This window comes from Amphiura filiformis, chromosome 8 (genome assembly GCF_039555335.1).
Source record: "Amphiura filiformis chromosome 8, Afil_fr2py, whole genome shotgun sequence".
Classification (NCBI taxonomy): domain Eukaryota; kingdom Metazoa; phylum Echinodermata; class Ophiuroidea; order Amphilepidida; family Amphiuridae; genus Amphiura; species Amphiura filiformis.
Window position 1 is genome coordinate 42,448,015 of NC_092635.1, and position 72,089 is coordinate 42,520,103.

The 72,089-nt window shown below is 37.1% G+C and overlaps 3 long non-coding RNA genes across 3 annotated transcripts; 1 reads left to right on the forward strand and 2 right to left on the reverse strand.

The window, feature by feature from the left end:
* Positions 1–7,844: 7,844 nt before the first annotated feature.
* On the reverse strand, positions 7,845–10,336 carry LOC140158266 (uncharacterized). Its single transcript, XR_011859747.1, has 3 exons — positions 10,215–10,336; positions 8,673–8,810; positions 7,845–7,925 (listed from the first exon to the last, which is right to left on the reverse strand). It is a non-coding gene; the product is annotated as an uncharacterized lncRNA (long non-coding RNA).
* Positions 10,337–20,927: 10,591 nt separating this feature from the next.
* On the reverse strand, positions 20,928–22,727 carry LOC140158267 (uncharacterized). The gene is made up of 3 exons (XR_011859748.1): positions 22,403–22,727; positions 21,802–21,946; positions 20,928–21,157 (listed from the first exon to the last, which is right to left on the reverse strand). It is a non-coding gene; the product is annotated as an uncharacterized lncRNA (long non-coding RNA).
* Positions 22,728–49,913: 27,186 nt separating this feature from the next.
* On the forward strand, positions 49,914–55,514 carry LOC140158268 (uncharacterized). Its single transcript, XR_011859749.1, has 4 exons — positions 49,914–49,982; positions 53,086–53,208; positions 54,012–54,139; positions 55,174–55,514. It is a non-coding gene; the product is annotated as an uncharacterized lncRNA (long non-coding RNA).
* The last annotated feature ends 16,575 nt before the right edge of the window (positions 55,515–72,089 follow it).

Here is a 72,089-nt window from a genome sequence, read left to right on the forward strand (position 1 = left end):
TTTAGTGTCACGTGACAGGTATGTTTTCAGCAAATACGCCTGGCATCTGGCACGAGACATGTAAGGTACCAATCGACTTGTTTGCTGTGTGGTAACAACCATTTTTAAAACGGTCCCCAAATCTGTATACATGGTATAAAAGTCATGATTTATAGAGCATAGTGGCATTAAAGTTAAAGTTGGGCAAGTTCTCATACTTACAGTTCATATAGTCTTCATAATTTAATTTCTGTCTTTGTCAAGTGTACACGTTGAACTAGTAAGAATATTGTAATGTTATGTGATGTTTTTATCACAAGTCTTGGTGACAGTGCCCATCAAATTAATTCATATAAAATAGTTGTAACTTATCACAAGTTCTGAAACATAATACCACAAAGCTGTATATTGCTGCGTATGCTTTTGAACTAATTATAAATGTATATACCAGAAAAGCAAATAATTATACAATGTTATACCACTATTCTCTGAATTCGGATTGAAGTAGGCCTACTGGTAGATAAACACCAATAATTGCTTACCGTCCATTGGGTTTGGCAAACTCTTCGACGTTTCACTCGATGCTGCTGAAGTCGACACTGTTCCTCCACTCTTACTGGGTTTACTCTTATCATTGCGCTTCTTCTTCGACATCTCTTTCGTAAGGATGGTATAGAGATACGGATTCAGGGAGGAGTTTAGTGGCAACACTAACACGGCTGTCCACGCGTACACGTCCCCTGATATAAACACACCTGCCTGAGATACAAATCCCATGATAATCACCGGCATCCAACAACAAAAATCCGTGGCTACCAAGAACGCCATGCGGGTCGCTAATTTGACTTGATCATTCGTACCGGTATTCTTTACTCTACGTGATGACGCTCTTACACTGACATAGATGGATGTATAGCAAACAGCCATTACACAAAATGCAACCAAGTTGACCCCAAGAAATAATGCCACTGAATATTGCCATCCTTTAGGTTTTTCGGTTGTTAAGGGTAGCCCTAAACAAACACTAGAACGGCCGTAAAATGCATCTCCAAATGCTTCACGAGCAGCAATAGGTAAGATACTTAAAGCAAATGCCAGAATCCATACCCCTAAAACTGTTATCTTCACAGATTTATTTCTCAGTCGGAACTGGCTAAAAGGAAACATTACACAAAGAAACCGATCAGCACTTAAAACAGTCAGAAAAAACACTGATGCTTCGCTTGATAAGAGCGATAACAAACCGGCTAATTTGCACCAGAAACTACTCTGCCATCTTTCTGCGTAGAACACATAGACTTCCCGATAATATATATCAGCTGATGCAATAATCAGCATATATACTCCCATCAGACAATCAGCAATTGCAAGATTCGATACAAGAATAGATTCAACCTGGCTTTTTTCTTGTGTTCAGCTCGAGGTATCAACCGCCATCCGATCACAAAGACGTTCCCGACTAAAGCACTTAGTCCTAAAATCCACATGAGCACTCGTAATGTCTGATTTCTCATGAGATCCTTACATGAAGAGAACTGATCTGCTTCTGGCAGACACTTAGTGATTTGTCCAATTAGACAGCAGAATAAAAACTTGTCAGAATATCTATTATGTAATATGAAAATAAGAAAGGACAGAAAATTGTATTAAGGGTAGACGAGGTATAGTTGGTCGAAGCAACAAATAAAATCGATTTTCATTATCTAAATCAATATTATTATTGAAAAATAACACTTATGTTTTGCAAAAGTTCATTCTACAAATCATATACTTTGAAAACTTGCTTGATCTATTGTTGTGAATGAGTTATGTACGTTTTACAAAAGTGTTGTTGTTGTTTCAGCCCTCTTTACAACATCACTCAAGAACCATAGGACCTACAAAAGTATATCTATGATATTTGAATTCTTCTACATACTCGCTATTAAATGATCAATGCAATTTTTGCCAAAGCTCACTACCATTCGCAAGATGCTGTGAACTACCAAATCGCAACAGTTTTTAAATAGTTGCTAACCTTAAAGGAATTTCATAAACGCGGTTTATATAATGTTTTTTAAATCACGAAATATCGAAGCTTTAATATTTAAGACAGAAAAATATAAGTTTTTAGATCTAAAAAGTAAAGCTTACAAGAATTCCAGCTTTGGAGTGTCCACAAATATATCACTTTCATACTTCACGAGCTTCGTGTTTCTCATATCACTGTAAATATAATGAATCGCATTATGAATGTCAACGCTTTCAAGGTATAAACGTAATATGTTTCACAAGACCTAAACGATGGATGTTCTAGTTTATAATATTCTAAGAGAATTTGTCTCCAGACATATAAACATGTGATTGACCTCTTCAGGACGAAAATCCAAATACCTAGAGTTTCCTTTTTGTATATTATTACGGGAAGGGTGGTTCATCAATAAAGAACATTCATGAAATTTTTTAATAAAGTGCATATTACTTTTCTCACGCTATAGACGAATCCGGGACTAATCCAACAAGCCAAGTGATGGTCAGAATTCAGTCGGCCATTACTGAGTCCAGTCTGCACCAAACTGGTGTTGTTACTGCCCAATTGGGCATTTTGTCTATGTGTAACACGGGTGATGGAATGCAGTTTAAAATCCCTGCCAAGGCCACATCATTTCACATTTTAGGTGGGATATACCTAAGGGGGGACCCAGCCATAGCTGCCATTGAGGTGTAGGAATGCATGAAATTGCATTCGTCTATATGTAGAAGGCATTGGCTTTAATACAAAGTTGTATAGGCAAACAAAATATCTTACAGCATCATAAGATTTATCATCTCCAGAAATATATTCGTCTCAAGTATGGTTATTGGATTGTCCGAGATGTCTCTGGAATGCAAATGAAATTACAACGAAAGCAATACTTTTAGTACGTTTATTTACATACTTATATTAATTACTTAAGTATCGTTTTACTGAAAGTGTAAATAACAATTTCTATATCACCCTGTGACTATTAAGAAGTAATAACCAAGAACTAAAGATTCGGCAGTTACTATAAGTAACGACTGATTTTGGAACATACGAAATAGACCTGGTCTGTAATGAAGAGCAGATACAAATAAATACCTTTCGGACTTACAATTGTTGTAGCTGACGCAGACCAAGAAAAGCATCACTCGCTAACGTTTTTATGCTGTTCCCTTTTAAAACTCTAAAGAATGATCGAAATGAGAATAAGAATCTTAGTCAAATTTTATAGAATAACTTAAAAATATGTTTACAACATTATGAAACTTACAAAACTGATACCCGAATTTAATACAGGTGTAATATCTAAATTGAATCACTTGCCATCAAAATAGTGCCACCAAGATCAAGCTGCACTTACTGAAGATATTGGAATCATAAAAGCAGTAATATATAATGCAATGTAATTTCTGTAATGAAGACAGGTATTATAGATCTCGAGAAATACATGGTAATATACATGGTACTTACAATTGTAACAAATTTTCAGATGATAAAAATATATTTGGTAAAATCCGTTCGATGCCGTCGTAGGATAAATCTCTGAAATTCGAAGTGATAGAAAATGCGTATAACTAGACTTTGTAAGATATTACGCTTCGGTACTAGACTAAGCCAACTATTTTCTTAATCAGGAATGATATTTAATGTAGTGGTCAGAAACCGTCGCTTTCAGGTTATAACCGATGAAATTGTGACTTTTGTCCCCAAATGTAAGAATATTTATCAAATACTTACAATCTTGCGAGGTACACGTAATCTTTGAGGCGTAAGAACATAATATCTGATATAGTCTTATTACCGTTCGCATTAACTGATCGTCTACGTCGAGATGAAGATGCGACTATATTAGAGAGTATTCTGAGGAACAATGTGAGATAATAGAAAAGCATCTGCAATATTAACAGATCATACTTATTTGTTTTTGAAACTTCACATTTCGATTAGTTTAAATAAAGAGTTTGCGATTTCCAAACGTACGTATCATACGCCCGTACATCTATTCAAAACCACTCTCATGTGACAGGATTTTGAACAGACCTACGGGCCTACGATAGAGAGCTTGCGATTTACAAACGTATGTATCATACGTCCACAAAGTTCAAAACCACTATCCTGTGACGGGATTTTGAATAGATCTAGGGGCGTACTACGTTTGGAAATCGCAACCTCTCTAGTATCTTAAAATAGACCAGAGTACAGACTTACAAGACGCGAATATCTTTTGGAATCATGGCAGCTATATTGGAATCCCAAGCAATATTTTCACATTCGAAGGAAAGCCCAATACATGTGCATCCATCCAAACAAGTTTGTTCTATGAGAGAAAAAAACCCAACATGATGAGATAAGATTTCTGTTTCTCTGGTATTTGCTCTAATTTGATGGTTGGACGTAAGCAAACGCCAAGTCTATGTGAACTAAGTTCAAACAAAACAAACTTTATAACCATGCAAAGTGTCAAAATACTCAATGTTATTCTTAATAATAGATGATTCATTCGGGTATTCTGGCGATGATATCTTCTTAGTCACGGAAAATATTGGAAATGTGTAGTTGTTATTGATACGATTTTTTATAGATGAGTTGACCTCAATGTTTATCAACAAAGGAAAGGGACTGGTATATTGATATGCTTGAGTGAACCGCATACAACCACTACACTGTTCAATAGCCTTATTGTTATGTGGCGGGAGTTTTAAAAACACGGGCCCTGAACAAAATATGATGTGTGCGCATACTGCCAGGCAAAAAACAATGGAAATTGTGATGATGCGTGGCCATACTGCCAGGCATTGGCGTCAGAAGTCAACTCATCTATACTGGCCTTGCCTAAGCCTCTTACCACAGAACATTTCGTCATCTCCATCAGGGCATTGTTGAATTCCATCACATATATCTTCCTGTGATAAGCAGAAACTTTGCCCTCGGCATTGATAATATCCAGGACAGGTGTATTGTTCACATCCCATTTCGTCTTCACCATTAGGACAGTCCATGACGTCATCACATCGATGTTGAATGTCAATGCAGTAAGAGCCTGGGCATTTCAATGTGTCCTCAGAGCAGTTGAAATCACCTTTATAGATAATACCGGTATACATGATTATATGAATAATATTTATAATATTTATATATATTTACATTTATATATTTATTATATTGGCATAGAAGTAATACTTATAATAATACCGAAAGGCAAACATTAGTTTCAGAAAGAATTTACAGGACTTGATCAAACCAATAATTTTTTACTTAAAAATGAAGTGTTAGTTGCCCATTGGTACAGTTAAATTAGTACAAAACTTAAAAAATGACTCTCAGAGATCCGTCGGAGGACCGCATAAAGAATTAATATCTAGTGGCTAGCTACAAGGTTCTTATTGCGGCCGCTTGCACAGAGCAGGCCACACTGTTGCCAAGGTACCTGATTGGTGCACACAAAGTACCTACATAGTACCAATGCTGCTACTGGATCCACCAGCAGTGATACTGCACTGTTACTACCATTGGTACTGACCAGCAGCGGTACTGCCCTGTTACTACCACTGGTACTGCACTGCACAGTACCAGCCAAGTGACCTTGGCGACGATGTACCTGTGCAGGCGACCTCAATAGGAATCTTGTAGTGTACATTGATAAATATTCATAATTGCACAAATAATGACACATGTGTGATATAGTGTAGATTTCTGAATCTATGTTTATTTTCAGATTTGAACCTACCACAGTTTTCCAGATGAGTTGCATCACGGCAGCCCAATGCGTAGCCATATTGGTCAAATCCATGCATACATAGGTATTTCATATCTGCACATGCCCCATTCTTGCAACGAATATGATTAACACCACATGAAGTATCTGCTAATAGGCATGGTCAAAATATTAAGGAAATTTTAATTACACGTCTTAGCTTGTACAATGCATCTGCTTGATTTTTGCAAGGTTATGTGTCCCCGGAAATCCGGCGCCTGGAAAGTTTACATTCGAAGTGTTGCTTGCTTAAGAGCTAATGAGAACCCGAGGGAACCGTGTATTTTTTTTCATTATGTCTGAACTATGCAAGGCATTAACAGCTGCTATCAGTGTGATAGCGCTGATGGGTTGGCGCCAAGATAGTAGTTGGCCTCCGATTCAGGGCCCAACTATTTTTTTAAGTGATTTCTATGGGGCGTTGTTGAGTTTCTTCGTATTGATGATCATGATACTGATGTGAAAGACGACGATGATGGTAATTTTTCAATCCATATTGTAATATTATCTTGTTAAAGGGGGTAACCCTATTGGTTTTGGATATGGATTGTCTTTAAAATTACTTAATAATATCAAATATTGCCCCTTTATGCTGCTTTGTGAGAAAACGAGAGCATTTTCAGCGTAAATGTGAATAAATAGCCAAATTTGCAATCCAATACCTTGGTATACGTGAATTGCATTATGGGCAGGCAAGCAACAACAACAATTCCCGTTCGTATGACGACAATGCTGTACAATGCCCGGCCCGTATTGAACGGAAAATATTTGTTTTTTTCGTTCCGTTTCAGAAAAAAAGGAAACAAAAAATAATTTCCCCTTGCAATATGTACATTTCAAATGAATATAAAAAGTTTGGGTTAAAAATGGAGAGGAAAAAGAAACTTCCGATACCGGATTTTGATCCGGGTATCTCTCGGGTAAAACACAACGCACTAATCGATTGAGCTAAATCGCCCACTTCGTCCATCTTGGAATTGTATAACTATATACGGCGTACCGTCTCCTCAGCAGTTAGTGTTGTTCGCTTTTTTAACAGAATGTGTATGACGCGAAACCAAAGTAGCTGTTGAGGAGACTGATGATTCGCAATTAATTCCGTCCCCACAATTCCGACGAAGTTTTAGTATTTACAAACTGGTAACCTGTAAAAACCGCTGTGATTCATGATTTCTCCGGAAATACATCGACTTGGAGCGTCAAATTTCAGGATAGTAATGAGAAAAATAGTATCTATCATGTGATACCAAAACCTCATCAACAATGAAAAATATCGGGGGGATGATGCTGTCGATCGGGTCACGGACCTTTAATGCTATTTCTTTTGAACTTCAACACTAGACAATACACATAACAATCACCCGCTTAACTTACGGCAATTAATGGGTTCATCCTCCCATGCTTTCCCTGAGCAATCCCGATGGCCATCACAGAATGCTCGTAATGGTATCCACATGCCATCATAACATTGAAAACCGTCTGCAGACTTGTCTGATGTACAATAAAACGAAAACTACACTCAAGATCATGCAATACCTCGTTTCAAAACTACGTATATAGGACGTGTCACGGTTGTTTGATGGCATGTAAAACCGAGTCATTTTTATAGAAAAATTGAACAATGATGGCGCTATTTATCTTAAATCTTGTTTGCATCTATACAAGGGGTAGACACTTGTAAAATGGTATTAGAACATCAGCAAAAAGACTAACAAATGACAAGGGAATTTTCAAAAAACTTTTTATCATGAAAAATAAGGCATAACTGATATTATTTGGCTAATTTAGATTTAGAATATATGTAAATAGCGCCTTCAATTTGCACACAAATGTACTCTTTATAGAATAACAATTATCACAAAAAGCAGAAAAAGCTATATCAGTTTGTGATAGCTGTTGGCATTGTTAATGTCTAGATTTGAACATTATGTTTTGTTAGAAAAATAAAAAATGATCACATCAAACAACAGTGGTGTAGAGGTATGTGTTTGTGGCCGATGGGTAGGGCGGGTGTGTGTCTGTGGGGGGGGTGTCTGAGAGAGAAGACAAATAAGGAGGAGTATAGGTAGCTACCACAGTCGTGTTCATCCGTCTCATCTTTACAGTCTGCGATAAGATTACATCTCTTTGATGCATCAATACATTCCCCATTAGCACACCGATACTGATCCGATGTACAGTTTGGTCGCCCTGGGGTGTAAAAATAATCATGCGAAAATATAGAGTATTATATTAACCATAATAATGTAGAAACTATAATAGAGAGTTACAAAGATACAGATGATTATTACAATTATTACCAGTCTACGCAAATTTTTAAACCATAAAATAGTTTGTTATGGTATTTTCAGACATGCTTGACAAATCTAGAATAATTTCGTCGCCTGTATGGTATGGGCCGACGGCCAGCTTCACAGGCAGGCCCGTAGCTGAGGGGGGGGTGCTAAAATGCTAAAATAGAGGTTTTTTATGCCTTTTTGGTCCAAAAATGTCCAAATCTGCCCCCAGTCCAAAAACGGCCAAATTTTGAAAAAAAGGGTCCACTTTTCCGCGAAACCCGATGTTGGAGTTTCTCGGGAATGGCGATGATTTGAGCCGTAATGCGTGATCAAGAGAAATAAAACCTTGAGCGAAAGTAGTGAGGAAAAAAATATCTCTGCATTTGTTGAGCAAATTGTTTGAAACAGTTTTAAGGGGGAGCCAAGAGGGGACGGGCAAAGAAAGTCCTTAAAATGACTAAAATGGGACAAATGAGGACGACAATTTGGCTTTGCCTCTCACACTAAAATCCTGGCTACGCTACTCGTTGACGTTCTACTAAATTCCACAAATAAAGCTATGTTATTTTGTCGGTTTTGCTGATGCTTGTAGTAGAGGTTGATTTTAAACTTTTTAAAAGGATGTTCTATACATTTAATAGACAATAATTAGACCTACCACAGTGCAGTTCATCTGATTCGTCAAGACAATGCGCGGTAAAATCACACCAGTACGATGCGTGGATACAATCACCAATCTCGCACTTAAACCAGCCTGGTTGACACGTTGACATGCCCAATATTTCATCCATATGGTCTATTTGAAAGTGAAATTTACATAATCATAGAAATGCTTTGCCCTAATTGCCAGAGAAAATGTCACAGAATAACATACATATTAAAAGTATACCATTTATTGGTTGGTCGGTAGATATGGTAGAGTAAACTCAAAAAACCAAAGTTCTTGATATCTGATCCAGAAATTGCACTTACTTTGTGTACGTTTCAGCAACACTTTTGCCTTTGTGAACACTTAATGATGAGCCATTTATTATAAACTGAGCTCAAAAAGAAACTTATAATTTTTCACAACTTGTGAATCACAGGGTCATATCATAAAATCCTGTCCATCAAAATGAACCAAAATTACACACTGGGTTACTTCAATACTCCACTCAAAACACATATCAGTAACCAAGCAGTTGTCCAACTGACACAACAGCAAAATGCAATGACACGGAACAGCTTCCTGGACCACTTTCACAGCACAATATTTGGCACCCAGCATAAGAAATCTGTAAGACAAGATCCTTGCATAGATGATGAAACGGTGTTGCGTTCTGCTTTTCACGCACTTTCTTCAAGAAAGAGGTCTTGTTCCTTACTATTCCACTTACTTTTTGGGAATTATCACCTGTGCAAGGATCTTGTAATCATTCTCACAGATTTCTTGTGCTGGGCGACAATTATTGGGCTGTGAATGTGGTCCAGGAAGCTATTCCATATAGGTGCATTTTGCTGTTGTGTCAGTTGGATAACTGCTTGGTTACTGACATGTGTTTAGAGTATTGAGGATTGAGGGAAACCTGTGCGTAATTTTGGTTCATTTTGATGAACAGGATTTTAAGATACGACCTTGTGAAAAATTATAAGTTTCTTTTTGAGCTCAGTTTATATATAATAATATATATGGCTTGTGGAACATGTAAAATAAGGGGGAAAGGTTTTATACGGAGATCAAAAATAGGAAATGCTCCAAAATTGTAATAAGACATACTTAATTATCAACTTACAGTCATAAGAATAAATTCTTAAAGTTATAGTTTGCCCATCTAAGGGTAATAGTTTAGTAACTAAGGTTCAAGGTCATCCTACAGATATTGTTTCAGAATGCTCCGAATGTGTCAAAATCTCCATCTTATCATATATGAATTAAAGCTGTACTGGTTGTACGATACCCTTTATGTGACATATTTAAAACATCAAGGCCGCAAGCCCGGTATGGTTGAGGCTGGAAACTCCCATAGTGAGGACTTGCAACTAATGGAGTTCCAATATATATGTCAAATAAACGGTGTGGTACAACCTTTGAAATAGCAAAGTATGTTAAGGTTCTGCATAGCTATATAAGTGGGTTGCAAACCAAAGATGCAAAGAAAGTTAGGAAGGAGGAAAATGAATAAATAAAGAGACAGGTAAGCAAATAATCATATCAACATACCGGTGCAGTTCTGTTCATCGCTGTTATCTTTGCAATCCTGAATTTGATCACACACAAACAGTTGTTGAATACATTCACCGGATGACCAACATTGGAACATAGATTTGCTGCATGATGTACTTGATCCTGCATGAAATGTAATGATTAAGAGACTAAAACTTCAGTAAAGCAAGGAATTACAAAGTACCCGCGTTGCGACCCTTTGTTTAGAAATAAGGTCTGTGATCTCACACATTCACACATAGCCGAGTTATAACATGCATTTGAGTTTATTGATCAAACGTTACTTTTACTTTTCTCTATTTTTTACATATTAAAATATGTAAAAATAGAGAAGCATATGTCAATTGAATACATACCATTAGATAGAGGGTCAGCTATGTATTGAATACCTAAAAAGTAAGCGAAACAGAAATATAAACATATTTAAAATATATTCCAAAAGTTGTTTGAAATATAATTATTTTAATATTATACATGATATTTTATAGGCTATACCGATTGTTATGTTATTCAAAAGTTTGATCGTTTTATATATAAAAAAAAATCCACATTTATTAAACTATGAGGTCGAGCTGGGTCTCATCTGTGCATATCATTCAAATGATTCAATTTTACTTATGAGAAGGCAAATTTGCAGAATCTTTCAAGTATCTGATTGACCCAAACGGACAACTCACGGTTTTTTGATGTGATCATTTATTAATGGTTATAACAAAACATTACATAATTTTCAATTTCAGATCTTTAAAATACCACTATGACACTAATATAAACATGTATATTTGAGATATTTTGAACTTTTTTTTCCTTTATCAAAATGGTCATCTTTTTCTGCCTTTTTGTGGTAATTTTAATTCTATAAGTTGTATATATTTGTGTGAAAAGTGAGGGCGTTATTTACGTATATTTTAAATTTAATTTAGCCCAATAATGTGTTATTCCTTTCATTTTATGATAAAAATTAGTTTGAAAATGTCCTTGCTATATGTTACTCATTTTTATGTTTTAATGTCATTATATAAGTGTCTACCACTTGTAAAGATGCAAAGAAGGTTTAAGATAAATAGCGCCATCAGTGTTCAACTTTGCTTTAAAATGAATACAGTTCTACATGCCATCAAACAACTGGTTAACTATAGATGGGCGACATGGTAATGATGGTAGGCTGCTGTTGCAAGGCATATTGTACATTTCCAGGGTAAGTGATATCAAACATTATTGGATTACCCAATCGGTATAATATTAAGCAGTAAACAGTTTCCATTTGTAAAGCATCTGTCACTTTTCTATGTAATAAAGTACCAGAAGTGCATTACCTTTCTTTGACATAGCTGGGGCGATACAGATATATTGAGACGTTTCATATGATGCGCAGGGAATATCGCGCCAATTGCTGGTAGAATAAATGCTTTCTAAATAATAAATAGAACATTTTTCTAACATTCCACCGTCAGGCTGACGCGATGGCCAATCCATTAATCTGAAATGAAAAATGACACTTGGTATTCAACATGTCAGAGTTCAAAGATAAATGGGCTATTCCAGTTGAAATCCACACTACCCCTGTGGAAGATTTTGGAAATATGTTCCATATGGGGAGGATGTTTTTAAAATGTAATTGTTCATGGTTAATCATTTTGAAACTCATACTCCCCCTGTATTATGGCTTTACCTATATCTTCTACAACTGGAGTGAGTATTTCAAATGGAAGCTACCCAATTGTCTATTCTAATCGAAACTCATACTCCCTCTGTGGAAGATATTTCCAAAATCTTCCACAGGGGTAGTGTGGATTTTAAATGGAATAGCCCAATAGCAGCTTTAGTATCAAAACAGTAATATTAAACCTGAGATGTTGAATATCAGCTAATATCATAACTACCTTTCCGGAACAAACCAATCAGTAAAACTCAAAGGACGTCCATCGACCCAATTGTACCGCGCATTTCCCAGATGCAATCCTGATTTAAAATGACAGAAAACTTTGCGTAATTAGTAAAACAAGAGTCCGTTATTTGTGCACGAGGTTTACACTCTAACTAAGGCGTATTACATTACATATTTACGGTATCTCATTGTTTTACCCAAAAATAACGTAACACTAAAGAGGAAACTGGTATAACTAGTATTGTTTGGCCTTATAGACGTGCGGAAACACGCGTGGGTCCTGATATGATCAGGCTTTTAAACAAAATGCTCAAGCCGGGTTAAAAATCTTATATTATTAGCATGTAAATGGAAAGAAAAGAGTGAAATAGATTTAAAGATAAAAATCAAGGAAAAGAAGGTCACTCCTAACCAATCATGTGAACAATTTTATTGTTAGCCTTTGTGTCAAGACAGAGGATAATTGTAATGACATCTCAACTGCCACTGAGCTTTTGTGAATTAAACAGGTGTATCGTGGCAAGTGTCGAAGTAAACACTCATAGGAAAACAAGCGTAGGAAAAAAGTTCCTGACTATTTGTCAAAATAATCCTGCCAAAAGAACGCAAAATTAATGACACTATCATTTACGAATGAATACGTATTTACAAGTTTAAGCAAAATAATGTAGATATGGAGCCCGTGATGGACTGGCGGTGCCTAATTTTGAAGGGATTATCGGAGTTGCAAATTATACGCAGAATGCAAAGTGTTTGCCGTGTTATTAGAGAGATTGCGATTTTCAAACGTAGTATCGAACATACGTGGAATCTATTCAAAATCCCGTCACAGGAGAGTGATTTTGAATAGATTCAACGTACGTTCGATACATACGTTTGGAAAATCGCAGTCTCTCTATTTCATTATACCCGACTGCTGATCTTAGTCTTACCAATATAGGTTGCCGTCGTATTGGTCTTCACATAGATATCTACAAGAAGCTTGTGAATCAAATCCATATCGTCTTGGTCTCTGATACTAGCGAGGTGTGTTCCCTCCTCAATATCCTCACATGCCCGTCTGGCCTCGGTCCATGAGAGCATCGTATTGTGTTGGAATACACGATAACAGAATCCATTATGAGCTTTCCATTGATTTCCATACGGGCATTCATCTTGCTCTAAGACAGAAGAATATCAATTAAATTATTTTTGCAGATTCAGGTTGGAGAGGTTTGCATGATGCGGCTATTTCATTATGATTAGATTCATGATATTAGTAATCAAGACATCAAGATATCCAAATCATAAAGATATATGTTTTAAGATATTATATCACTATGCCAAATATGTGACCTGCAACCACTAAATGAACGTTAAGTCGCAACTTGGTAATTTCGAGACGTCCTTGCTGCTGAGTTGGTGTTCGTTGGTTCACACGCACCTGTTCAAGCCAATAGTATATTTGTATGTCCTTTGTGAATGGGGGCACAATGGGCTATTCACGAAGGTCGTATGGCTTGTACAGGAGCGCAGCAAACAAAGAACATCAAATGAGAAGCCAGGATGTCTCTAAACTCCCAACTTGAGACTTTACGCTCATTTCGTGGTGGCAGGTCACATATATAATTTATATTATTATATTACATAATAGAATTAGATTGCCGAGATCAAATATGCTATCGGCAATTATTACGGTGAGGAACTGTTAATTAGGCTTTAACCTGTCAAAAAATTGTTACATTGCATTTCTTACCTGACGTATTCCTGGACTCAATTATGTAGTTATCAAAAGTCAATCCCCGATATTCTGCCAGAAATCCTCTTCCACGTTTCTCATTGTCAGATGTTAACAAGGACACTGTCATTACATTGAAACTCGATCGTATTATCTTAGTTGGAGGTTTGGAGTTACAAAACACTCCAATTACAATATCGTCTTCCACATATCCATCAAATATCGTCACGCCATCTCTTTGGCAATCGGATAAACCCGGCACATCGAAATCCTGGAACGTCAAAGTTGTGTAAGTACCTTTTTTGGTACGAATGACGAAGATGCAATCGGTGTTTGGTAGATATGGATTGGGGTAATTACAGGAAGCAATGACAGCGTGGTTAGCGAGGCAAGTGCGACGACACATTTGGCATGAAGGACGTCCTACGCTACAACCAGGAACATCTGTAATACAACATTTTATTGTCAGTACATGGTCAACAAATCTGACTACTTTTGAAAATGTATAAACCAAGAAGCCGACGGAAAGCTGCATTTTAGTAACTTAAATCGGGGTTATTTACGATTTCAATTCTTAATTGGCTCTCGTAGCCGGCCATGACACTAATGTAGACTTTTCAGACCTCGGGCTTCCTAGCAAAAAGATATATGCGTGTCGTGTACTTGTATGATATTTTATTATCACTACAAAAAGCGCAGTGATTTATAGTGCGCTACACACAGGCACAACGCCCAGACATTGATCCACAAGCCTCAGCACACTTTACAGTTTGTGGCTGACCACTACGGTTCACATCGTTCCATAAACCATTAAACAACAACAGTACAGAGACTTGCAAGCTAAGTCAATTTCCACCGCAATACACATACCACACACTATAATAATATAACCAAGCAATAAAAACCCAGGCACATAGGTGCAGTAAAAAGAAACCCGTTACATTTTTGAAGTACACGGAAACGCAATATTTTGTACTAAATATAGGCTACATACCTGTGGATGTGTATCTTGCACGAAAGCCCTGAGATTCTGAATCTAAACCAGTTCGGAATTCGACAGTTAAAGCAGATGTAGATGATATGATCAGTGGCTGATGTATATCACCACAATACTCCCAAACATCGTCATTCAAGAGTTCATTAACGCTCGACATCATGGTCACCAACAGAGCATCTATACAATGACCAGTCTCTGCTAAATAGCTGATTGAAAATTCTGTAAACTCCAGTTCGATATAGCCAGTCGATAAAGTGATCATCCATGAACATTGGGAAAAAGGAGGTAAGCTTAGAGGAAAATTTGGCGTAGAGAGATTGCCTTGGCTGCCTGTTATGATGTCTCTATTTCCGCATTCAGTATCTTCACAATCACCGAATGAACAATCTAATGGTATAAAAGGGGGCAATAATAATTTGAGTATAAAGATTCTCTCTATATATAGATGAGATGACAAAGGAAGGTAAAGGACTGGTATAACGATATGATGGCGAGAACTGCATACAACCACTTCACTGTTCAATAGCCTTATTTTGATGTGGTGAGAGTTTTAAAAGCACGGGCCTTGAACAAATTATGATGCGCGCGCATATATTATAGGCAAAAACAAAGGAAATTGCGATGATTCGCGGGCATGAGTCAACTCATCTATTAGAATATGAAGATTTATTTTCAGATCCACAACCTTCAGCAAAATTCCCTTGATATAAAGCTCTTATGTGTAAGAGTAAGGGTTAACGTAACGAAAGTTTTGTGATCTTACACAAATTAAAAGTGTGATTTTTGTTGGACAGTGCACTGCACACTGTTACTTGCCTTTACTTTTGTACAAAATATCAAATCCAATCTTTTTAGGCATGTTTGCAGAGAGCTCGCCAATACTAAAGGACACGATGACATCATTTGACTTAGAATTTACTTTAAGGTTGAATAAATTTCCGCAATAACGTCCTCTTAGAACATTCTTTACAGCTGAATACACGTCTAGGAAATCCACGTAGTCCAAACACGTCGAGGTAACATTGGTAGTCCTTCGAAGGTACATTCGTAAGATTGTAAACCTAACGTTTAGGATAAGCCAAAGAAAATTTTACAGGCTTATAATATTTATATGTAAATACCGCCCTCATTTTTCATACAAACGTACAGTTTATAGATTAAAATTAAAAATTACCCCTAAAAGCCTAAAAAAGATGAATAATTTGATATAGAAACTAAAATCTATGTTGAAAATAGCTAACAAATATATATGTGTATATTAGTGTTATGTCTGTTGGTATTGTCTATTTCCAAAGAAAAATCAAACTACCGTGTCTGGTTGTTATTTAGGAAAAATATATATAAATCAAATAGGTTCAGATCTATAATATTACCGCAAGTAAAAACTAATCTTGTATTGGCTACTTCAGTTAAAATGTATACACTCCTGTGAAAGTCATGGTCTTAATCTTCCAACCTTCTTCAATAATATACTGAAAAATTATGTTTTCATATTCAGGAAGACCTTTAATACATGAATATTCATTATTATATACATGGGAAATGATATATGTTTCCATGACAATCGTACAGATTTTAATATGAGCCGAAGTTTGGCCTTTTCCACAATATACCCAATATTTGTGGAAGGCCCAACTCCATTGAGTTGGGCCTTTTCTGCCATGGAAACCATGATTAAGTGTACTTGGAAGCAGGCCCGTACGCAGGATTTCATTTGGGGGGGTGCTGATTTTGAAAAAGTGGACCTTTTTTTTCCAAATTTTGTGAAAAGTGGACTTTCTTCCTAACATTTGGACCTTTTTTGTCCAAAAAAGGGTAAAAAGCCTGATTTTTTGGATCGCTACGCTCGCAAATTCTGAAATTTTTGGACTTTTTGTATACTTTTCCAAATTTGGGGGGTGCGTCGCACCCCCCGCACCCCCCCTGCGTACGGGCCTGCTTGGAAGACTATTTTAGAAAGTGGATTTGAGCCCTTCTTTCTCACACAAGAAAGAACTGTCTGCTAGCAGCAAAATGCTGGCTCTAACTCATTTTTGTAGAATAGTGGAGTTGAGCGCTTCTTCTACTTCGGTATTTCTTTGTAAAACAACGCTTAACTACATTGTATCTTACTCAAAGATATTGTCTTTTGCCGTTGTCATTTGGATCTCGCACAATGATCCCGCATCATAGAAAGGCGCGTAGCTTAACGATGTAAGGTAGTTGTTATAGTAGCTTTTTGCCAACCTTGTAACCACAACTGGTCGCATGCGATTTGTTGGAACTCTGTGGAAATTGAAACGGTAGTACTTTGTTATAACTTTAATCACGTGTCGTTACAATAACCACACTGCAAGTGAGCTATGCTAGAGTTGAAAAGTTTGCATTAAACATGGGTTACATTATACATACACCATTACACTAAGGCAAAACAAAAACTTATAATTTTTCACAAGGTCATAATATTATTTTAAAATCCTGTTCATCAAAATGAACCAACATTACACACAAGATTACTTCAATACTCTAATCTAAACACATGCCAGTAACCAACAACAGCAAAACGCACTAACATGGATTAGCTTTCTGGACCACATTCACAGCCCAATAAATAGCACCCAGGACAAGAAATCTGTGAGTAAGTAGAATAGTGTAGGCCTGTTTCTTTGAAGAAAGTGCGTAAAAAGCAGAAAGCAGAACCTGTTCCACACTATTCCACTTACTCTTTGGAAATTGTCATCTTTGTATGGATATTATAAGCATTCTCACAGATTTCATGTGCTGGTTGTGAATGTTGGCCAGGAAGCTGTTTAATGTCAGTACATTTTGCTGTTGTGTCAGTTGCACAACTGCTTGGTTACTGACACGTGTTTAGAATAGAGTATTGAAGTAATCCTGTGTGTAATTTTGGTTCATTTTGATGCACAGGATTTTAAGATTTGGCCTTGTGAAAAATTATATTTTTTTCGGCTTAGTGTAGATTACAGTAATATAAACATGATGAAGTAGGTGTTATTATGGAGAACTATCTCAGTCTCAGATATTTATTTGAAGCGCTTATTTCCAAACCGTGTTAAAGCCTTAATGTACGATTTCCGTCAAATTTTGATTTTGTAATTCTTGATTCAAAATGTTGAAATAATATTTATAATAGGGTTGCTGTCCATTTTAGGTTGAAATAACAAGGTAAAGTGAAAGAAACCCCATTGGCCATTTAACACGCAGTTCTAAAGGAGGACATAATTATTATCATAATTTTTAAATTATGATAATATGTCGAACTTTGCTCTGTTGACCTACAAAGACAACAAATTTGGTCGATTCCATTTAGGTGCAAGTTGGGACATGTGTAAACATTACAAATATGCAAAAAATCGGGTTTGAAAAACATTAATCAATTTCATATCGTTATGAATTCGGCAGACAGCCGAATCCGGATTCGGCTTTTGGTAAATTCATTTTACGCATGCATTACTTTTGAATTTGAGAACAAGGGATCAATGCTGTATATAATAGAGGGCAGCATATCAATTTTTTTAACGGAGATCAAATGATAACAGCATAGTAAGTATTCAAAAGAGGGCGGTATACAGGGTTAGCTAGCGATGCATCGCAGTACGGTCAATGACTTTAACCGTTAAAAAGTCGATATGCTGCCCTCTATAGGTAAAGTATTGATCCCTCGTTCTCAAATTCAAAAGTAATGCATGCATAAAATGAATTTACCAAAAGCCGAATCCGGATTCGGCCATCTGCCGAATTCATAACGATATTATAAGATCGTACATTATGGCTTTAAGTCCACAAACACATGTTTCTGATTTACCTGTGCGATATTGCAATGGGTTGTGATGCTATAGCTTTTATAATATCAGATGGATGCACCATTACAAAGCAAAGTGGGTGGATGCACAGTAACAATACTGTATGAGGCCTGTGGTGCCCAAATGAGAACAATATGCTGCATATTGTTATGCAGTATCGTTGTGGTAAATAATTGCTTGTTGATGGTATAACTCATTGTTGCTAATGTCAAACTTGTCAAAGTAATTGTGATTGTATCACACAAGTAAATGAGAAATATGTGGTTGTGGACTTAACACGGTTTGGAAATAAGCTCTTCATTTATAAGCCAATGGGTAACAATACCTGTAACACAGTAGAAGGGAAAATGTCTTGAGCACATGTATTGATTTAGTTGCGAGGCATTGGTAGAATATCCAAAGCAAACATCAGTACCGTTGTCAACGCTGTCCTGATTAATCCAAATTTCATCCATTGTTTCCGATACAGGAATCATAGGAACCTTATGTGACATTGTGACAAGAGTAGTAATGGTGATCGGATAATATGGGATAATAATAATGAGGTTTTTTGTATGTGTGTGTGCAACCTGGTCTCATAACTAAACTGCCGTATATAGTCAGTTTACATGTGGCTCTAAAATGACTATATAAAGCAATTTAGGATGACTATATTGACGCCCTCTGTTGTGCAAGTTCAAACTATAGGATATTCCTTCCTCAGCCCTGCCGGGCTTGCGGCTTTGGTGTTTTAAGCACTGGTGGGCTGGTGGGTCCCAGTATCAACAAAAAAATCAAGACAGCAAGTCCGGCAGGGCTGAGACCGGAAACTCCCATAGTGATGACTTACAACTCCAATAATGCCCCGCAGAACAAGAAAACAATTGAATGATAAACCTCAGGTTATCGACTGTTTGTTAATTTTTAGGGACAACCCGTCACCTCATTCTTCAGGCAGACTATGGGGGCTAATTTGTAGTTTAAGCTTGATGGCTATTGTTATTGAGCGCTAATTGTTTCTTTGTAGCCCTGCGGGGCAACCTTGAACAATATTGTTTTTCATTGCTATTGTTTTTCACTTCAAGAAAAGAAGTATATTATAACCATGATGGCTTTCACATTTTTTTTCTAACAAAAGTAAGAATACTTAAACGAACTTGTAAGGATGATGCCAGTTCGCTTGATATTCCATTGCAATGTAAAGAGGCATTCATATATTCCATTGGTTCTGACAAGAAGTTTACGCAAAATCCAGTCTCAGAAATAACCAGCAGTGTGGTCGCGTCAGCGTCGGTATTGCATATATCTAAAAGAGAAAGAAAATAATGTAATTAAAACAATAGGCTAATTTGAGAAAGTCATTCGTAGATGAGGGAGCAGATGAATGAGCAAAATGCAAAATTTAGTAACTTACAGTTATCTGCAAGACGACTGAATTTATAAATTTATTGGCTAATTAATTTGTTACTTTAGTATAATACGAGTTGTTTGAAAATATTGAAATCAAAATAATCGATTCAGAATTCTCGAATATCTGACAACGTACCTTCACATTGTCCGTCTTCACCTATGTATTGACCTTCGGCGCATGTGCAGTGATAACTTCCGGGAATGTTCAAGCAGGTTTCAGGACATGCATCATCCGATTGCAAACACTCATCAATATCTGGTTGAGTAAATGTTCCGGTAAATTTGGATAGGACATACCTCATAAATTTAGGTCACCATTAAAAATATACTATTTAAAGGTATAACATACATGTACTGTGGTCTTTTTTTCAATTTAGCAATGTCTTTGATTACCTAGTAATCCATTTGCTTTAAATATTATCTCAGATACCTCAAGAAGGAAACACACGTGTTACTGTTTGCTACTGTTCTGAGAATGAGAATATTTTAACCCCATGAGAACTACATGCCGATTGGTCAAAAAGAAGTTTTCATTATCAATTGGACTAATCAGCAACATTATTGGAATAATTTATTTCACCACACAAAAAATGGGGATGAATTATTTGCACAGCTCCATTCTGATTGGTGCTTAAAGTATTAGATTTAATTTACAAAATAATGAAGATATCATGTAATTGACCAATCAGAGGCAATGTTGTACATCGGCAGGTAGTGCTCAGGGGTTTTAAGTAATCTTACCAAATTGACAAATAGAAGCAATCTCATATACCGTTGTATTACACTCATAACTTGTCCAGAAACCAGAGTTTCCTCTGTCGTAAGCAACGCATAGATTATCATTAAATTTTATTTCTTCTATCCGAGGAAAATCTCGGAAGTTGTGATAAATCATACGTGTTCCATCATGCCACATTAAACTCCCCACTAAAGTATTATAAATCAATCCGATCTTATAGAAATTAAAATTGGTCAGGTGTCCCACATTCAATTGGACTGCGTCCTGAAGACGATCGTCTTTGATCATAATTGGGTGTGAATATTCAGAAAATATATCCTGACATGCATCGTTGATATCACTAGCTACGGCACCAATGCAGTACCCGTCATGAAGAATGCTATCCTCGCCACAAATGAGACCTGGTCCTTGAAAAAAGCAGAAAAGTGAAGAAAATATTTGTAAAAGATTTTTTTGAAAAGCAATATGTTTTTCCAATATACAACTTTACGACTTGATTCAATTTTTATTTTAAAGACTTATCCAGTGATAGCTAGCAATGCAAGTGCATATCTTTTAGAAGAAAGACAACATATCTTATGCAGAAAAAGTTCCAAGTAGAACATAAAAAGGTGGTTCTTAAGCTGTCTTGTATGTAGTACCTTAAAGGAGTATTTCGTGATCCTAGCATCCTCTATTTATGTCATTTTTCATTAGATATCCACGAAAAAAAATTTCAGTTGACTCGCGTTCGCGAGTTATGCATGATTATGTGTATTACACTGCTCCATAGACAATGCGTTGTAATTTCGTTCTGGTGCACCAGAACGAAATTCAAATTTCACGATATCTTTGCTAAACGAATTAATCTGCAAGAAATATTTTGTACATAAACATTATGTAGCCAGAGGTTTCCAGTGATATAAAAATCTCAACTTTTTTGAGAAAAGTGGGGGATGAGGCTGTGGATCACGAAATGCCCTTTTAAATGGTTTTTATAAAGAACAAAAAGGTCCCGATAATAATAATAATTATTATTATTATAATGATAATAAATGTATGCGCTACTAACCCTGCAGTGGACATCCAATGAGCTCAAAACGAAAGGCAAAGTGGGTCTGCCATTCTTTTGGGTTTATCCTTATCTTGCGAGTAACAAAGGGACGGTCAAATGTTCGAGTTGCGACTGTCTCTGTGTCATAATTGCCGACAAATATCTGTGGGTATAATAAATAACAAAAACCTAAAACAATCATTTTAAAAGCATTTTACATCACGTCGGTATCGTCGTCATCATCATCATCATCTTTAACTCTCTTCACGCGGGTGTCGACTGCAGACGACATGTTTCATTTTTTTTTTTTAATTCAAAAATTTCAGAAATGTAAATTTTCATGACCATATTTGGAATCAGCATGAAAAATGCATTAAAATGAGTACAAACAAGCCTAGTATTGGTTCAGTAGTTCTTAAGATAGCTCTTGATATTTTGATAAAAAATCTCAAAACTTGGACTTTTTATGTTGAGGCCTATGGCTAGCACGCAGAGCATTAACATCATCCTTATCGTCGTCGTCGATCGTCATCAGTAGCATCGTCATTATCGATTCTCAACAACTGCGTCATTAGCTATTTATTGTTTTCTTTCTTTTTCTATTATTATAATTATTGACCTTATTATGTCCCTCGATGGTTTTATAAGTGTTCCACGTTCCACTAGATCGAATACTCTCGTAATGAACCAGAAAATTGTGAATCCACATTTGACGTCCAGTATCCTTCAATCCCTGAATCATTACACCGTCATTGTATGGAGATCATGAAGATCCACTTGAACGTACAGATGTATATCTTTACTAGTTGAGATAGAGGTAATAGACCCAGGAAATATCGGGTCCCAAAAGAGGCGATATCCTGCAAAAGATTGCCAAATTTCAGTTTCCATAGATGGTGTAATTTGTGAGCTTGATATTCTGCCAGATTCCATTCCAAGACGTTTTGCACATGCTGAATATAAACAACGAATAGAGAAATGTTAGTAATGGTTAGCCAGGGCAGCAATTGACATCATAAGTCGGAAACAAAGTTATGAAAATGAAAGCGTGCACGCACAGGAATAGCCGTTTATGAGTTTGACTCCGGATTTCAGGCTGAGGCTGAATACTACGGCCCGTATCATTCCATAAACATCATAAACATTCCATTAACAACAACTCTAGGACTTTGCTGCTTAGAAGCGCACACCCTATATATTCCATGATTGACCTTCGCAGCCAGGATCAGCTTCACAAGTTTTGTATGGGTTACTACGGGACAATTAGTAGGCAGCAAGTTCACTGCCCTTGGTACTGTATTTTTCCACTAAACCACCGCCAGGTTTCGAACTCGCAACCTCTCGCACAACAGTCGAACACCATATCGATTGAGCTAAATTGACTTTAGTGTTTGATACCTTTGAAATAGCAGCCCACAACTTCCATCCTTAGTGCACCTAGACCATGCCACAGCGTAGGGAGAATCCGAATCCGATTGGTGGATATCTCTGGTGTTACGTCGTTCTTAACTAAAGTATCTCGGTCGCTATTACCTACGAATACCTAGAAAGTAGAAAGTACTATTTACCTACATGATTGTATTCCTCGATACAGAATTTGATTTTATGAATGCTGGGATACCCTTACATACAACCTGCCCTCACACAACGCACCCACCCACCTCCTACACCCCACACCTCCAAATGATCTTCAGGTATATAATAGCAGATTGCGTTTTCCTGACTGCCCAGTAAACACACACAAAAAAACCGTTTTTGAAACGTTTTGTGTTTTTTGTTTTGGTCAAAACATGTTAACAAATTTCAGTTTATTTATATAAAGTTCGTGAAACGTTTTAAAACGGTTTGTAGGGAAAATGTTATTGCAAAATGCAAATATTACGTACATCTGGATTCAGATCCAGAGTACGTGCATCTGGATTCAGATATAACCAGGGATACAGAAACTCTTGTTTAACGAGGGAACATATAGGCCTATTTAAACATATTCTGGCAACCTTTTCTAACATTTTACAAATGTTTCGGAAAACGTTTTGTGTCTTTCAAATGTGCTAGCACCGTGCATTTTCCTGACTCGGGAAATGCAATATACTAATTAGCGACCATTGCTACTGCATTTTTGGCGTAACGATTTATAAATCGTAAGTTAAAATTATGATATATTTAATTTTGAGAATTACAATTATATAAAGGAACGCAAATAGCCCATTCACCTAAAATCCAGGTGTTTGTATTGAATATTCGATCACACGTGTATTTCCCAATGCATATGTAAACTTTCTTTATCTATGTCAACAATAGAATATTGATTTCACCAACGGAGTATGGAGCTATGAAAAAAATATTTATAATACAGGGTGTTGACACTGTGTTCCATGATATGACCCGAGGATATGACACGAAATACCGTGCAATAATCATAAACACAGCAAAATCGCCACTAGTTATATCCCCATTTAATCAGCATCTGATGAGTTTATGGCAAAATAATTTATATAATAATTTTCTATACACTTTCCTTCCAAATTTGATATCAAAAGTTTAATCATCGTGTGCATAGGAACCGTTGTTTCAGACTCTGATTAAATGGGGATGGAACTAGTGGCGACTTTTAATTTGGGTGTGTTTATTTGAAAATGTATACGCTTACCTTCACGTCATCTGTATCACGATCTAAATAATATTTCCAATCTTCATCAACCCAATATTGAAATTTGTATTCTTTTGTCCAGTAATCATCATGTTGACATCCTTGTGTGACTAAGGCTTTTAAAATAAATAGTTTACTGAGTCGAACATCAAACCATGGATCGGTGTCTCCTTGGGCAGGTACCCATCCAGGACGAGGGCGCCCAATGGTCTCAATTCGTCCATATCGTGGTGCGTTGTTATCGCCGTAGGCACTTGATGCTGTAAGTTGACTATTTAAGACAGTTTCTGATACTAATCCTGCTGTTTCTTCACAGGCTATTAATGACAATATCATAGCAATTCGTCAGTTTTGTGTGCTACATGTGCACAACATCTCCAAATTATGCATCACGTGGACAGTGGCTCAAAAAATCGCAGTAGAAAGACCGGTGCAAAAAACAATATCACTGTTCATATAGATTCGTCATCCTAATACCATAGTTCACCTTATTTAACCAGTCAATAGCACACAATAGCACCAAACCCTATTGTGCTATTGACTGGTTAAAACAGGTGAAGCTTATAGGATGTTTTTCCCCGGTTTTTCCGCTTGTCTTTGTGGTACGGTTTCTTAAGGCAATGTACACGTAATGAGGTTTTCTGTTTATAGTCAGATAATACCCAATTGGCTTATTTTACGTTACGTATTAGATATAAAGATTCTTCCCCTGATACTAGCCTTGTCACAGGGTGAATTGATGTTCAATTTAGTTGTAACATACTCCAGAGATTTTTGTCCAGAGAATACCTAGAAGGCTTCAGAATGGGAGCAAAAGGTTTGTATGGGTGTGGTAAGGTGTCCAGGAAAAGAGGACGGGAGAAAGTTGGACTGTTGCACATAAGTGGTGATCGGAAGGAACTGAGAAGGAAAGAAGGCAAGAGACTTCTTAAGATTACAGGACTGAAATGTGCATACATTGAATAGTATCCTTAATGTGATTACATTCGTTAAAATGTTTTGGGGACAGTCACATGATCTTATTATTGAAGTGAAGGCGAAGATCTCAGTCTTTTGCAGTCTCACATTCTTTAGAACACGTCTGCCTTGTTTCGTAACTGTTTCTTCCGATCACCACGTCTGTGCAACTTTTTCTCGTCACCATTTCATGGACACGTTATTACCCCAACCATGTTAACCATTCGATCGGCTTTAATATTCCGGATATTCTCTGGACCAAAAGCCTGATCCTCTCTGCGTTAGATGATTTTTAAACACGAAATTGAACACCCTTTCGCTCTGTGACTTTGTTACAAAGTCACAAATATTTAGTTTCAAGTGTGTATTCTTTTATAATCTGGGTTGAAATACGTAGTTCGATGGTCTATATTTATTCACAGAGAAATAAGCTCTGGTTAATTTGGAAATCAAATCAACGCTTTCAAATGTAGATTGACTTGTTCGACTTATCTGCTCGTGAATATTGAAATTTAAATATTTATTTTGTATACATAGATCAGGTGACTTCAAACCAATAGATTATTTTCTTTACACGTTTATATAACAAACTGAAATGAAATCCTTGATAAATTTTAAGTTTCTAACAAAGGGTGGGAACAAAGATATCAATAATCATGTCAATATCATGTCAATCAAGAGCTTAGGCAGGATAATAGGAAACCACGTGACCAAAACCAAAACTAAGACTCAATATTTGAAATGAGCGATTGAAGCAACAGACTTATTCTCAAGATCACAAAGAAAAATTAAGTGAAGCAATAGATTGTTTTCAAATAATGATTTTAAATCATTACCGTCATCAAAGCAGCCCAGAATTTCTACTCTCATGTCAATACTTCGAGTCCATTCAATGGGATGAATTCGTAATGCCCTGGCGTAAATGATAGGATCTAGATACACCAGCTTTTCACAGTGGGGCTCGCTGTTTCCTGGTAGGACCTGTAATAAATTACACAAAATCAATGAATTATAAATTATCATTGAAAAATAAAAAATGATCTTTAACTTTGCAAGGTCAACTTACCCATTTTCTGTCATTTCCATCATTTCTGAAGTAATCATACCACGCTAACGACGGTATGAATGGATGTGGTAATTCACGTGAGAATGTGATACGAAACCTTTTGACCCATCCTTTATCATCATGCCCACTACCTTGTATGACAACACCAGTTACCATTGCACGATGATCAAACAATATCTGAGGAAAACAAAAAAATTACACAATGTGAGATTAAATCAATATTCAGAAAGCAAAATTAAAGTTCTACGCTACTATTTAAATTTGATGCATTCACCGAAGCGCTTTCACTGGGTCAAACGGCGTCATGTTATAGCGCTGAAGATTTCTTGTTGCCAGTGATGATAAGATATCTCCGATGACGTCACAGGTCCAGATGACGTCAAACAAGAAGATGTTGTGGTGTCACCTTGATTTGGGGGTAGGGGTCAGGAGGTTGTCACACACAGAATCAAGGTGGGAGCACGTGTGGCCGAGTGGATAAGGCGCCCGACTCATAATACATAGGTTGTGAGTTCGAGCCCCGCTCGTGCCAACGTGTTGTGTCCTTGGGCAAGGCACTTTATCCTCATTGCCTACTTGGGGAATGTGGTTGGGTTGGATTGGATGTTTGTATAGTTGTTTGTTTCAATGTTGCAATATTGGCGCTGATTAAGCTGCTGCCTGCAAATTGCATTGTGTCTGTTTAGGTGTGTTTAATGTACAATTCTAGCAATTTGACCTGCGGGTCACGATTAGAGTTTGAAATAAAAACCTTCTTTTTTAGGTTTAACCCTCAGGCAACTTTCAACTAGGTTAAATGGATAACAAGTAGTCACTTGTGGACAGGTAACCTCACCTGCAGCCATTGATTTTGGTCGCTTATAGCTGGACGCCAGAAGTCGTTATGCCTCAGCCTTGCCAATTCCGGGAGATGAGTGCCATCATGACTAGATGCAACTATCTGGGCCACCTCACCATTTTCTAAACCCATCGGTAACGGACACTTGTCTGAAACATAAAAGGTTTTACAAATTAAGCACAATAAATAATTCAGGTAATTTACATTACATTTAGCCAACATTGTACTGTCTTGGTTGTGTTCAAATATTTTACGTTATCGGTGTCAAATCAAATGTCCAAAACTAACCTGGAATTGGTTCTCGCTGAAATGGCTCACAATCTGCAAAAACACAAATATCCACAGATGATGTGAATAGAGCATATTATGTAGCGAGAGGAGCACGAACTGTAGGCGCAGCGGTAAAGGATAAGCAGAGATGAGCAGAGACGGACGTACCGACCGAGGTGCTCAAAATACCGCACATAATTGACTAAAAGAGCGTACATCTTAATTTTGTCCTAAAGTTTCCGCATGCATTTGTCCCGGTAAAGTCATTTAGCAGCGGGAAGCTGAACGATTTAGGAATTCCTCCTTGGCTCTGTGGCTGACGATAGGCAAAATAGGTTGCCCGTACCTCTTTGTGTGACAAGGGGCAGTCTTCAGTGAACGGCTCTCTTCAGGGCCACAAAACCTTTAAATTTAGCAGATAGGAGAGGTCTGAAGAAGAAGACGAAGACAAAGAAGGAGAAGAAGAAGGAGGACCTTTATACTTACAATTATTGGTAACGATAAATATGTCCATTTCATTGTTTTGCGTCGTTTTGTCATACAGATCAAGCGTCGCGGGTGTGTCGTTCAACCATCGACACGTCATGAAAGTTATAACAAATGAACGACAGTCGAAGTCCGCTTCATTTAAACAATAGTTAGCGCAAGTCTTCTTCAAGTGATCACGACTAGGGAATCTATCATTTTCGGTATTCTTTGAACGACGTAATAGGAGTGTCCAGAGGGAAATGTCGTTTCCCAGGAAAACTCCAACTTGTTGAATGAATTTGTTTGTGTACAAAATCCCAGTTGGTAGTTTTGCTGTGACAAAGATTAATCAATTAATAGTAATAATAATAAGACTAATAATGATGATAATAATAATAATAATAATAATAATAATAATAATAATAATAATAATAACAACAATAACAATAATAATAAATAATAACAATATTAACCCCTAGAACTACTGAGCCATATTTGTAACACGAACTACGAAGGGGGGTTGCAACGTTACATACCGTTGTATTTGGTACTAATAGCTATGGGGCTTCTATATCCAGTGATACCAAAATAAGTACAAACATTCTCTACATAAAGTCGCTATGACGTCATAATATGAGGGCGCCCTATGTACAAAAGTATAGACAAAATTGATTTTCGGCTACATAAAAGAGAATTACTATTTTCAGCTAACAAGCCAAAAATGAAAATCATTGGGGCCTCCCCCCCCCCCATATATATTCATCTTTGATGGCCTGTCCTACCCCGGGTAAGGTACTAGGGTAAAAAATTGATCACTGAAGTGGGCGCAAAGGGTGGATCTACGATTAGCTTATATCGTTTGGGCGTAAACGCATGCGTTTTGTATGACGGATAAAAAAATCTTAGTGGGGTTGGTACAACTCCTCCCCGCGTAGTTCTAGGGTTAAGAAGAAGGAGGAGGAGAAGAGAAGATTAATATTATGAAATGATGATGATGGTGATTAGAACTTTAAATTGATATTTATAGAAAGGTTGGGTTTATGTATTCTAGTCCATTTTCTTATAGATTTGTTTTAACCTCTGTGAATCATTCAATGTCAAGCACTGTCCTCCCACGATGCCCCGCAGGGCTGAGTGTACTACACAGTACAGACAACCAGGCGTTAACCTAATCGGAACTGGCTGCGAGATGTTTGTCGATGTCGCTCACTACATCTGTCCCATAATTCAAATGTAGGCCTACATACATTAAAACATACAAATGTAGTAATGCAGAGAATGGATATTTTTTAATATTTGCCCCCACCAGGAATTGAACCGGGAACCTCTTGCACCTCAAAAACGTTGAGTCACAACAAACCTCTTGTGCAGTTTGACTCATCTGAATTATCACTACATTGGCTATACCCATCACACTCGGCAGATAGATCAAAACAAACTTGATCTTCGGCGTCAGAACACTGAAAATATCCCGTGCATGTAACTGAAAATAAACAATATCAAACAATCGTCAGTTAAAAGGGCACTTCGTGATCCACAGCATCATCCCCCCACTTTTCTCAAAAAAAAGTTGAGATTTTTATTTCACTGGAAACCTCTGGCTGCATAATGTTTATATACAAAAAAATTCTTGCAGATTATTTCGTTTAGCAAAGATATCGTGAAATTTAAATTTCGTTCTGGTATACCAGAACGAAATTACAACACATTGTCTATGGAGCAGTGTGATACACATAATCATACATAACTCGCAAACGGAAAATCGGAATCAACTAAAATTTTGGGAATAAGCTATTTTCGTGGATATCTACTAACAAATGTCATAAAAAGAGGATGCTAGGATCACGAAATACTCCTTTAATGTGTTTTTTAATAAAAACAAAATCCACGGCGTCGTATCGTTTATTATATAAGAAAGTGAGGATTCATTAGTCGTAAAATTAATCAGTTAGAAAATGAAATGTTGTTTTAAGCTAAAAGCTGAGACTATTACCCAATGAGTAAATGAATGAGAAGATTCTATTCATTGCTATCCCTGCTATCGAAGGAAGCAGACCGGGTCTTCCACGGCAATTTATCGATTTGGCCAGTGGCAACATATGCATTTGTGTTTTTTGCGCTACGATTGAATAATTGGATTTTATCTCATAAACAGGCAAATACGGCCTAACAACAATAAATGCAACAAGGTCAAATTAAAACTTAATTGGTTTGACCATGTTGAAAAGCCTTAATTTTTCAGAAGCAATTATCATTTTATAAATAAAAAATGTCCCAAGTTTATAAAGACGAATTTCACAGTTCTCGTCCAATAAAAGCAGCACTTACTGTGGATGGACGTTTCGAAATCTTGCAGATTTCTTTATCGACACTGATGTTGTTGTGACGACCTTCTGTGTACAACTCGTTGATAAAGAAATCTGACAGATTTCGAAACGTCCACAGTAAGTTAGTGCTGTTTTTATTGGACGAGAACTGTGAAATTCGTCTCTATTTTCAATAACAGTCCTGATGAACACGTTCAGTAATGTCCCAAGTTTATTGCAGTCCATTAATCATGACAAAATTCAATAGAAAACAAAAGGCATTGTGGTGGAAATGTTGGTTTTTGAAGACCAAAGCAAGGAGCCAACTTTATGGTCATTTTGTGAGAGCTAGTCATAGTGATCGAGTTACGGGTTTCTGGTTCCGAACCATCGATATTTTATACATGTCCAAAAACGTTATGAACAGATTTTGATTTGCACAAAATGAAACAGAATGTAGCTTTCCCATAATGGGTTCGTTTCTTATCTCTTTAGGTAGAGTCTCAGCTTTATAAGGTAGTTTCTACACTAGGCACAAAAAGAAGCTCGTCAGTTATAGTCATCCTTGCTGTTCAACAACCTGATAATTTTGGATTATTCTGAAATATACATTTTGTTACTTGGACTTTGCTTTCTCACTTTACACCCTGTTCGTGAGAATCGAACAAGAATTGACCAATATCGCCTCCAAACCCTCAAACCCCAAAATCAAAAGTTGAAATTTTAACGATTCAATTGTGCTTGTTACATTGTGTGCTTTATTGATTGGCCCGTGGTGCTTGTGTGCAATACAACGATGCGTTCCCATTGAAAATCGTTGAAATTGCAACTTTTTATTTTGGAGGTTTGAGGGTTGGAGGCGCATATCTTGGTCAATTCTTGTTCGATTCTCACGAACAGGGCGTCAAGTGAGAAAACAAAGTCCGAAAAACAAAATGTATATTTCAGAATCATCCAAAATGATCAGGTTGTTGAACCGCAAGGATGACTATAACTGACGAGTTTCTTTTTGTGCCTAGTGCACTTTCTCCATGGCCCTACCTTCCTCTGTATTGGGTATCCGTGTTACTATCAATTGAAATCCAGTAGCCTGTCTGAGGTCATCAGTCTTGAATCGGATCCACATACTATTACTTATGGATTTCACCGTGCGTATTTTACTTCCCCATGTAGTATTATACACGCCAATTGTCGAGCCATTTGGCGAGATACCTTCACCAAATATCACATAATCGCTCAACAGGTCCAATCCCATATAATCGACGGTTACCAGTATAAACCCATCAGGATATGTTGCAAACAGCCATAGACAGTCTAGGTTAGGTTGATAGTTGTTTGGATGAGAGGGAGATAGGACTATGTATTTCCAGCCTGTTGTCACGTTGACTTGTTGAGTTGGGGAAGAATTGCAGACAGATAGTATTTTCCGGTAAGCTATTGGCAAGTAAAAAACAAAACAAAACAGAAAACATGTTACATCATTTGCATCTATGATCTTGGCCTACCGTTCGGCAAATGTCTCGGTCTCCAGCGAGATTGAACCATGGAATTCAGCCCACCCCTCTACCATGTCCACTGGATGCTATACGATGTACCGATATTGAATAAAACTATAAAACTGAACACCTTCAGCCCGGTACCAAGATGAAGCAATAATTATTTCAAAATTAACTCTCTACACACAGGTGTCGACTGCATTTCATAATTGCATAATTTTCATGACCATATTTGAAATCAGCATGAAAAATGCATTAAAATGAGTACAAACAAGCCTAGTATTGGTACAGTGGTTCTTAATTAGCTCTTAATATTTCTAGAAAATATCTCAAAACTTGATGAAGCCTATATGGCTAGCACACAGCGCATTAACATTGACATCTGACTTAATTTTGACTGATCAACTCACTCCTTTTTGTCAATCGGAATTGAATTTCAAACGCAAACTGTGTTGGTCTAGGAACCACAAATGCGATCCACAGAGTGTCGGTATAGGTATCAAACTCTGACCCAGATGTCCTGTACATCGGATCGAAATTACTGTAGTAGTATATCTTGGTTGACATATTTGGAGAGGAACCATTGCCGATTGTTACCATCCGTGAAAAATTGTTGTCGTAGCTGTGAGTTTGAAATATTATGCTTGTTCCGCGAGCTGCGCGGATTATCCAGATACAAGTTGAGGATTGAACTATTTGATTCGGGTAGTAATTTGATGACGTCAGAGTAGCATTGCCGTCACGTGGTATATAAATATCGTCTGCGCAACCTTTAAATAAAATGGAAAACGGTGTGTCAATGTAGTCTCGTTTCCAGACCTCTTGTTCGCGACTTCGTCACTAAACAATAGGTGACGATCGAAGGAGCCACAAACCGTCTGCAACCGAGACTATACTCAATGAAGACTTCAGGATTATAAAAATTACTTTCCGCCACGTATGTCCTGTTATTCTTATAAATATTAAGCAAATCATGTCAACATCGCATTTTTACGTTAATGTATAATATTTATATTTGATAGAAAAAATTATATAAATTCATTGTACAGGGTGTGTCAAAAGTTCGTTTACCAATTCAAAATATACATCTCTTGTACACATTATATAATGAACAGTAAAAAAGAACCCTGTATATATTTGTTTTGATATACCGGTAAAACTTGACCAGTTTTAATGCAAGTTGAGATGCAAAATATAAAGAAACATTTCACATCGCTGAGCGACGAGCAACGAGCGATTGATATTTGACCGATAAGGTAGCGCGCGTCTCCGGAAGCATCAAAAAGTGCTCTACTTCATTGGCTAAAAACCAATTGCTATCGATCAGCGATGTAGTCGATTTACTTTGTACTTACGACAATGAAGTCCAAATTCGTCGGATTTATCCTCACATACTGCAACTCCATCACACACTTGAGCAACGCACCTGAATGGGTCATCTAAACATTGAAACAAATGACTAGAGCACAAAGGCGGCACAGTTGTATTAGTGCCACTCAACTTCAACAAAAAGCCTTCTTCAGGTACATAACCGAAATATGGTTCGTCAGGTGATTTGAAGATGATCCAGATGGTATTTGATGGGAGAGTGAAATTTGCTATGAATGCATCCTTCTTGTGTGTCCATGTATAGTACTGAGACGAGGTCACGCTAGTGTTATTCCCTATTCCAAGCGTGAATTGGTCGTCATGCTGAAGATGAAAATCAAGGATTTCCACAAGAATAAAATCTTCGGAGTCTGATCGAACAATCCAAAGACACGAATCACCTATACTGTATCCGTTGGGGTAGTTTGGAGTTTGTAATATGAGAGAATCGTTTGTTGGTACAGAAAAATCATTTCCACAGTCTGGAAAGTAATAAAGAAGTGATACGTAAATACTATATTAACGTGTCCCCTGGCACGATAGTGCAATGAGATAAAATATCCGTGCAGTGACAATTAAAAATCCGTGTTTAAAATTATGCAGTAGAGATGCTTTATAAAAAAATAGAGCCTTTCTTACGGTCACATTCAGGTAAAAATGTCAAATTTTTTGAAAACCTCATTTCGTAGGGCCATATGCATATATAAATAATAGTTGTGAACAGTTACCTTAGAGCAGGCGCGGACATCCACCCAAGAAAGGGGAAAGAAAAGAAAAACAAAGAGGAGAAACTGGGAAAGGAGAGAAAAGAGAGGTTTACGCCAATGTTTAAAAGCAGGGTTGGGTCAAGGTTTGTGAAATGGGGAGCTATGCTCTTCTAAAATATTCTGGCTCGCGCTTTGCTCACCCACATACGACAAATATGACTCTATTGGCCATGTTGGAGGCTCTAACCCCTGAGTCTGAATGTTCCCGTTTTTTAAAAGCTAGGATCCACACTTGATCATGTAAACAAACAAACAAAAAATCTTATTTAGGCTTCCATATTTTGCTCAATATTTTACGAATAGTGTAAATATTTTGCTTCATATCGGTTTATTGAATAAAAGTGAACATAACCATGACCTTGAAATGCGGTGTCAACAGAGATAATGGATCTCATATATTCTTCATGTTGAAAATTTGATACTCCCAAGTATAATCATGATTATCTTGAAGAACCTTGCTCAGAATTCATACATCAAATACAATTATTATATACAAAATAGAAGCCAAAGCTCAATGTTGTCATTTTAATACATTACAACAATACATTATTATGTTTATAATTCATCTGTTATGCGCATTTTGGCTTTTTAATGCTAAAATGGTCAATTATGTGCTTAATATTTGGTCTGAAACTGACCAAAAGGAAGATGCAGTCGTGTATAAATTTTGTCCAGGTATTCACTGAAAAACTGGAGTCAAGGTAACTTTAAAAAGCAGAGTCCAGCCACGCTGCGACTCTTTGTCTAAAATGACTCCACATTGTTAATTATTTACATTGTTCTAAAACAAATCCAGTATAAAATAGGTGATGTTGACATACCTCAATGACGTTTCGTGTTGTATCACAGCACTTTCTCAAATTGAATGACCAGCTTTGACCTTAGACGTCTGTTGCTTCCTGTTGGTAGCTGACGTAGGTGGCGCTGTTAGTAGCTGATCATAGATGTGCGGAAGGAAGTAGTTTCCACAATCCCTGTTGAGAGTGTTAGCCTGCCCCCTCTTTCGTATCCAAATTGATTCCTTTATATGTCTTCTTTTTCTGTTGGTTTCAATGTCTTTAATCTTTAATCCCAACCGATCACGTGATTGTCTTCAGCGACATGGTCCGTAAGAGCGGATTTTCTAGGGGCGCTTTCAACAGATGTTTTCCTTTGTGCCCTGGTGTAGGGTTTTTCCGAAGCTGTGTCTGATTCAGATTTGTGCTCTTTCATTCTCGTACCAAAGAGTCTTGAAGTTTCACCGATGTAAGACCGATGTAAGACCGATGTAAGATCACTCTCAACAGGTATTGTGGAAACTACTTCCTTCCGCACATCTATGATCAGCTACTAACACTAACTAATTTATGGGGTGCCGATAAATAAACTTAATAATATGCGTGAGAAAGTGATCGGATATTTGAAAATGGCAGATTATTTTAGCTTATACATGCATCCATGTTTGCATTTTGGAGCTAGATGAAGCTTGTGCAATCATCTCTGCTAATGATGAATTTAATGTAATGCATTGTTGCCGTAAACTATAGGGCTTCCAAAGACATAATTATTCCTTCATATAAGTTGATGCATGAGGCTTTTTATATATCAATATGTTGGTATAAATTATACCATAATTATGACTTATTCATTAATAAATGTCAAAATTAGGTATATAATGTTATATTAGACCATTTGTTAGTAAAGTACAAACATAAAACATATCCAAAACTCGATCTTCTTGAGTATAAATTATATGCAATATTAAAAAATACCACTCTTGCAATATCTGTAATTCAAAAATACCGAATCAAACCACCGGCCTTGGATAAAAAGTTATTTTGGGTAATTTTCCTTCAATCCTATATTTCAGGAAGCTGCTGTGGTTAGTACAGTAAGGGGCTGTGCAATAATTATGAGCTCTGGGGAGGGTAAAATTGGGGGGGGGGCAAGATATTTTTAGCGAGCCAAAGGGGGGAGGGCAAGCAATTTTTGGCCAGCCGAGAGGGGAACAAGCGATTTTTGGCACACATTCATGGGGCGCCTTTTAAATAAACCTCAAAAAAGGCTTAGAAAAACAGTACAGAAAAACACCCTTTGATATGCAAATTTTCCTGTTTGCTGCGCTCGCAGGGTTTGCAAAATTGGGATGCCAAACATTTGGCATGTGCAAAGGGGGGATTTTTGGCAGGCTGAGAGGGTCAGCAAGCGATTTTTGGCGAGCCGAGGGGGGGGGTCAAGCGATTTTTGGCTCATAATTATTGCACAGCCCCTAACTTATAGCCTACTCATTAATACTCCCACAGAATCCGCCTCTGGAAGGACACCCGAGCTGGTTTGCTGACAGAGGTCTTTTCCCCAAATCCCGCGCCTCTGGTTGACAGCTTTTACAAAGTCGTCCGGAAACTTTCCATTCATCGGTGCTTGAGACCGACTTTTCCACCCTAAAATAGCCCCTGCTGCTTTTCAACACAAGTGAATGGTATCGTAAACCATATTCTTGGTTCTTGGTTCTTGGTTGTATAATCCTTAGAAGCTGATCTCAGCTATACTAGGATGAAAAGTACATCAGACGTCTACAGCCCGTGGACGTTCAAAAAATAACATAGGGTGCGAAGTAAATCCAAATAAGCCAACGAAAAACAAAATGGTGCGCTATATACAAAGTGCAAATTCATTTAAAGGATATGTAGTCCATGAAGAGGCTGCATCTCCCTTATTACTGGCGCTGCAACACTCTTGAAAACGGGCACAGATGGTGCGATGTGTAGAACTGCTGCTGGTGGTAGCCTGTTCCAAACTGCAATGGCTCTTGGGTATAATGCATATTTGTATGCATTTATGGTAGGAATGAGCAAGTTGACAAATTTCAATGGGTGATCAGTTCTTGCTGATATGTGAGTTGCCCTTTGTGGTGGGGGAGTTATGTGAACTAGTCCATACTGGATCCTGTAGAACATGCAAGACTGTTGTATTAGTCGTCTAACATGTAGTGAGTCCCAGTTGAGTTTGTTTACAAGAGGTGACACATGTGTTTCTCTGCGGTAATCAGAGAAAACAAATCTGGCTGCATTTCTTTGAACCTGTTCCAGTCTATTGATTTCGGTGGTTGTACACGGGTTCCAAACTTCACTTGCGTACTCGATTTGTGGTCTCACAAGTGTTTGATAAGATTTGTCTTTGACATCAGTTGAACAGGGGGACAAAGTTCTCCGCAGGAGACCGGTTACGGTTCGCTATCTCTAAGGTTCGCTATCTCTAAGGTTCGCTATCTCTAAGGTTCGTTATCACTAATTACGAAAAAGGTTCGCTATACCTAAGGTTCGATATCACTAATTTTGAAAAAGGTTCGGTATTTCTAAGGTTCGATATCACTAATTTTAAATAAGGTTCGCTATCTCTAATTTTAAATAAGGTCCGCTACCACTAATTTATTGAAGGTTCGCTATCTCTAAGGTTCGCTATCACTAATTTAAAATAAGGTCCGCTATCTCTAATTTTAACAATCCCGGTATCCCTAAGGTTCGCTATCTCTAATTTCAAATAAGGTCCGCTATCTCTAAGGTTCGCTATCTCTAAGGTTCGCTATCTCTAAGGTTCGCTATCACTAATTTCAAATAAGGTTCGCTATCTCTAATTTTAAATAAGGTTCGCTATCTCTAATTTTAGATAAGGTTCGCTATCTCTAATTTCAATAAGGTTCGCTATAGCGGTCCTTATTTAAAATTAGAGATAGCGGACCTTATTTGAAATTAGAGATAGCGGACCTTATTTAAAATTAGAGATAGTGGACCTTATTTAAGATTAGTGATAACGAACCTTAGGTATAGCGAACCTTAATCGAAATTAGTGATAACGAACCTTAGAGATAGCGAACCTTAATTAATTAGGGATAGCGAACCTGAAACAAAATTAGTGATAGCGAACCTTAGGTATAGCGGACCTTTATTGGAATTAGTGATAACGAACCTTAGAGATAGCGAACCTTCAATAAATTAGTGATAGCGGACCTTATTCAAAATTAGTGATAGCGAACCTTATTTTAAATTAGTGATAGCGAACCTTATTTATAATTAGTGATATCGAACCTTAGAACTAGCGAACCTTATTCTAAATTAGTGATATCGAACCTTAGAAGTAGCGGACCTTTTTTAGGTATAGCGAACCCTTTTCTCTATTAGAGATAGCGGGATTCTGATCTCCACAGACTTTACACGTTAGTGATAGCGAACCTTAGAGATAGCGAACCTTAGAGATAGCGGACCTTAGAGATAGCGGGATGTCACCAGGAGACCTAGTGTACGGCTGCCTTTATTGATGACTTTAGTACAGTGGTCGTTCCATTTCAGGTTATGCGAAATAGTAACACCTAGATAGTCATGTTGTTGGACTATATTCAAGTTTTCCCCAAGGAGATTGTATTGACATAATACAGGGTTTCTTTTGCGTGTGATGTTTAACACTGCACACTTCTTGACATTGAATTGCATTAACCACTTGCCAGACCATTCAGCTAGGAAGTCAAGATCTTTCTGTAAGATTTCTTGGTCATCTGAGTTCTTTATCTCTCTGTACAATATGCATATAATTAGAGATCGGCTGTAGAGACCAAAATGCGAATTTCAAAGTTTTTGCATTGTAACTCAAGAAGCATACATGGCAGATAGGTCAAACTACACTTTTCCTGTATTTTTAATCATGTTAATGATCAGAATTTTTCTTTATTTGTCCCTTGTGTGACCTTGTATATCTTTTCTGAGCATTTACCATCAACGATTTTCCTTTTCAGGTCAGTTTATGATATTATAAGTAAATACCACCGATAAAAGCTGGGCAGTGCTTGAAAAAAGAGAGGGACTATTTTCTTGCATGGCATCTGAAAAGATGCATAAAAATCACTGAAAATGCAAAGCTGTATAGTCAAAATTACGCAAATTTCAAAGCAACATGCAGAAATAATATGTTTTCTACCATTATTTTAGAGTTTTGATTAAAAGTGCCCCAAATTCATCCGCTGTAAAATTATTTTCCCAGCCAGCCGGTATGCTCCTATCTGGTCTCAAAAAAGGAGGGCGCGCTATGAAATTGTGTTCTTTACACTTCGGTGGCATAAAACAAAACAAACAAATTCTCAGGTCATCATAATTAAGTTGAAATTTTGGTCATTTGGGTATTCAACCTTCAATTTTTAAATTTTCTGAGAAGTAACTTTTTGAGATCATTATAACAGATTAATGGCGATAATGAGTGACGAAGTTAATTTCAAAAGGATTCGAAAAAAGAGACCTTTCTGCGACATCACTTTTTTTCTTTATAATTATAAGCAAAATAACAAAAAACGAAATTAGAAACAAATAATGCTAATTTTCATTTAAGAATGATTTTAATAATTATGTTCCCGAAATCGGACAATGCCCATTTATAACAAGTTCTTTAGATTTATGCAAATATATTCTGTGATTCTAAGAAGAAACAATAGATGATGATAAGTGAAATTAAATCTGGCGATCTGTAAAAAAATCGGGGGCTCTGTGCAATCTCCATCAGCTCTCCTGGGTAATGTCATTCAGAAGCACGACTGCATTAATACACAACACTGCCACGGGGAGCTAAGGCCCCGTATCCATAGGCTGTTCCCTTGTGGCGTGTGCCCTTGTTCCATGTTCACTTAACTTGTTCCCATGTGACCTGCCACACAGACAACCCATGGATACGGCCACTAAGTAAAACAAAGGTTCGTTGTCTGTGTGGCAGGTCACATGGGAACAAGTGAACACGGAACAAGGGCACACGCCACAAGGGAACAGCCTATGGATACGGGGCCTAATGGAGATGTGTTTTTGTTGCACCAAGTCCTCAAAATCGACTATTTCAGTTGAGATCCATACACCCCTATGAAAGACACGACCTTAATCTTCCACACAGGGTGTGTGAATTACCTGAATACTTGAAATAGGGATGTATGGATTTCAATTGGAATACGGTAGCCCAATACAGACTTACTGCTTGGTCTGCTGCACTCATGCACGGGACAGTATGCCCATCGAATTTCCGGATCTGTTGTGTAACACCAAGGGCCATTGGGTTCACCATCCGGATTACGACAATAGTTGTGGTCGCCAAGACCAGCGTCCGGAATGTTTTCTGGTGTACGGGTGTGTTCGTGGGGATCTTGTGCTGTCCAGGATTGACATTCGATGCCATGTATGGTTTGATGAACCGTACCACGATAGTCACGCCCAAGTGGATCAGAGTAGCAATCTGGTGTTGTATGCACACACAAAATAAAGAAACAAAGAAAAATAAAGAAACAAAGAAAAAAAGAACGAAAAATATAAGATACACACAAAATGTCAAATTGCAATAGTTACGAATTCTGATGACAAAAAAAAACTTAAGTGTTTTAAAGTAATTATGATTCTTCTTAGATATACACGGCGGAAGCGGGGGACGACAAACACTATGTTTTGGGCCATTGCAAAGTTGTGCCAACTGGCTCGGCAATTTTAAAATTTACCTTCACTTTGGGCTAAAATAATCTGAAATTGTTAGATTTTCGCAATTGACCCGTTAAAGCCAGCCCAAAATCTGCTCGTCCCTCCATAAATTTTGGTGGCATGCCCCAGCCCAGCAAATGAATAAACGTATCCCAACAACTGAGAAATGACCCTGAAACCCCAACAAATGAATAAATATATCCCAACAACTGAGTAAAAGGATCTTGACAATACCAACAAATTAATAAATTAATAAACATATCCCAACAACTGAGTAAGTGGACCCTGACAACCCCAACAAAGGAATAGACGTATCCCAACAACTGAGCCAATGGACACTGACAATCCCAACAAAGGAATAGATGTATACCAACAACTGAGTAAATGGACACTGAAAATCCCAACAAATAAATAAATGTTTCCCAACAACTGAGTAAATGTACACTGACAACCCCAACAAATAAATAAATGTATCCCAACAACTGAGTAAATGGACACTGACAACCCCAACAAAGGAATAAATGTATCCCAACAACTGAGTAAATGGACACTGACAACCCCAACAAAGGAATAAATGTTTCCCAACAACTGAGTAAATGTACACTGACAACCCCAACAAATAAATAAATGTATACCAACAACTGAGTAAATGGACACTGACAACCCCAACAAAGGAATAAATGTATCCCAACAACTGAGTAAATGGACACTGACAATCCCAACAAATAAATAAATGTATCCCAACAACTGAGTAAATGTACACTGACAACCCCAACAAAGGAATAAATGTATCCCAACAACTGAGTAAATGGACACTGACAATCCCAACAAATAAATAAATGTATCCCAACAACTTAGTAAATGGACATTGACAATCCCAACAAAGGAATAATGTATCCCAACAACTGAATAAATGTACACTGACTACCCCGACAAAGGAATAAATGTATCCTAACAACAGAGTAACTAAATCCAATCCCAACAAATGAATAAATGTATCCCAACAACTGGGTAAATAGACACTTACAACTGAGTAACCAACCGTTGGGCAAAAATATATACACAACATCTGGGTTTATAAAATATCAACCCAGGTGTTGTGTAATGTTCAAAACCCAACTGTTTCTACAATTAATTGACCCAACTGTTGGTAGTGTGTCAAACCCAGCGACTTTTGGGTATAAGGTACCCGGCAACTCTAGCTGTGCATTATATGATTAACGTTGGGTAAAATGTTGGGTAATAAAAGTGCCCGACATTCTAACAGTACAGGTTCGTCCCCTTTACTCTTTAAAAAAAGTTATAACCTTAAATTTCATGACTTATGCTTACATGAAGAACAAACGAACGTTTCACATTGAAAAAGCTTTTTGCCATGTTTTGTAAATGCATCCAATAAATCTATCCATGGAACTGCAAGTAATTTAATTTTCTACATCGCCATACAGGATAGGAGCCTTACTATTGCAAGACTTACTTGCACAAATATTTAAATTGAAACGTCTTGTAATGGATAGCTCTGTATCTTTACATTTAACCACTATGATAGTGATGAATTTAGAGCAAAATGCCACACTCATTAAGCTTAATGGGATATTAATTGTAGGATGAGGACACGCTTATTTTACCTTAATAATTAAAAAAAAGGAAAGTCTAATGACAATAATGTACCGATGCATTAAATGAATCTATCCATCCCGATGAAATTGACTGTTAGGAAATTGATTGGTTTACTATATGCATTGGAATAATGGGCTTTCTCCAAGTCCATTAACGACGCGTATTTGTTATAAAACCGATTACTGTACATAAGATTCAACTATGCAATACAATTTGATTGCTGCATGTCCAAAATAGATTAGTTTAGATAGGAGATTATAATCACGATTTCTTAACTTAAAAGAGTATTTCGTGATCCTAGCATCCTCTATTTATGTCATTTTTCATTAGATATCCACGAAAAAAACCTATTCCCAAAATTTCAGTTGATTCCGATTTTGCGTTCGCGAGTTATGCATGATTATGTGTATTACACTGCTCCATAGACAATGCGTTGTAATTTCGTTCTGGTGCACCAGAACGAAATTCAAATTTCATGATATCTTTGCTAAATGAATTAATCTGCAAGAAATATTTTGTACATAAACATTATGTAGCCAGAGGTTTCCAGTGATATAAAAATCTCAACTTTTTTTTAGAAAAGTGGGGGATGAGGCTGTGGATCACGAAATGCCCTTTTAAGGGTATCTTATAATAATAAAAAAAAGTGAAAAATCAATTGTTTCATTATGACTACCTTTATACGATAGTTCTTTCGGGAAAAGGGAGAAAACCCGGGGAGAGAAGAAGAGGAAAGGTATATTTTTAAAGATCGACGTGATCAAAGACTGTTTTCAAACCGGTTTAAAGGGCAGGCCTATAGCAAAAACAACATCATATCATTGGCAAGCTAATATTATGAGGACAATGAAAATGACTCCTTTTTTGAGAAAATAAGACGTTTAAAATTGATATTCCGCAAAAACCAACTTAAGCGGTGAGTTCCTTCGAACGAGACAGATTTGGCCTAGAAAAACGGTGACGTCATGAAATGAGATGTGCCCGCTGTGAGAAAAGGGACTATAAACGCTCTCAATGGACAGAACGTATACTGTTGTTGTTCACAGAAAAAATCCAAATTAAGTATTACAATTCATGGTTTTTAAACATATGGATAAAATCAGCCGCTTCTTTTTTCTTTTTCTTTTTTAGACAATTGTGATATTACAATTCATATGTATATCAATATCATGAGAAATATTAGGCCTAAAAAATAAATATATAATTTAAGCTTAGAATTTCATCTGAGACTAGCATATAAACCGTGTTAAGTCCACATACTCATGTATCTGATATCCCTGTATATTGCAATGCTATAGTTTCAGTTGGATAAAATATTACAAAGCAATCGCATAGTAACAATGATACTGTGTGGGCTTTGTTCCCGAAAGAGAACAATAGTGTGCATATTGTTATGCAGCATTGTTATGGTAAGTGATAGTACAACTCATTGTTGCTAATGTCAATCAAAGTGATTGTGATTGTATGATGAGAGCACGATAAAGTGCCCGCTTCATTTACCTACGTCATCAGTCAAACGGGGGGAGAACACGTACGCTTCAAACGGGGGAAGAACACGTACGAGGCTGAACTTTGCCCACACAATTTCTCCTTTTTCAGGAGAAATACGCACGAAAAAAATTGCAACAAGTGTCCACTTGTAATGTAATAATTACTCTCTTCGAATAGAGATAAACTTGTTTTTGCTATAGACCTGCCCTTTAAGGAATCAGCACCGTTTGCACAGTATTTTTGTGGGTCATGAGAGCACATCAGACACCTCAAATTGCATTTTGAATACGAGGAATGTCCTGATGATATCAAATAAAAGTGGCATAATTTCGTCGTGTTCAAATTACAGAAATTAGAGCTAAGTAAGTGCTTGCTTTCTTAGGGCAATTATTTGCTTTTCGCTCAAAGTCATATTGCATCTAAATTCAAGGAGAATTAGGAGTCACATAATCTCTACATTAGAAGTATTGTTTTCATTTCGCTGTAATCTAAACCTCTCTGGCGAAGCTTTGTAGTTTTTTTAAGCTTTCATCTCGGAGTCAACAGTCTATTGTTTTGTACATTCTTTTGTTTTTTCTGTTTTCATGTATAGCTTTGTAAATCAGTTCCGATTCGATTGCAATTTTGTAGCTTTTTAACACAATTTGTGACACACGTTACTTTGCTCAAGGGTGCCCTCGTGGCTCTCAGTGCAATCTAATCATGCTAATACTACATACCCTCTGCTATAAAACAATTGCATTAGTCATGTTATACTTCACGGTCAATCCGGGTTGACAATGTTCTCTATCATCGACTATATAGCCTTCAGTATGGGAAACATACAGGAATGAAAGAAAAAATGTAAAAAAAAAATAAAAAAAACAAGAAGAAGAAAAAAAAGCGGAATTTTTAATTTGGAAATCTGGTGCAGGAGAACGTACTATTCCAGCATTATTGAACATCAAAATATGTGCTGCAGCAGCAACATGGTTGGCAACTTAATTCCTTTTTGTTTTTAATTATTTTGGGGGGTTGGGTGGGTGCCATCTTACTATAAATAGGCTAATGTTGTATGTGTGTGTGTATGTATGTATGTATGTGGTTTATGTAAAAGGCTCCGTCAATTTCGATCCAAATGTCGCCAAATTCATACGGGAGATCGAGAAATATACGGGAAATTGCCTCGACTTTATTTGGTCGAAATCGGTCAAGAATTGGCTGCAAAAACAGTGAAAATATGGGTAAAAACGGGGTTTTTGTTATGAAAATCAGTTACCAGCCTGCGCGTCACTGCAGCTGGCAGGCAGCGCGTCGGCGCGCGAGCGTATTGCGCACTACGCCAATGCGCGCGTAAACAGCGCAGAGCCACGCGACTTGCGAGCCAGAGACCAGTGGACATGATAATACAGAAAGAAGGAAAAATAAATAAAAATTAAAGGACAAAAAGGTACATGGACGGGTCACGGGATTATGATAAAGATGAACACGTCCGCATACACGCTCTGAGAGGACGTATACGGGAAAAATATGTATGTTGTATAAACAAAATGAAGCGGTAGACCTATACTATAAAGAAAAATGAAATTAAAATGACAAAAGAGGTACGAGTAATTAGGCCAACGGGTTAAATTAACTAAATGAAATGGGAACGAAACAAAGAAGGAAAGAAACTAATCAGGAAATGTAGGAAAAAAAAGAAGCTATAATAATGATAACAGAATTAAATAAAAAAACATGGAAACGGGAAATCACAAGCAGCAAATAAAAAATGAAGCTAAAAGGGAAATGTAACAAATAACAGATTTAGAAACAAATGGGAACGGGTTTAAATAAATAAATAACATGGAAACGGAAAATCAAAATGTATCTTTTCGATGATTCTACCTGTTCAGTAATTCTTCCTGTTATAGTGAACGCTCCCATTTACTCATCTAGCGGGGACCCGCGCGAAGCGCGGGTATCCCGCTAGTGGATGTAAAAAGCACAGAAACAGAACATAATCTTCCCTATTTATTTTCAGCCACACCGAATATTATATTAAAGATCAATATGATCAAAAACTTCATGATCAAAGACTGTTTTCAAAACGGTTTAACACAAGTCTGCAAAATGCACTGTAACAGCATGCATGAAGATTGAATTCTATTGCATTGAAAATTCACGTTCTTTCTTGAGGGAAATCATTGATCAGGAAAACACACTGCGCCAGTATACTTGGAAGTTAAATTCTTTCTCGATGAAAATCCTACGTCAGGAAAACGCAATGTATAAGCATAATTTGATAGTAATTTGGTGATAAAAATGTTTTACGTGAAAAATGTACCAGAACATTTGAAAGTTAAATTCTTTTTCCATTGAAAGATTAGGTAACAAAACTGGTACCGCACTGTTATTTGAAACTCTGTTCTTTTCTGGGGAAAAACCACAGTCAGGAAAATGTGCTGCATTCGTTTAAATCGGGTGGATTAGATGTATAAACGCACAGAAACCAAATATAAAGTATATTTTCTCACTTATGCAGAATATTTACAACAAAATACAAAATATTACTTACCTTCGGTTGCAGCTCCCACACAAAGACAGCAGAATAGCAAAGCAATCCATAAAAGGCTACACCGCACCTCCATCACGAGGTACCCAGTTGAACACTTTGTACTACAATAAGCGCAAGCATCATCTGAGTATACCAAGTCTACTCTCGCATACTCCCCATTTTAATATTGAAATATACAGAGTTAAGTTTGATTGATCGCGCGTGATAAATAGCTAAACTAAGACCAAATGATTATACACTCTTAAAAAGGTCTAGTCGAATTTGAGTAGATTCCTAGTAAAATTAGATGTCACTTTTAAAAATGCGGTCGCTGTCAGACGATACAGGAATAAAACATACTAAAGCATCCGTACACAATCAAAAATAAATATCTAAAAGTAAAAGACACCAAGCCTATAATTATTATAACCAAATAAAGTAATCAATAAATGGAGAGATTTTTTCCGCCAATTTTGCCGACTTCATTCGGTACGATGCGACTTCACGATCCCAACGGACCATTTTTAAAGTTACACTGATTTACTTGGAATTTTCTCGCGAAAAAAATGCAACAACAACAACAACAAAAATTTATAAAGCGCCAATATACAAAAAGTCAATTGTTCAAAGGCGCTGAAAGGCAGACACCAAAATTCAAGTATAGGCGAAACATGGAGACTAGCTGCATGAATATATTTTTCATTTTTAGACAACCCTGATACTACTTTATAAATTGATTTAAACACATCAAATATTAATTGATTTCTTGTGGACATGTAGGTTAGAAGGAATCATGTTTAATAGCTTTTAACGACATTAATGATTCAATCCAAGATTGTAGAACCAAAATAATTCACAAAGCAGTAACCTATATAATTACGAAAATAGCAACATACCGCAGGGGTAAAAAAGAAATCATTAATTATTCAAATATATACCTATGATGGAGCATAAACACATAAAATGTAAAACTTCGACACATTAAATGAATCGAAGTATTAATTTAATTTTAAAACGCTTTCAGTATAATCAGAAGGGATTACATTATTAGAAAAATCTAACAGGCGTATGGTAGGGGAATAATCGCTTTGCATGTAAAAAGTGAACTTTAAAGCTGAATTTATACTCCATCGCTGGGCGGACGAGCGATTAGTATACCAATATGGTAGCGCGCTTTTCCCAACGCAACAAAAAGTGCTGCGTCTCATTTGCTAAAACCAAAAAAAAGCTGTTCAGCTTTACCCGTTTCAAAGGGACCTTTTGAGCCTGTTCTGAACATTTTCGCTCAAGAGGATCAGTTTTCGCACAATGTTGATCTCTTTTTTGAACTCATTTTAACATCCCCCCAATGGGCCCTTTAAAATGAAAATTGAATTTGAAAATGGACAGTTTTTACTGTTTTATTTTGGTCCGATATACGCGTTAATATTTTCAAACTTGTAGCGGACGGTTGTGGAAACTTAGAGTAAAAAAGTGACAAAAATAGTCTTTCGGCTTATTTTATTTAAATAAAGGTCGTTTGATTACTTCTATGTTTGCTTAGAAAAGAGCCATTAATTTCATCACTGAAAACGCGCTCTTGACTAGCGACCGCGACCGGTAGACCTTTTAAATATCATCCAATTTTGTTGAAGAAAACTGCTGAAATCTACTTCTCTGAGGATTAGGAAAATAAACAGGATTAGTTCATGTGTGTTTACATGGTATTTGTAATTTCTAATACCTGTGCAAGCAACCTGCATTTTGTATTTTACACTAGGATATTTTTCAACAACGCATCAATATCTGCTAACAAAATTAAGTTTGATTCTAGTTTCACAGCATTTTGAATGGATTGTATCAGTTCTTTGCACGACAGTTTCACTACTACAATGCGAACATCAAATTCAGCAAACTCTGCTTCATATTCTAGATTTTTCAGAAGAGCAAATTCGATCTTAGCTTCATCAATTTTTACCGCTCCTGTCTCATCGCTTTGAAAGAATGCCATTTTAGACCGTCTCTCCAACGTATCAATCACCTCATCAAGTACTGCTCCATAAAGTCTGATTTGGACTGGCCATCCTCTGCAACTTACCTCAGATTTGTTTCAGTTCGATGTTCAGGTAACGTTCGCTAAAAATTAACGTACATTTACCCCAGCCCAGTTCTGTTCACTTTTGTCGACATGGCTGTCTCTGTCATCTATGGCCAGGAGATCAATCAATGGGAAAATGAAAGCACCAATCAGCTGAGAATAGATCTCAATGCAGGCACCACCGTCTGCCAAAAGTAACTTGTTTGAGTTAACGACAGCATCAAAGAAGTCTATGATGGACACTGCCGACGACACATGAATTCCTTCGCAATCTCAGCAATCCTACCAAATCTATTTGCATATACCTTTGTAGACTGAATCCTCCAGTCCTTTCAACATCTACGCACGGTCATCGGGTTGTGCTGATCCTCCAGTCCTTTCAACATCTACGCACGGTCATCGGGTTGTGCTGATCCTCCAGTCCTTTCAACATCTACGCACGGTCATCGGGTTGTGCTGATCCTCCAGTCCTTTCAACATCTACGCACGGTCATCGGGTTGTGCTGATCCTCCAGTCCTTTCAACATCTACGCACGGTCATCGGGTTGTGCTGATCCTCCAGTCCTTTCAACATCTACGCACGGTCAACGGGTTGTGCTGATCCTCCAGTCCTTTCAACATCTACGCACGGTCATCGGGTTGTGCTGATCCTCCAGTCCTTTCAACATCTACGCACGGTCATCGGGTTGTGCTGATCCTCCAGTCCTTTCAACATCTACGCACGGTCATCGGGTTGTGCTGATCCTCCAGTCCTTCAACATCTACGCACGGTCATCGGGTTGTGCTGATGGTGAGGACTGAATCGTTCAGCAATCCAATATTGGTGCAGTGAAAAATGCTAAAATATGAATATTTAGTAGATTTTTATTACGTCATTGCTTTCAGCTACTATTGTGCCCCATTCTTCGTTCATGATGCTACCATGGGAATATAAAGACAAACGGAGCCCTGATTAAAGCCCGACATTTGGCTGATTTGGGTAGCTTTTGTTCGCTACACATAAAGCGAGCTTGAAAACAAACAGCTGAGTACCGATGCAGGGAATAAACCTCTTTGCCAGCAAATTTGGTAGCTGATGATTAAAAAAAAATTTCTGTTGCGTCCGCCATTAGTAGTTTTTACAATTTTCCCATTTTTAAACCAAAATAATCAACTTTGCACGATTTTTAGTCATCATGGTGAAACTTTTGTGGTTTTGTAACATATTGAGTCCATTGCACACCGTCAGATCGCAATATTTAACTTGATTTTGAGAAGGAAAGATCGTCGCCACAGACCCCGCTCAGACCACAGTGACATGGAGGGGGCACACCACTAAATCAATGCGCCATTTGTGTAACCCTAATGAGTTCCGGTAAAAAACAGAAACTTTTTGAGGTATTTTGGGCTGGTCTGTAGACTTATTAATCAGAAAGAGTGGCGAATTATAGCTTAAATAAAAGTGTAAAGCCTATACATAAATTTGAGTCGCCAAAAAGTCGCATTTTATAATTATTGAGAAAATAGGTCCGCGAATTAAAAAATGGCAGAATCGGGTTTGCAGTCTTGAGAGCATGTCAAAACAGTGAGGGCGCTGTTCGCGGCCTCCTAGCGGGAAAACGAGATGGAAGAACCCCATACATTGAAACATATGTTAAACTTTCATCGATTTGCAATCGACTGGTCATCATAAAATATTATAAAACGAGCCCAAAAGGCCTCAAAATGAGCAAAGAAAACCGGTGTTTTTACACGTGTTTCAATGGGAAGATTATTTAGTGGTGTGCGCCCTGGATGCACTGACTATGCACAGCCTCGGCGTTCACGGTGCGGTGCAGTGGCACTGGTGGTAAACAATGTAAGTATAAAAGCTGAAGTTATTTCAATTATTTTCACGTGTAGTGTGCATGGTTTATAAGGCCATCTTTTACACCGTAAACAAGAGCAGTGTCGTGACTCATGACTGATTCACTCTTATTGTAGGCTAGGCCAGGCCCGGGATCAGGCCACGAAAAAACATCAGTCATAAACAACCTGTATCAATGACAATTGATTTGATATGGCATGCACGCAGTTTAGCGCCAGGCATTATATTGCTGTCTAGATTTTAAAGCCGAGTGGTTGATGGTACGCGAATGATGGTACGCGAATAGTTGAATTTTCACAATACACTTATTGGGGTATATTCAAATAAGAGTTTCGGTTTTAAAATTCACGTTCAAATGCACGCGAAAGGCACTAATATTTGTACCTTTCTAAATCATTTTAACACTTAATTCGCTGGCTGATTTTGTGAGATTCGCAGCGAGTAATATTTAGTGTCCATGGCGATTGGAAAATCGCTCACTATAAATTTTTTTTGGGGGGGGCGAGCGGTGGCGAGCGATCGCTCACCAAAAAAAAGTCAAACGGCAAGGCCTGGGGTTCAATAATTATAGGTAATTATGAATGCGTATTACTTACTGCTCGAAAAATAATGCATATGCGCTGATGCTGGTGCGTCTAATGCATGAGCCCCAAAGGGGAAGACAAAATTAGACGAATCGACATCAGCGCAAGTGCATTATTTTGCCTAATTTCTCGAGCAATAGGGCCTAAGTAATATGTGTTTATTAATCTATTTCATACAGTGGCGTAGGGCCTACCGTGGCTGCCCCAACCCCGGGGGGCTGAAGAAAATTAAATTTTGCTGCCCCTTCCTCAACAGCCCGAAAAGGTTGACCCATTTTTTTTCCGGTTGTTTGAAAAAGTGAAGAGCAAAAAAAAAAAAAAAAGATTTCAGGTGCTAGCACCCTAAAAGCAACACATTTTGATGTATAGCAACATTTTTTCAAAAATTTGTATGCTTTATCAAATTTTTCAGCCTTTTTTATTTATTAATTCTTTTTGCCACCCCCTTTGTTTTTGTTTTTGCCACTCCTGTTTTTGCAGCCCCTTCAATTTCGCTGCCCCCTGATTTTACCCTGGGGGGCTGGCGCCCCCAAAGCCCCCCAAAATAAGCGCATGTCATACACGACAAGAAAAAAACACATAATTTTAACTTTTTTTATGTAACAAATTATCAAAGTAGGTAATGGTGCCTCCAACGGACAAGGTACAAAACACACCAAGGATCAAAGGATGATACAAGAGGATACCTAGAAATTATAAAAACAGAAAGATTCGAGCCAGGTATACCAACTTGGTGTGGGGAACAAAGACAAAGACCAGATAAAACTAATGCAGTATGTAAACCAGAATGGTGTACATGCACTGTTACGTCTGCATTAGAAAAATCCAAAACCACAGGGATGGTAGACAAAGTTAACAAAAAATACAACCGACGTTTCGAGCAGATAAACTGCTCTTCTTCAGGGACAGACAACAAAATATAAAAGCAAACAACGAAAACTACATACTGTAACTGTAGTTAAAAAACTATTTTGTAAAAATAAAATTCAAGTCAAAAACTGAAGGCAAGTTCAAATAGAACTCAGTAGCAAACAAAGCTCAGAGCAAAATAAGCACGTCTTACCTCTATGAAAGACGGTTCACTACAATGAGAAACAGGAAAGCAATATAATTATGTAAATGAGCAACACCGCAGGACAATAGGGTATTGTCCTAATTGACAGGATGTAGATGTCAAGAGGGGTCGCAGACAATAGAAGAAGAAGAGAATGAATAGAGAGAGATAAGTGGACTAATGTCACTCAAACTTAAAGAGAGAAGAGTGATATGCATATTACAAACCAAGTATTGTAAGCCTACAAAATACATGTGTTAAAAAATTAAAAAATAAATAAAAAATACAATAAAAAATAAAAAATAAATTAATTAAAAATTAAAAAATGAAATAAAATTAAAAATAAAAAAATTTTAATTTTGTTTTTTGTTTAAGTTAAATTTGCTGAATAAAACAATAAAGATGAGGAAGTACTCAAATATTAAAGTGTAGCATGCATACAGAAAAAGAGTAGGTGGGGGGGGGGGTAGAAAAACAGATAAAAAGTAAAATATGGAAATTTTTTATTTATTTTTATTTTTTAACACATGTATTTTGTATGCTTACAATACTTTGTTTGTAATATGCATATCACTCTTCTCTCTTTAAGTTTGAGTGACATTAGTCCACTTATCTCTCTCTATTCATTCTCTTCTTCTTCTATTGTCTGCGACCCTCTTGACATCTACATCCTGTCAATTAGGACAATACCCTATTGTCCTGCGGTGTTGCTCATTTACATAATTATATTGCTTTCCTGTTTCTCATTGTAGTGAACCGTCTTTCATAGAGGTAAGACGTGCTTATTTTGCTCTGAGCTTTGTTTGCTACTGAGTTCTATTTGAACTTGCCTTCAGTTTTTGACTTGAATTTTATTTTTACAAAATAGTTTTTTAACTACAGTTACAGTATGTAGTTTTCGTTGTTTGCTTTTATATTTTGTTGTCTGTCCCTGAAGAAGAGCAGTTTATCTGCTCGAAACGTCGGTTGTATTTTTGTTAACTTTGTCTACCATCCCTGTGGTTTTGGATTTTTCTAATGCAGACGTAACAGTGCATGTACACCATTCTGGTTTACATACTGCATTAGTTTTTATCTGGTCTTTGTCTTTGTTCCCCACACCAAGTTGGTATACCTGGCTCGAATCTTTCTAACAAATTATCACTCAAAATGTTGGAAATTAGAACCAAATATAAACCCGCCCGAAAAATGAATAAATCCTATGTGACACGAACACGCATGAAACACTGCCGTAGACTACGCAGAATGCACAATACATGTATACACAATCAATGCATGTTTCATACTTTTCTGATTGGCTGCTTTGATAGGAGTGTATGAATGCTTTACGCTAGTTGTGCGTTGTGTAATGCAGGACTGGCGCATGATTATGTGAATTTACGCGAGAAGTCTAGAGGCCCCTCTTGTAAAACTTTTCTCCATTTTAAGATATTATTTCTTTAATTTCCCCAACTAGGTGATACTGATGTCAACTTGATGTGAACTGTACAGTTGCAGCAACTGCTTTCAGGAGATGGTGGCTTTTAATGAGAATGTATAGTGATGAACTCAACAGTACTACTGGTGCAACAAAAAGCTGGTATGTACAATGAGTAACCAGGGACTGCCTTTTGAGGAGAGTGACATTCATGCATTTAAATTGGGATGCAGACAACCCCGGGCGGACAACATGATCTTTGAGGGCACCTTAAGTTTGTTCGGTTTTTATAAGGTGGAACAAATAAGACTTGTAACAAGAAACAACATGGTATTGATATATGTGTATGTAGAATGGCATGCACGCACTGCCATGCAGGTGGTCGCAAGCAATGCTTAAATCAAATGCTATTTGTGCGAAATTGACAATCTCCAATGTTAAGGCGTAAGGCTTTTTTTGTGAAAATTATTTATCGCAAAATTTACAAGGCGGAAAAAAGCGGAATTTGACATTTGTAAAGCGGAAAATTTTGGGCTTTTTTTATAGTTAGTCCTGACTCCCATCTCACACATGATGATGAGCTGATCATAGTTTAGCCTTTAGGCATGAATGGGCAAAATGCCAAATTGCAATACGTGTGCTACGTACACTACGGATGCACCACCATTGATCTCCAACACAACTCGCATGCCATACAAGTCACACACAGATGCAATGATCAAATTTTTATCTAAAAGGTGCGCAGTAAATCCGCAGTTTACTTTTTGTGTGCAAATAAATGGTAAAACAATTTCCATAAATATATTTTGAATTGGTACCGTACTTAGGCCTCCCATATATGTAACTCTGGGGCTTGCAGCATGGAGCAGCCCAATTTCAGAAACCTGGAGGCACAGTGAAACATGCTTGTTCTTGTAAAACGTTTCTCCATTTTAATATTTTGTTTCTTGAATTTTCCCAACTAGGTGATACCAGTGATGTCAACTTGATTTGAACTGTACAGTTACGTTGCAGCAACTGTTTTCAGGAGGTGGTGGCTTTTAATCAGAATGTATAGTGATGAACTCAACAGTACTGGTACAACAAAAAGCTGGTATGTACATGTACTATGATTAACCAGGGACTGCCTTTTGAGGAGGAGAGCATTGCTCTCTACTGCTCTCCTTAAGGGGGTACTACACCCCTGCCCAATTCTGTGCATATTTGTGCATTTTTCTCAAAAATTATAGTGCATTTGTGACAAGTAAGATATGTATATTATAGGGGCAAGGACTACAACTACTGCACTGGAAATTTTATTTCAGCACAAACAACAGTTGTGGAGTTACAGTCAAAAATGAGGGAAAACCAGTATTTGATCAATAAATCAATAACTACTTGCCTTGAGTTGCTGAATTTTCAGTGCAGTACCGTAGTTGTACTCCTTGCCCCTATAATATACATATCTTACTTGTATCAAATGTGCTATAATTTTTGAGAAAAATGCAAAATTAGGCACTAAATTGGCCAGGGGTGTAGTACCCCTTAAATCTGATATAGGAGAGTGATGTTTGACATGTGAAACAGCTCTCCTTGAAGGCTCATGAAGAGCTATTTATTGCTCTCCTTCAAGTTCCAAAAGACAGTCCATGAGTAACTGCTATATTGGTTGATGCTATATTGGTTGATGAAAGGATTAGGCCATAAGGCCTGGCTTAGTAACTCAGGCCCCAAGATAGTAACTTCAAGCCCCAAGATAGTATCTGACTTAGTAGCATGGGCCGGCCCAGGGTTGTCACCACGCTGGACTGGGCCGCCTGGCACTCACTAAATTGGGGGTTTTTAAGTTTTTTTTTTCAAGTTTTTTTTTTTTTATATTTCCGGAAGTGGATGATGATATTTCATCATAAAAAGAGGAAGAACATTTTTTTTTTTTTTTTTTTATCCTCAAAGCCTATTCCCCTATTCCTAGCGTTCAACTAAAAAGATGGTACTATTTGGGTCCTGGTGACAACCCTGGTCAGGCCCGTGCTACTAATTCAGGCCCAAAGAAATTTTTTCTTTCTATGTCACTTTTGGGGATCTGTAGGTTGTTCAATATTAAAATGTAAATATTTTAATTGATATTTTGGTTATTTTTCTTTACAGATGAAATATGAACTTATTGGAAGGAACCACCTGCAGCAACAAGCTTAAGCAAGAGACAGGTAAATGCTCCATAGCTTCAACGGCACTTCAACTAAAAATCAAGCGAATTTAACTTCGAGGGAAAACTATCGACAGAAAAAGACATTGTCAACATATGGCTGTTACGGCCACGCCTACCTATCAATTAGGTTTAGTGGACTAGCTGGCTGGTAGCCACTAGCCATCACTGTTAATTTGGAACATGTTTTACCACACAGTGGAACTCATAATATATAATTATGATAATGTGGACTACAATTAAGTCAACAAATACTGGACACAGTGGTAACTAGGCGAGTTAAAAAAGGCGAAGTTAAAAAAAAGGCGAAGTTAAAAAAGGCGAGAGTTAAAGAAAAGGCAAGTTACCCCCCCCCCAGAGATTAGGGTGTGGTTTTCTTCAATTACCCCCACAAAGTAAGCTAAAGATGAGTTACGACAAAGCCATCAAAGTCCCACCAGCGAGTTACGGCAAAGCCATCAAGTCCAAATGGCGATTTACGACAACACGATCAAATCGGCGAGCTACAGCAACGCTATCAAGTCCTGTAAGAGAGTTACAGGAATGCCGTAATGATGAATGGAAAATGGCTTTCAATATAGAAAAATTATCAAATTTGTGTACATCGTGGAACATACTCTTTGCGTGGCTGTGCGTAGTAAGCAGTTGTACGCAGAAAGCCTCGCTAATATGGATGCGTAGAGTAGCATTGTATGCGCGTGTAGTTAGCATGATTAGTTGCGGAGTAACAAGCGTAGTTGAATGTTCCACGATGTACACAAATTTAATATTTTTCTATAGTTGAGGTTCATGATGATGAGAAAAAATCCATTTTACCCTAAATCAAATTGTAATCTTAACTTGCTGATAAGACTTGCCATAACTTGCTGATGGGACTTGCCGTAAATTTTAACTCATCGATGGGACTTGTCGTAACTCGTCTGCCAAAAATCTTAACTCAATGGCGTAGACTTCCCGTATTCTCAGCAGGGATCAATCTTTAACCTCTGCAGGGACCAGGGGATATTAAACTTATCTGACTTGCCATTTTGTCTCGCTCTTACTCGCCCATTTTTAACTTGCCAATAACTGTCCCCTTACCCTGTTAAGCTACGTATGACTTTTGTACATGTATGTACCCATTTTACAGACTATGAATTATAGTAATAAATAAATAATAAATAACCTAGAAGAGAGGGATGTGGTGTAGGTTATACATGTACCTGTATGTATTAAACAGTGGACAATAATTAGATAATGTTAATTTTCAATTTTAGTGATCCTAGCATCCTCTTTTTATATCATTTTAGGTAGATATCCCCAAAAAAGGTTATTCCCAAAATTGCAGTTGATTCCGATTTTGCATTTGCGAGGTATGCATGATTATTTGTTGTAATTTTGTTCTGGTGTACCAGAACATAATTCAAATTTCATGATATTTCTGCTGAACAAATTAATCTGCAAGAAATTCTTTGTACATAAACATAATGTTGCCAGAGGTTTCCAGTGGTATAAAAATATTTTTTTGAGCAAAGTGGGGGGGGGGGGGGTATGATGCTGTGGATCACAATCACAAAATGCCTTACTTCCAAAAGCAGCAATTTCAACTGCACTGACTACGGAGCCCCCAAAGTGACATGGAAGAAAAAAATCGAGGTCCGGCTTAGTAACTTGGGTCCAAGATAGTAAATTGGGGCCCTGACTAGTAGTTTGGGGACCCCGAGTTACTATTTCGGAGCACGAGTTACTATCTTGGGCACGAGTTACTAAGTTGGGCCCCGAAGTTACTATCTTAGACCCCGAGTTACTAAGTCGGGCCTCGAATTACTATCTTGGACCCCGAGTTACTATCTCAAGGCTATCTCAGACCCGCTTTTTTCTTCCATGTCACTTGAGGGCTCTGTATAAATCAGCACAGTCGAAACCTAGATTTCGCCTTGGTTTGCAAGAATCAAAATCCATCCTAGTCACTGCACTTACTGTATGATACAAAGAGAGATTTTGATTCTCGCACCCGAATCTTACAAGAATCATTACGAGAATCGATTCTGTGATGCTCGTTGAAATCTAGGCCCTGACAGTGATGAGTGATGTACAATTTCATGAAAAGGTGTTCAGAATTGGCTAGGCCTCTTTGGTCATAGTTTATTAGGGTTGCAGATTGGACAAAAGTTGGGGACGTGGCAACTTTCAAAAATAAGTAAACTGAGTAATCTGGATATCAGGTACTTCATGTTAAAAGCAGTTTTATTTCCTCCAATTTTTTATTGATTTTTATTAATGCAACTTTTCTTAGTGTATTTTCAATTAAAATAAATTGATGTTTGTTTAAACATTATTGACCATATCAAGTTGTTATCCTTTTTGTATCGGTCATGTGTTAGAAAAATAAAATGAAAAGAAATATAACATGTGCCGGTATCTGTGTGTTTTCAGGACTAATCAATATTTGATGAATTCGGTGATACGTTTTCCAGTAAAAAAACACAAACTTGTAAATGTGAGAATTTATAAAATGAAACACAATTTTTCATTAAAAGAATTAAAATGTGCATGCCTTCTGGTACATCTTACCCCGCACTTTTACCCTCAATTTTGTTACCCCGGCCTCCGCTATTAAGGACTGGTTTTATTCCCCTTTTCAGAACCCAATATTTTTTGATCCCCCCACATTTTACACCCCCCCCAAAGAAGTCATGAACACTCCCTAAGAACATAAGGTCATGAAGACGTGTTTACATGAAAACTCTGCCAAAAAAGAAAAACATTTTTAAATGTCAAAATATTTGTATTTTTTTTTTTTAGGTTCAAAGTTGAATTTATTTATTAAAACGTTGAATGCCCTTTATATAAACCCGATTTTTTTGCGGTTGCTTTTGAGAAATCTTAATGAAGGCATAGGGCAAAATTCTGCAATCAGTTTTGTTGAAATATTTAGAGACTGATATGAAACAACATCCTTCAGTCTTCACATGAAGAGAGCATCTTCAGTCTTCACATAAAGAGAGCATCCTTGCTCAATATTTTTGTGAGATAGATTCTGCATCAGTTAACGCGATCATGTGCCAACTGCTACTGACCTTGTTTCGCTGCAATTTTTTCAGTATGTGGCATGTGGCATTTTTTGTGGCATTTATAGCGAGCTGCTTTTTGCATGTATATATTGTGGCTTTAGAAACTGTGCTGTATATATTGTGGCATATATACAGTGATTTTTTGCCTGCTGTGGCATGAACCTTTTTTGCATGAGCTGCACTGAGAACTGTATATATTTTTTTGCATTGGATACATGTGTGGTGGCGGGAAAGTGCTTCATTGAACTTTATCAATAGAATCATCATTTGTGCTATCAGCTAGTGGTGGTGGGAAACAGATGTTAGATGTACCTTAACTTACGCTTTAATGCGGTGCGCCTGTTTACAGAGGCGGAATTTCCAAACCAACCAACCAACCAACCAACCATCCCTGGACCCTGGTTGAAAGTAGTAGGACTACAGCGTGATTTTTTTTCTGGGTTTTGGGGAATCAGTTAAAGTGAAAGTCGAGAGAACGGCATTTTGTGATTGGTTTTCTTTTTAACCAAAAAGTAAAAAATTAATTTTGCAAAAGTATAAAAAGAAAGTCCCCAAATATCACAATTTGTGAGCGTAACAAGCCAGAATTCAAGTTTTTAACTTTTGGTCTAAATAAGAAGGTCCAAATCCGGGGTCCAAATTTTAGGAAGAAAGTCCACTTTTCACAACCCCCCCTTGGAAAAAGGTCTACTAATAATGGTAATAAGAAGAATATTAAAGAATAAGAATGATAATGATGTGTGGCAATGAAAGTAAATTGAAAACAAAATATTAAACTTAAAAACTTAAACTGTTGCCTTTCCAAAAATCCACGCAAAAATCAATTAATGCTGTCTATACACCGCTGGCTGCAGTTATGATTGTCCAGATTTCGACAATATGCAAGCTATGACGCAAACTCATTACTTATTCATGACATAGTCTCCTCAACCCGGGCCTCAGCTGCAATGGTTTGAGCGGAACAAAACTGGCGGTGTTGGAGACTATGAGAAAAAGTTTCCTACTGCGCATGCTCGTGGAGCCAGAATTCTGGCTCCAGACGAAAAAAGTGCACCAAAATTTTTCATGTTACGAATTCAGGCCCTGAATAAGGCAACGTGAAGGATTGTGGGTAATATAAAGACGCCGCAATTCTGGGCCTGGAAGGATTCAGGCTAATACCTTTGTGTCTCCATCCATGAAGTTTATTCATTGTGTGATATGGAGTGAGCTGCATGACTTGGAGATCGTAGCTTCGAAATCGCAATAATGGCCAATGTATGGACACTAGATCCATGAGGTAAACACTTTCTCTATAGATGGCAGTTATGTTTAGCAGTTTCTGAACTCCAATTTTCTGTTCAATGTTTCTGAGACATTATCAGCTGCATGATCAGCGCATTGTAGCAAGTGGTGGGTCCACGACGTCGATCAGTTCAAACCCGTCAGACATTCACAACTCTTAGCAATGCTGATAAATGCCAAAATTCTATCAATATCCTTGCACACTTAACTGAAAAACAACTTCTTGACAAAATTGGCAAATCTCAAGGTTACAGTAGCCCCAGATATTCGCCAAATGCAACAAATGAAAGTCGATAGTAGATTCAAATGGTGAAATTTTTGTGTGAAGAACTGTGGCAATCCATTCCGAGTCAAAATGCTAAGAAACCAGAATCAAACTTGTCAGCAGATATTGATGCTTTGTTGAAAAATATCCTAGTGTAAAATACAAAATGTAGATTGCTCTCAGTTACTAGAAATTACAAATGCAATGACATGCCTTGTAAACACATGCAAACTAATCCTGCTTTAATATATTTCTACTCCTTAAGGGTAGATTTCAGCAGTTTTTTTAAAACAAAATTGGATGATATTCAGTGCTGGCAACTCATAATTCGTATATGATACTGCTAATTATGTTTAAAGTATTCCACTGCACTACATCAAAACATAGATAAAGACATATTTGTAGCCATGTATCTGTCAATATATGTTATTACAAGCAAAATGACGTCATTTTGGCTGCCATTTTGAATTTCTGGCAACTGATAACTCAAACAATACTCCAAATCTTCTTATACGTGTCAAAGTTGTGCTCCCAAATCTAAAAACATATAAAAAAGACTTATTTGAAGTCATGTATCTATCAAAATATGCTATTACAAGCAAAACGACGTCATTTTGGCGGCCATTTTGAATTTTTGGCCACCGAACTTGTACAGGGTACAAACAATCATCTCAAAAGTGTCAAATTTGTGTTCCTCATTCCCAAAAATATAAAACAAGACACACTGAAGCTATATATCTAATTTATTAAAATATGCCACATATGCAAAAAGATGTCATTTTGGCAGACATTTTGAATTTGTGAATAGTAGGGGGGTCAAACGTCATCGGATGTCAAAACTTTTGGCGGATTTGTGTTCTACGGCAAATTTGGCCATAGAAACAACTCGTTTAAAAAAATGATGGTGATTCGCCCAACCCTACTAGGGTTGGGCAAATCTGAACTTTTTTTACAAAACTGATTTAAAACGAGTTGTTTCTATGGCCAAATTTAGCGTAGAACACAAATCCGTCAAAATGTTTGATCTCCGATGACGTTTGACCCCCCTACTATTCAAAAATTCAAAATGGCTGCCAAAATGACACCTTTTTGCTAGTTGCTGGCATATTTTAATAGATATATAGCTTCAATGTGTATTTTTATATGTTTTGGGGGTTGAGGAACACAAATGTGACACTTTAGAGATGATTATCTGTACCCTGTATAAGTTCAGTCGCCAAAAATTCAAAATGGCTGCCAAAATGACGTCATTTTGCTTGTAATAGCATATTTTAGTAGATACATAATTTCAAATAATTTTTAAAATATATTTTTGGACTTGGGAGCACAACTTTTACACTTATAAGAAGAATTGGAGTACCCTGTACAAGTTAGCAGTTGCCAGAAATTCAAAATGGCCGCCAAAACGACGTCATTTTGTGTGCAATAGCACATTTTGACAGATACATGGCTACAAATATGTATTTATCTATGTTTTGATGTAGGGGAACACAAATTAGACACTTTTAACATAATTAGCAGTACCATACACGAATTGAGTTGCCAGCATAATTATAGAGCGTACTGCGTTATAAATCATCCACGATATTTAGAAAAAAATATAATATATGAACATCATTGCAATTAAGAATGTATCATTATGCAAGGATTCACAATAATGCTTTGCCTTGATGGGTAAAGGCTTTGAAGAGATGTTAATTGTGATGTGATAACAAAGCTAAATAAGTCTGATGTCGAACAAAAGAAAAATTCAGTTTTCAATCTCATAACATGAACCATTCTCATCCTGGTTTTGGTGCCAAATTGAAATGAAATAACTAAGCTTTAAAACAATAGGCTATACAGTGTGTAAGTATTTATATTCATTTTGAAAATGTCATTATCATTTCATTTTTTAAAGAAAAATGTCACGCCACCAGCCTTTTGGGGTCCCAACTTGTAACACATGGATGGACATCGTGAATGAATAAATGATAACAAACTTGCTGGGTGGCGAATTGGCGGACACGGATTGGCGGAGACACGGTATCGCGGTACCATAGAAAGTCCGATGGCAAAAGTTCATAACAGTTAATATTTTGCATTTTTATGTTGCGTTGAAAACTAAAATCCATCAGTGATTATTTCGTACCAATTTGATGTCAGTAATTGCAGCAACTAAACAATTATGTACTTGTGTAATTTCATCTATTAATTAGACTAACGAGCACGTTTACAGGCTCGTCCATACCTTTTCCATACACCTATAAACATGATAAATATTTCTTGGTTTGGGTCAGTGTAATTTATGTTTATTTTTTTCAGCAATAATGTATATTTTCACATTTCTGTTTCAGCTACGAAACAGATGTCACGAAAGAGGGACCAACTTTTGACAAATGGTCATAATACAAGTATTTTAGACACTATCATATAAAAATCAATGCAATTAAGAATTTGCCATTATGCAAAGGTTCACAATAATGCTCATGCATTGTTGGCTAAAGGTTTTAAAAGGATCATAATTTGCAAAATGCATTTCCACGAGACGCTTTAAAAGGAATTTAACTCCATTTAACACACTTAAGTAACGCTATCGTACTTGCCCAATTTAGCAAAATAATATCATAATGCCTTTTTTGTTGCTGCAGGTTAAGTAAAGAAGAAACTGATCGGAAATTCTGTGCAGACAATATATAAAAAGACGACACAACGACTGCTAAAGTGCCAGAAGTGGGTAAGTGCAATAGCTGCCGTGCGAACATTTGGCAATATCATAGTGCAGTTATGTCCACGGCAAATTCACCGTGACCTTTCCAGCCATAAACCCGCTTAGTGAAGATTAAACCGAGATATGCAGTACTAAACCATTATAGTCATCGATTGTCCAATGCAAATTTATTACCACGTGATAATATTAATCCAATGAGCGATCCAATTGTCCGCTACGGTCTAGTCTCCACAGCAGCCAGTTTGGTTCCGCTCCCTCCACACAAACAGTCTGCCAATGGTCACGAACTGGTCCTTTTTGATTCGCTAACGGTTTTCTGCCGACGTCATCCAGCTTGACGTCAAACAAAGCTTTCAATTGGTCGATCGGCTATACGGCTACTTTATTATTCATGAGCAAGTTTGACCCGCCATCTCGCCATATAGACTGAGGTCAATCAAGTTCCCGTATGTACAGCTCTACGGCTACTTACGTGTAGCCAATCAGAAACGGCGTTATAAGTGGCCACTGGCAGACTGTTTGTGTGTGGAGGGAGCGTAACCAAACTGGCTGCGGAGGAGACTAGCTACGGTCGACTAATTCAATCGATAATGACGCTATTGACATATACGGGCGGAGCTCCACTGACCGAGTTTTGGGGTATTGCTGTCATTTACTCATCAAGGCGGTCCCCCGTTATTATAAGGACTATGCTAATGATTTAAAGATTGACATGTAGAGAATACACCATACTTGATTGACAGAAAGTACTAAATTTGTACCTATTTTGTGACACCCCTCTTCCAAAGGCGACCAAGCCAGGGCGGCCCGGTGAAGCAAAATGTGCATTGGAATAACACGGGAGTTTGGATATAGATGGTAGATTTCTTTCTCATACAAATGTTTGGTCTCCCATTATTAAGCTTGTACCGGGTTGAAAATTCAGATATTTTGAAAAGAATAAGTAATTGAAACATAGAGCAAGTACTAAAATCATAGATTTTATACTTTTTGATATATTTTTTTATATTTGACAAATAAATTGTCTAGCTTACGCCTTTATTTATGAAATTTTCTTTATTCTTTCTTTCTCTTTTTCTTTCTTCTTACCATTATTATAAATGTAGTATCATTACTTAATATTCCAATATATTTTACTATAATTCCATTTTTCTTTATCTATATTTATCCTCAGTTTTCGTTTTGTATTCAACATTATTTGATCAATTCTTTTTATTTCCTGAATAAATAACATCAATATAGGTACAGATTTTCCAGTATCATTGTATATTATTCTAGATTTGTAAATAGCAAAACACCCCAAAACAATTAAAATATTAGCTAAATGTTTTTCATTATTTTCAATATCCCACCCACATAAAATGTTTTCCAGGTTTATTTTAAACAAGTTGCAATTTTCCATTTTTTCCACTTTTTGATATATGACGCTAACTAATTCATCTCCTATATCTACAACACAGCGCTACCAGTAGGGGTCAATTGCCTATTGTGAGTGCCCCTGTGTTGTGTGCATACATGTAGGCAACAATAACTGCATGATGTACACACAGTATATTGTACTTATCTACACATGGCAGCTTCACAAGGCAGCTATTGCGCTTACCCACTTGTGGCACAAAGCAGTCGATAAATAAGGCAAATTGAAGTGACCTAAAAAGATATTGAATTGACGCAAAATAAATACATCAAAACATAATTGTGAAATGGTATGAACTATAGAATAATACGCGGTTCGTAGGCAGACAGCAAAGTCTTGTAAATTACAAAGGTTTGTAAATAGAAAGCATGCTTACGAAATCATCAAAGCCACAATGTACCATCTTTTTAAACGAACTTTATTACAGTTATGAAAATTATTATACTTAGTTCTCTGGGTAGAATGAACAAGTTTTAATCTTTCCCCAGAGTAGCCAGTGCATATAAACGTTGAAAAAAAACCAGTGCATCTGGCCGGATTCGAACCGGTGACCTTCGTAGCACGACGCTCTAACCACACTGAAAGCCAAACTGGAGTCTAGGTGACTCTAAACGTAGAGTCCAGCCACTCTGCGACTCTATGTCTAAAATGACTCCATATTGACAATCCACAATGACTCCGCTGAAGAGTCACTGATGATGACTCTACACAGGAGTCATTTGACTCCCAATATAGAGTCATTTTAGACATAGAGTCGCGTAGTGGCTGGACTCTGCTCCTAGAGTAACCCAGACTCCATTAATAGAGTCACCCTGACTCCATTACAGGGTCACTGTCCGAAAAAACCCCAATATAATGATACACATAGATGTACATTGAATTCAAAGTTTAGACCTACCGGTATAGGAGACTTTACTCTGATTTTCACGCCTTTGGCGATTGTCAGACGACACGATGGAGAAAATTTGGCTTGACCACCATCCCCTTGGAATGGGAGAATATACATTCCATGGTGTCAAGAGCCAAGCAATTGCAGAGTCTGACTCCTTTGAAGAGTCATAAATTTCTTGACTCCGTCGACGACTCTGAATGTAGAGTCAATTGACCCCACAGGTAGAGTCAACTGGCTCTCCAGTGATAATCAGGTGACTCCTTTGGAGAGTCAGTGCTAGTTTACTCCACTTGTAGGGTCACTTGACTCCATTCTGGCTATCAGTGCAACTGAGCTAAAGAAGCATGCTGCAGTTCTGATGCCTTCATCTAGGAATGCGACGAACAGCATTCGAATAATACCTATAGATTTATATCTTCCGCTCTTCTTCAGCGTGCTTCTTTAGCTCAGTCACTTTTAACAATTTAATAATAATTATTCCCATCACATCCTTGATCTTCGAGTTTTTATTGAACACCAATGATAAATAAATGTTAATCTCATGCGTCACATCCTTGATCTTCATCGTTTTATATGATAGGATTCACTTTCAGTCATATCATAATATTCCCATCACTCACATCCTTGAGCTTCGAGTTTTTATCAGAGGATGATTTAAGCACTTCCCAGCAAGTCTTGCGGTTAGCACAGCTGTGTGAGTGAATATGACACCACTGCCCGCCCACTGCATACACACGTGCATGGTTAAATTTGAATTTGGACAGATATATTTACAATAAAAACACCTTCTAAAGGTTGGTCGATTTCACATTTTATGTTATCTACAGAAGGTGTGGATTATCCTTCATGCATACATCACTTTAGATCTGAAATCGACCAACTAATAATGACACACGGGCAATTCTAAAACAACATCTTTTGCACAGCGTTCAATGGGATTTGAAAAGTAAAGTGGTAGTTGAAACTCTAGTGATAACACTTTTACAGTGCATGATGGGGCTTCCTTAAATCATCCTCTGAGTTTTTATTGAACATCAATGATAAATAAATGGCAATCTCATCCGTCACATCCTTGATCTTCATCTTTTCATATGGTACATTACCTTCTAACAATTTCCTAATATTCCCACCCCATCCTTGATCTTCGACTTTTTATTGAACATCAATGATAAATGATAATTTCAACCGTTACATCGTTGATCTTCATCGTTTTATATGATACGATTCACTTCAGTAATTTAATAATATTCCCATCACATCCTTGATCTTTGAGTTTTTATTGAACATCAATGACAAATAAATGATAATCTCATCCGTCACATCCTTGATCTTCATCTTTTCATATTATTCCAATCACATCCTTGATCTTCGAGTTTTTAATGAACATCAATGATAAATAAATGATAGTCTCATTCGTCACATCCTTGATCTTCATCTTTTTTATATGATACAATTACCTTTAACAATTCAATAATATTCCCATCACATCCTTAAGAATGTATCATTATGCAAGGATTCACAATAATGCTCTGCCTTGATGGGTAAAGGCTTTGAAGAGATGTTAATTGTGATGTGATAACAAAGCTAAATAAGTCTGATGTCGAACAAAAGAAAAATTCAGTTTTCAATCTCATAACATGAACCATTCTCATCCTGGTTTTGGTGCCAAATTGAAATGAAATAACTAAGCTTTAAAACAATAGGCTATACAGTGTGTAAGTATTTATATTCATTTTGAAAATGTCATTATCATTTCATTTTTAAAGAAAATGTCACGCCACCAGCCTTTTGGGGTCCCAACTTGTAACACATGGATGGACATCGTGAATGAATAAATGATAACAAACTTGCTGGGTGGCGAATTGGCGGACACGGATTGGCGGAGACACGGTATCGCGGTACCATAGAAAGTCCGATGGCAAAAGTTCATAACAGTTAATATTTTGCATTTTTATGTTGCGTTGAAAACTAAAATCCATCAGTGATTATTTCGTACCAATTTGATGTCAGTAATTGCAGCAACTAAACAATTATGTACTTGTGTAATTTCATCTATTAATTAGACTAACGAGCACGTTTACAGGCTCGTCCATACCTTTTCCATACACCTATAAACATGATAAATATTTCTTGGTTTGGGTCAGTGTAATTTATGTTTATTTTTTTTCAGCAATAATGTATATTTTCACATTTCTGTTTCAGCTACGAAACAGATGTCACGAAAGAGGGACCAACTTTTGACAAATGGTCATAATTTGCAAAATGCATTTCCACGAGACGCTTTAAAAGGAATTTAACTCCATTTAACACACTTAAGTAACGCTATCGTACTTGCCCAATTTAGCAAAATAATATCATAATGCCTTTTTGTTGCTGCAGGTTAAGTAAAGAAGAAACTGATCGGAAATTCTGTGCAGACAATATATAAAAAGACGACACAACGACTGCTAAAGTGCCAGAAGTGGGTAAGTGCAATAGCTGCCGTGCGAACATTTGGCAATATCATAGTGCAGTTATGTCCACGGCAAATTCACCGTGACCTTTCCAGCCATAAACCCGCTTAGTGAAGATTAAACCGAGATATGCAGTACTAAACCATTATAGTCATCGATTGTCCAATGCAAATTTATTACCACGTGATAATATTAATCCAATGAGCGATCCAATTGTCCGCTACGGTCTAGTCTCCACAGCAGCCAGTTTGGTTCCGCTCCTCCACACAAACAGTCTGCCAATGGTCACGAACTGGTCCTTTTGATTCGCTAACGGTTTTCTGCCGACGTCATCCAGCTTGACGTCAAACAAAGCTTTCAATTGGTCGATCGGCTATACGGCTACTTTATTATTCATGAGCAAGTTTGACCCGCCATCTCGCCATATAGACTGAGGTCAATCAAGTTCCCGTATGTACAGCTCTACGGCTACTTACGTGTAGCCAATCAGAAACGGCGTTATAAGTGGCCATTGGCAGACTGTTTGTGTGTGGAGGGAGCGTAACCAAACTGGCTGCGGAGGAGACTAGCTACGGTCGACTAATTCAATCGATAATGACGCTATTGACATATACGGGCGGAGCTCCACTGACCGAGTTTTGGGGTATTGCTGTCATTTACTCATCAAGGCGGTCCCCCGTTATTATAAGGACTATGCTAATGATTTAAAGATTGACATGTAGAGAATACACCATACTTGATTGACAGAAAGTACTAAATTTGTACCTATTTTGTGACACCCTCTTCCAAAGGCGACCAAGCCAGGGCGGCCTGGTGAAGCAAAATGTGCATTGAATAACACGGGAGTTTGGATATAGATGGTAGATTTCTTTCTCATACAAATGTTTGGTCTCCCATTATTAAGCTTGTACCGGGTTGAAAATTCAGATATTTTGAAAAGAATAAGTAATTGAAACATAGAGCAAGTACTAAAATCATAGATTTTATACTTTTTGATATATTTTTTTATATTTGACAAATAAATTGTCTAGCTTACGCCTTTATTTATGAAATTTTCTTTATTCTTTCTTTCTCTTTTTCTTTCTTCTTACCATTATTATAAATGTAGTATCATTACTTAATATTCCAATATATTTTACTATAATTCCATTTTTCTTTATCTATATTTATCCTCAGTTTTCGTTTTGTATTCAACATTATTTGATCAATTCTTTTTATTTCCTGAATAAATAACATCAATATAGGTACAGATTTTCCAGTATCATTGTATATTATTCTAGATTTGTAAATAGCAAAACACCCCAAAACAATTAAAATATTAGCTAAATGTTTTTCATTATTTTCAATATCCCACCCACATAAAATGTTTTCCAGGTTTATTTTAAACAAGTTGCAATTTTCCATTTTTTCCACTTTTTGATATATGACGCTAACTAATTCATCTCCTATATCTACAACACAGCGCTACCAGTAGGGGTCAATTGCCTATTGTGAGTGCCCCTGTGTTGTGTGCATACATGTAGGCAACAATAACTGCATGATGTACACACAGTATATTGTACTTATCTACACATGGCAGCTTCACAAGGCAGCTATTGCGCTTACCCACTTGTGGCACAAAGCAGTCGATAAATAAGGCAAATTGAAGTGACCTAAAAAGATATTGAATTGACGCAAAATAAATACATCAAAACATAATTGTGAAATGGTATGAACTATAGAATAATACGCGGTTCGTGTAGGCAGACAGCAAAGTCTTGTAAATTACAAAGGTTTGTAAATAGAAAGCATGCTTACGAAATCATCAAAGCCACAATGTACCATCTTTTTTAAACGAACTTTATTACAGTTATGAAAATTATTATACTTAGTTCTCTGGGTAGAATGAACAAGTTTTAATCTTTCCCCAGAGTAGCCAGTGCATATAAACGTTGAAAAAAAACCAGTGCATCTGGCCGGATTCGAACCGGTGACCTTCGTAGCACGACGCTCTAACCACACTGAAAGCCAAACTGGAGTCTAGGTGACTCTAAACGTAGAGTCCAGCCACTCTGCGACTCTATGTCTAAAATGACTCCATATTGACAATCCACAATGACTCCGCTGAAGAGTCACTGATGATGACTCTACACAGGAGTCATTTGACTCCCAATATAGAGTCATTTTAGACATAGAGTCGCGTAGTGGCTGGACTCTGCTCCTAGAGTAACCCAGACTCCATTAATAGAGTCACCCTGACTCCATTACAGGGTCACTGTCCGAAAAAACCCCAATATAATGATACACATAGATGTACATTGAATTCAAAGTTTAGACCTACCGGTATAGGAGACTTTACTCTGATTTTCACGCCTTTGGCGATTGTCAGACGACACGATGGAGAAAATTTGGCTTGACCACCATCCCCTTGGAATGGGAGAATATACATTCCATGGTGTCAAGAGCCAAGCAATTGCAGAGTCTGACTCCTTTGAAGAGTCATAAATTTCTTGACTCCGTCGACGACTCTGAATGTAGAGTCAATTGACCCCACAGGTAGAGTCAACTGGCTCTCCAGTGATAATCAGGTGACTCCTTTGGAGAGTCAGTGCTAGTTTACTCCACTTGTAGGGTCACTTGACTCCATTCTGGCTATCAGTGCAACTGAGCTAAAGAAGCATGCTGCAGTTCTGATGCCTTCATCTAGGAATGCGACGAACAGCATTCGAATAATACCTATAGATTTATATCTTCCGCTCTTCTTCAGCGTGCTTCTTTAGCTCAGTCACTTTTAACAATTTAATAATAATTATTCCCATCACATCCTTGATCTTCGAGTTTTTATTGAACACCAATGATAAATAAATGTTAATCTCATGCGTCACATCCTTGATCTTCATCGTTTTATATGATAGGATTCACTTTCAGTCATATCATAATATTCCCATCACTCACATCCTTGAGCTTCGAGTTTTATCAGAGGATGATTTAAGCACTTCCCAGCAAGTCTTGCGGTTAGCACAGCTGTGTGAGTGAATATGACACCACTGCCCGCCCACTGCATACACACGTGCATGGTTAAATTTGAATTTGGACAGATATATTTACAATAAAAACACCTTCTAAAGGTTGGTCGATTTCACATTTTATGTTATCTACAGAAGGTGTGGATTATCCTTCATGCATACATCACTTTAGATCTGAAATCGACCAACTAATAATGACACACGGGCAATTCTAAAACAACATCTTTTGCACAGCGTTCAATGGGATTTGAAAAGTAAAGTGGTAGTTGAAACTCTAGTGATAACACTTTTACAGTGCATGATGGGGCTTCCTTAAATCATCCTCTGAGTTTTTATTGAACATCAATGATAAATAAATGGCAATCTCATCCGTCACATCCTTGATCTTCATCTTTTCATATGGTACATTACCTTCTAACAATTTCCTAATATTCCCACCCCATCCTTGATCTTCGACTTTTATTGAACATCAATGATAAATGATAATTTCAACCGTTACATCGTTGATCTTCATCGTTTTATATGATACGATTCACTTCAGTAATTTAATAATATTCCCATCACATCCTTGATCTTTGAGTTTTTATTGAACATCAATGACAAATAAATGATAATCTCATCCGTCACATCCTTGATCTTCATCTTTTCATATTATTCCAATCACATCCTTGATCTTCGAGTTTTTAATGAACATCAATGATAAATAAATGATAGTCTCATTCGTCACATCCTTGATCTTCATCTTTTTTATATGATACAATTACCTTTAACAATTCAATAATATTCCCATCACATCCTTAAGAATGTATCATTATGCAAGGATTCACAATAATGCTCTGCCTTGATGGGTAAAGGCTTTGAAGAGATGTTAATTGTGATGTGATAACAAAGCTAAATAAGTCTGATGTCGAACAAAAGAAAAATTCAGTTTTCAATCTCATAACATGAACCATTCTCATCCTGGTTTTGGTGCAAATTGAAATGAAATAACTAAGCTTTAAAACAATAGGCTATACAGTGTGTAAGTATTTATATTCATTTTGAAAATGTCATTATCATTTCATTTTTTAAAGAAAAATGTCACGCCACCAGCCTTTTGGGGTCCCAACTTGTAACACATGGATGGACATCGTGAATGAATAAATGATAACAAACTTGCTGGGTGGCGAATTGGCGGACACGGATTGGCGGAGACACGGTATCGCGGTACCATAGAAAGTCCGATGGCAAAAGTTCATAACAGTTAATATTTTGCATTTTTATGTTGCGTTGAAAACTAAAATCCATCAGTGATTATTTCGTACCAATTTGATGTCAGTAATTGCAGCAACTAAACAATTATGTACTTGTGTAATTTCATCTATTAATTAGACTAACGAGCACGTTTACAGGCTCGTCCATACCTTTTCCATACACCTATAAACATGATAAATATTTCTTGGTTTGGGTCAGTGTAATTTATGTTTATTTTTTTCAGCAATAATGTATATTTTCACATTTCTGTTTCAGCTACGAAACAGATGTCACGAAAGAGGGACCAACTTTTGACAAATGGTCATAATACAAGTATTTTAGACACTATCATATAAAAATCAATGCAATTAAGAATTTGCCATTATGCAAAGGTTCACAATAATGCTCATGCATTGTTGGCTAAAGGTTTTAAAAGGATCATAATTTGCAAAATGCATTTCCACGAGACGCTTTAAAAGGAATTTAACTCCATTTAACACACTTAAGTAACGCTATCGTACTTGCCCAATTTAGCAAAATAATATC